This window comes from Nicotiana tomentosiformis, chromosome 8 (genome assembly GCF_000390325.3).
Source record: "Nicotiana tomentosiformis chromosome 8, ASM39032v3, whole genome shotgun sequence".
NCBI classification, from domain to species: domain Eukaryota; kingdom Viridiplantae; phylum Streptophyta; class Magnoliopsida; order Solanales; family Solanaceae; genus Nicotiana; species Nicotiana tomentosiformis.
Genome location: NC_090819.1, coordinates 136,968,962 through 137,041,050, shown reverse-complemented (window position 1 = coordinate 137,041,050; position 72,089 = coordinate 136,968,962). Strand labels below are relative to the sequence as shown.

Below are 72,089 nucleotides of genomic sequence, written 5' to 3'. Positions count from 1 at the left end.
TCAATCTCATCTAATTCCTTTTTCTCATCTTTCTTTTCATCATCATCCTCTTTTGCAGGTCCTACACTTAATATATCAGCGTACCATTTTTTTTTCTTAATTTCCCCAAAACATTAACTGGATCAACACATCCTATCACTGTTAATGTCTTCTCTCTCGTATCAATTGCAATAGATTCTACCCCTGCAAAATAAAAGGGTTTTAACGTATTTTCCGCTTAGCCAAAAATATTTGCAACCCATAGCCTATATATGTATATTATACATTAGTTATGTATGGCATATACATTGGCTGGCTATTTTGTTTTGGACGGACAGCTATTTTAAGTTAATTTTTCAAATAAAATAAACAAAACAAAAATAAATAAAGATATTGATGGATCAAATCCATTTGGTGTTTCACCAAAAAAAGAAAAAAAGGAGGAAAAAGTTGATCAGATTAATTAGTACCTGGGAGAGCTGATACTGCTTTCAATGCTTTTTGTTTGTCTCTGTCATCATATATCTCTAATTTAAAAACCAGTTTCTGCAAGGGAAGAAGAATTCCAAATATTGTTAAAGATTGTTATATAGATGACTACGGAAATATTAATTCATAAGGTCTAATAAAAGGAGAAGGAAATTTGTACCTTCATTTCAGCAGCTGGTGAGTAGAAATGTAGACCAGATAGTAGTTGAAGAATCAACTCTAAGAAATAAATAGATGAGGAAGTAAAATATAGACTTAGATTAGAGATGAGGTTATCACTCGTCAATATAAAATACTTAGATGATTATTACGTAATGTTTTTCAATTTTCATTTTTTTTCTGGGGAAAACGTCTTGTACTACGGGAAGAGTGAAGACAAATGAAAATGATAAAATAATACTAGTACATAGAAATAATGCAAAGAAATGGTCGAGTTTAAGGTAAGGAGAGGGAAGACTTGATCAACATCTGGAGCAACGAGCAAGGTAATGGATTTTATTGGTCTAAATTAAATTATTACTTTACTAATATTTAGAAATGTAGCATTAAGAAATTGTACAAAAAGCAACATAAAATGTACTATAGTGTTGGGCTTAAGTGATTGTTGAATAAACACGTGTTCCTAGATGTACCAGTGACAAATAGTCCTTTTAACTCTGCATTTATTACTCTTTAAGTTCAGAAACTCCTCCTTTGTTCTAATTCTCTCCCTTTCGCTGCTCTCTCTGGAATTACCTTTCAACTTCACAGCTTCAAAATGTCATCTCTCTTTGGGCGAGTTTCCCAAATTTCTTCGGCGCTTCCTTTCAATGCCGGATCAATATGCTTTGTTGAGTTACTTCTTGATGTTCCTTACTGTGAAAATTGGTTTCTTTATTGGATTAAGAGTGTTGATGTGTACGTGCTCGGCCGTGTGATTGTAATATAATAGATGTGTTTTTCTGGGTCTTCATTCTTTCAGAGATCTCATGAGTCTAAGGTTTTCGTCGGTCGGTACGTATATTTAGACATTTCGGGTAGGTATTTTCGGTATTCGGTTAGTAAAATGCTATATCAATACCGTACCTAATTAAATTCAGTATGATTCGGTTTTTCTCCTTTCGGTTTCAGTTTATTCGGTTCGGTAACTTCGGTTTATTCGGTTTGAATACTAACTAGTGCATAGAGTCATATACGGTAATATTCTTAATTAAAGTACTCAAAAGTACAAAACTAAAATCGTTTGTTGACAAAAGTTTTGTATAAAACCAACAAATACCAACCTAGAGAGAGAAAACTTAGAGAAATATCTTGTTACTTGCTTGGAGTTAATTGATGAACTTAGAGAATAAAAGAAAGTAAAATTTTAGATTTCTTATATTTATGTTATAATTAATAAAATGTGTATTGTGTAATACTATATATATTTCGATACGGTATCGATATTTCGATATTTCATTTTAAAATATCAAATACCATACCTAATACCAATTCTTTTTAAAATTTAAACCAAATACCATACCGAATACCAAAATATCGAATACCGAATACCAAAATTTTCGATTTCGGTACGGTAATTTAATATTTACCAAATTATCCACGGCTGTAGAGTCTGCCCATTTCTCCTTTATTTATATTTGGTGTGGCCTCTCTATTTTTAGAGTTATTACTGTTTTTTTTGTTTTTGTTTATTGTAGTTTCTTTATTTGTAATAAAATAATTTCGTGTCTATATGTTAGTTTGCTATTCTATTTGAATACTGTCTTTCTAGAATTTTACATGCATATTACTAATTGTGCCTTATCTGCACATCATTTTGTCCTTTTAATGAATTTTGTCTTTATTACTAACTATTTAGTGCAGAATTAAACCAAAAAATCCGATTAAAAAATGACAGGAATATTGGTGTTTGATGATATGTCTGCAAGAGGTGAATCCAGATTCATTGTTATTGTTAATTGCATTTGCGTTTGCAGACTGCACTTGAGGAAAAATGTTTGCTTCTTTCTTTCTCCTCCTTTTTTTCCCCAAACCTAATAGCTACTTCAAAAACTCTTCAAGATTCTGATTCCTGAATATCACTAAGTTAAAATTTCTACTTTTAGTACCTATCTTACTGGCTTCAATTGCAGGGGCGAAGCTATGTTGGCCCAAGGGTGGTCAAACTGATCACCCTCGTCGAAAATTTATACTACGTATAAGGTAAAATATTACTTGATATTGATTAAAAATAAACTTTGAACACTCTTGCATAGCCCACTGGCAAAACCCTTATTGAATTTCCTGGCTTCGCCACTGACTTCAAGTCAATCCGATGCATTTATATTGCCGACATCTTTTAAATTTTTTCAAAATACTCATTTAAATTAGTGCAGTTCATCTTTTGCTTTTAAAAAAGTAAATTAATTTATTCTTTCTAGATAGCCTTGCTTAAGAATGAACAATCTAGATATCATTTATACTATTGTAGATAACAACTGTTGTGTAATAGAAATTCCTTAAGCTTCCATTAAGGAGTCATATGATGGGTCTTTTATTCTAACTTCTGTTTATTAAATGAGGACTCTGCCAACAAATTTTTAAGTAATGGATAATGAGAAGATGCATATGTTTAGTGGTTTACATAAACACTATTTGATTCATTCTTTTACCTTAGTATCTTATAAAAGATTATAGTAAGAGATGATACTAATATGACAGAGTAATATAGAGCAAGAAATATTAGACATCTAAAGAATGTGCTTCTCCTGTGGATGGAAACAAACAAATCATTAATGATGCTATTCATTATGGTCTGGCCATATGACAAACCGTGAAGGATAAATGTTATGCGAATTGACTCAATTGCTTATAAGTAAAGATTAGGTTCTTTAGACTTGGTCAACTGTAACTAATCAAAAATAAATCTTGGTTAAGCACAAAATTTTATATATGTTTATATATATATGAAAGACGTGCTTGGTCATACCTACTTGTGGATAAATCTTTTTATTTACTACAATGATTGTTATTAGAAAAGAATCTAAGGACTATTAAAGTATGATGTTTGAAGCCATTTATGCAATGACTGTTGCTTATAAATAATCTTGGTTGTGGTTGCTTATTTGGGCAAAAATAATAACCTAATACGAATTTAACCAATTAAAGAGAATTTTCTTTTCCTTCTTCTAGATACCTTAAAACGTTTTTTTTTTTTGGTCGGTGTCAGATACCCTAAACTTATAGTGTGTAGTAAGACTAAATGGTGACTAAATACTTGTGATATTTGAACTTCTTGCTTGCCTCTCTATTTTCATGGTATAAATGAAATATGATTCTTCTTTTTGGGTTTAATTGATGATATATTGCTTCTAAAACTAAGTTATTTTCTTCCATGTTGGTACGCTTACTGATTTTTGGAGCGGTCTCTGCAGCACCTACATAAGTAATTTGATGTTATGTAATCATAAGAGCTGCATGGTCTTCTTGATAGTGATATGTAGGTGGCTCATTAGATAATATGTTTTCCAATTACTATAATTTCTTTATAAAGTACTTACAAGTGTGTAAATGTTCATATAAATTATCTTCATGTTGGTTGTATATTTCTAATTTTTATTCTTTTTTCCTGCTGTGCGTATTCCTTTTTGATGCATTAAATTTCAAACAATATTGGTGCTTATAGTCGAGGAGGGACAACGATCTTATACCTCCTTGTGTGTAAGGGTTTTCCTTAAGAGAGTCTAGCTATTGTTAAAGCTGAAAAATAACTACTCCAAGATGTCTTTTTTGGCTCTGGAAACTGAGGTTCACGTAAATCAAACTGAGTCTTTTATCCACTTTCCTTGAAAATTATGAATGCCCTTAATATAGATCAATGAAATTTCTTGATAAATGTTCTCTACCGAAGTGCTGGAAGATGAGCTTATGGTGGTTGTCTACAGAATATATTCATGCATGTATTATGACTGCTATGTGAAGTGTAACCAGAAGAGTTCCTTTCAAAGAAGAAGCCACCAGTATTACTATCTATTTTAAGAGTAGAAGAATTTTTGGACCAATAGTACCACTAAATGATAGATATCACCACATTGTGAGACAAGAATTGAACGGCGAGCCAACCTATAAGTTGCATAACTGAATCTGCCACAAACTACAAGGTTAGCAGCAAGCCGGTTCGTCAACTAAAGTTGTAATGTTCTCTCTACACAAGTCCAACGAAAGTTGTTCGACTGCAAGCCCATGTCAGTTTTGCACCCTCCAAGTTTGTTTTTCCAATAGTATTACCTCAAAAGCCTTCGCTAACGTAGGACTCTGTGAAGTTCTTCAACGAGAAGTACCAGAAAACCTATTTTTGTGCCATATTATGAATGCCCTTTCATTAGACGGATGACATATTAATGTGACAATAAATATGTGTCATAAATAAAGTGCTGCACATATTTTTCTGATTCTTATGAGGCATTTCTTAAATACATGATTCAACAATAAATGAACCCTATATTCAATATTCAAGTTTTGAAAGACTGCAAATAAGGATATTGCAACTTCTTGAAAATGAAATAGAAACACTTAGCAACAAGAGCAAAGCCTTATGAGATCCATCAATTTGTCATCCTTTTTTGTGACAAGTATTTCCTATAATTCATGGCTATTTCTATGATGCAAAAAGAATTTGAGACTTGTTCCTTACATAGGATAAAGTTTTATGGTCTGTCACTTCAGTCTGTTGGGACAAATGTAGTAGCAGGTTATTATTTGTAAATCTTTTCTGACTATTCAGAGTGACTTTGAGTTCTCAATATCCTTCTACCGTTTTCCTGGTTATTGAACATAATGTCGTAAGATAGTTTTTTTTCCTCTACCAATGCTTGATTCCTCTCTGTTTCTAAATACTTTTGATCTCAACAAAAAAGGACCTCTTTGTCGTGTACACTCCTAAAATTTTCTGCTGATGGCAAGCCAGTTGATTCTAGTAGTAATATGCCTATGAAGATAGATGCATCGATAAATATTATCCGGTATAGGGGGGTTTCTACTAAATTGTTTGTGCACTAGATAGACTGAAGTAAATCAGATTGATTAATTCAGTAAATCTTTAGACTAAGATGGACTCTAAAACTTTATTGCAAAAACTAGAAATAGAAGAATACTTAAAATTTTAATGTGTTGGGGGCACTTCCAACTCTTTGATTTCTATTGCAACGCCTTTACTATAGTTAGTAGTTGCTTTGTAATTCCAGTTACTCTTGGGTTATTACAATCAGTTTAGTTTAGTGTATCAGCTGGGTTATTTAAAAAATACTTGGGGTTATTTCCCATGCGTAGGTTTCACAAGAAACGTCTTAAATAAGTTCCAGAGATTTGGAATTTTGCGAGACATCAACTGGAGTGAGGCTTTCTCTCTGCTGATGACAAGAATACACAACATCAATTAAAAAGACAATTCAAGAAAGTATTTACTAATATTGCTAGAGCGGATCTAAAAAGTAGACAAAATTTGTTAGCAAAGAAGATATTGTAGACAATAAATTGCATCGAGAAAATAAAATCAAGACCGAAAATATCGTAACAGTAGTAGTATTTTATTTTAAATAATTGGAGTGTGCAATCTCTATGAATCCTCTGATTCTTCTTTTCAATAGTAAATAAATTCAAGGGCCTTTGAGCTTAAATTGAATATGTAGTTTGTTGTCGCGAACGATGATTTTGAATTCAACTAGCACAGACTTTCATTTGAACTCGTACTCCTTGAATCTTGATTTGTTCTTCGTTCTTGAGCTTGAACTTGATTTGTTGAACTTAAACTTGATTGCTTGAAGCTTGAAACTTTTGAAGGAATTTACAGCGTTTGATCCACGAGCTCTTTCTTGCTTCTTGTTATAACTTCTGGTCCTTTTATGGGTTATGAAGACCCCTATTTATAGTTGTGGAAGTGAAGAGCTATGATAATAACAAACTCTTTCCGACCAATCAAATTGAAGTGTGACATTCCCGCATTTGGTTGGCCAGAATATGTCACTTCCACATGTGGCGCAATTTCATTGGCCTTTTAATTTGGCTTGGCATGCCTTGTTGTTTTTTACACGTGGCACGATCCTATTGGCTATTTCGTTTGACTTGGCGTGCTACGTCATTTGACACTTGGCACCAAACTAGGCCTCTAGGAATACGATATCTTGGGCTTAATGAAGTGGGCTCATCACTTTAGCTCAATTGATTAAGACTTATTTATTTAATCCATATATGTTGGACTTATATATTAATCCAATTATATTAGCCCAATAAATTTATTTGAACTGATATATCTTGAATTTAAAATATAATCCAAATTATTTTACGGATTTAATTCCAATAAAATTTATATGCCTACAAATGCACGCATCCACAATGGAGAGGATATAGTTTGGACACCAACAATGTTAATCAAATCTCGTCTGTATTATTATGTGGATAACGCCGCCCCTTAAGAGTTGAAGTCAAATTACTTTATGAGCTTACGTTTTAATTACCTCCCTTTGAGGTATGATAACTCCTTCATCATCGAGCCATATAGCCCGCATCAGTTTGATCGTCAATTTGGGTTTTACCAGAACGTCCCTAGTTTTTTGGAGAATGATATCCGTATCGCCTCTCTAGATGAAGGTGTCACGACCCAATTTCACCTGTAGGTCGTGATGGCGCCCAACACTATAGCTAGGCAAGCCAACTAATAAATTAAGCATACATTGATAAAATTTAAAACCAAGAAAATATAAACCCAAACTCTACCAATGTGTGTGTTAAGACCTAGTGTCACAAGTGAATGAGCATCTAGTAGATTATACAAAAACTCCAAATACTGTCTGAAATAAAATAGACATAATATAAATATCAGAAGAAGAGACACTGGTAGCTGCAGAACGACTCAGAAAGGCAGCTCACCACTATGCCTCTGGATGACGTGGGTATGTGATGATAGGTCCTCCACTAGTACCTGTCTCAGATCCTGCACAAAAAGTGCAGCAAGTGTAGTATGGGTACGTAAACAACGTGTACCCAGTAAGCATCAAGACTAATCTCAAAGTTGTAGAGACGAGATGGCCGACTTTGACACTCACTATAGGTCAATAACAATTAAAATAAAACTAGGATATTTAAATCAATGTGATTTACAGAATTTATTTAATCAGCGGAAATAATCAAATTCCTTCAAATGTATCAATTTCAATATATTAATTAAATTCCTTTAATTCAAATAAATTCCAATTTACCAGTTAAACCTCATTTAAAGGAGTAACAATTAATTCCTTAACAAGCAAGAATAATAATTCATTAAATTCCAAAGATTTTCCATTTTACTAATTAGCTTTACAAGCTGAAATAAATTATTAAAGTATCGTATAATAATTATTATTATTAAGCACGATTTTTGCCGAGGACGTACGGCCCGATCCAGAGTGTCCTGTACATTGTCGAGGGACGTGCGGTGCGCTCCATAGATGCATCTATCCCGCCGAGGTGTTCGGCCCGCTCCACAAGAAAGGAGGACATTTTCTTATGTGCCTCCGGAAGGACAGTATGTTTATTATATGATAAATTTGGGAGGAGAACAATTTCTTTTGACAATTAATTGATTTAAAAAGAAATCAAGCCTATGAGATTTTCATCCTTTAATATCTTTATCAAACAATTCACAATATATTCATATATATAAATATATATCAATTAATATTAATTAATCAAAGAATACAATTTACACAAGTAATACATGCTTTGAGTCCTAAACTACCCGGACTTTAGCATTAATAGTAGCTACGCACGGACTCTCGTCACTTCGTGCGTACGTAGCCCCCACAATTAGCAACAATTATTTAATCTTAATCACCTATGAGGCAATTTCCCCCTCACAAGATTAGACAAGAGACTTACCTCGTCTTGCTCCAATTTAATCCTCTATAAGGCCTTTTCCACGATTATCCAACTCCGCCTCGCTCGAATCTAGCCAAAATAATTAGATACAATCACTAAATATTATAGGAATCAATTCTATAAGAAAATACTACATTTTAAAGAAAAGATCTGGCATTAATTAAAAATTCGCATGCGGGGCCCACATCTCGAAATCCGGCGAAAGTTACGAAATCCGACAATCCATTCAATTACGAGTCCAACAATACCAGTTTCACTCAAATCCGACTCTTAATCGATACCGAAATCTCGAAATTTCGTTTCTATGAAATTTCTAAACTTTTTCAAATTTCAATCTCAAAACACTAATTAAATTGTGAAAACAATGATATATTCTTGTATATTGATCAAATCCGAGTTAGAATCACTTACCCCAATGTTTTTCCCTTGAAAATCTGCCAAAAGTCGTCTCTGCTCAAGCTCAAGTTCGTCAAAAATGGCAAAATGGGACGAATGCCCTCTTTTTATAACACTGCCCAGCACTTCGGAACTGGGCCTCGAACAGGGCCTCGATCACGGCTTCGATCAGGGCATCGAGGGTTGGGCCTCGAGCCTAGCCCTCGAGCCATACCTATGATCATGCCATCGAGCCTTACCTTCGATCGCGACTTCGATCACATGCTCGAGTCTAGACCTCGGTTATGGCCTCAATCAGGGTATCGAGGTTGGGCCTTCGATCATAGCCTCAATCATTGCATTGAGATTGAGCCTTCGAGCCTTACCCTCGATCATGCCCTCGAGCCTTGCCTTCGATCGAGGCTTCGATACTGAGTCTCGTCCCTGACTTCGACTCAGGCCTCGATCGTGGGCTCGATATCTGGGGCTCGATATCTGGGGCTCGATCTGAGGCTCGGTATCTGGGGCTCGATCTGAGGCTCGATATCTGGGGCTCGGTCACATCCCAGAAAATGCAGCAGAAGAGAAAATTGCAGCAGCTTTTTAAGTCCAACATTTGATCCGTTAACCATCCGAAACTCACCGGAGACCCTCGGGACCTCAACCAAATATACCAACAAGTCCTAAAATATCATACGAACTTAGTCGAACCTCTAAATCACATCAAACAACGCTAAAACCATGAATCATACCCCAATTCAAGCTTAATGAAACTAAGAGTTTTCAACTTCTACATTCAATGTCGGAACCTATCAAATCAACTCCGATTGACCTCAAATTTTACACACAAGTATAAATTACATAACGGAGCTATAAAAATTTTCGGAATTGGATTCCGACTCCGGTATCAATAAGTCAACTCCCTGGTCAAACTTTCAAACTTTAAATTCCTATTTTAGCCATTTCAAGCCTAATTTCACCACGGACTTCCAAATAAAATTCCGATCATGCTCCTAAGTCCAAAATCACCATACGGAGCTGTTGGAATCATCAAAATTCTATTCCGGGGTCGTTTTCTCAAAAATATTGACCAAAGTCAAACTTAATACATTAAGGCCAACTTAAGGAACCAAATGTCCCGGTTACACTCCAAACACTTCCAAATCCCGAACCAACCATCCCCGCAAGTCATAAATCATTACAAGCACCTACAAGAAGTTTTATTTTAGGGAACAGGGTTCTAAAAGTTAAAATGACCGGTTGGGTCATTACATTCTTCACCTCTTAAACAAACGTTCGTCCTCGAACGGGTTTAGAATTGTACCTGGAGTGCTGAATAAGTGTGGATATCTGCTTCGCATGTCTTCCTCGGTCTCCCAAGTCGCTTCTTCGACTGGTTGGCCCCTCCACTGGACTTTTACTGCAGAAATCCTCTTGGATCTCAACTGGCGAACCTGTTTATCAACAATGGCAATTGGCTCCTCTTCATAACCCAAGCTATTATCTAGCTGAACTGTGCTGAAGTCTAACACATGTGATAGGTCGGCATGATACTTCCGGAGCATAGATACGTGAAAAACCGGATGAACTCCCGATAGGCTGGGAGGCAAGTCAAGCTCATAAGCAACCTCCCCAACTCGTTTCAACACCTCAGATGGGCCTATAAACCTTGGGCTCAACTTGCCCTTCTTCCCGAATCTCATAATTCCCTTCATCGACAAAACCTTCAAGAGAACTTTTTCACCTACCATAAATGATATATCACGCGCTTTCTGATCCGTAGAACTCTTTTGTCTGAACTATGTTGTACGAAGTCGCTCCTGAATCAACTCTACCTTTTCCAAGGCAACCCTTACCAAATCAGTACCATATAACTTAGCCTCACCTGGCTCAAACCATCCGATAGGTGAACGACATTGTCGACCATATAAAGCCTCAAACGGAGCCATATCGATGCTGGATTGGTAACTGTTATTATAAGCAAACTCGGCCAAAGGCAGGAAACGATCCCACTGACCTCCAAAGTCAATCACACATGCTCTGAGCATATCCTCCAAAATCTGAATTGTCCTCTCTGACAGTCCATCGGTCTACGGATGAAAAGTTGTGCTGAGCTCTACACGGGTCCCTAACTCACTCTGTGCTGCTCTCCAGAAATGTGAAGTAAACTGAGGGCCTCTATCTGATATGATGGAAATTGGCACACCTTGCAACCGAACTATCTCCTGAATATAAATCTGGGCCAACCTCTCTGAAGTATACGTAGTCATAACAGGAATAAAATATGCCAACTTGGTCAACCTGACAACAATCACCCAAACTGCATCAAACTTCCTCAAGGTCCGCGGCAACCCAACTACAAAATCCATAGTAATTCGTTCCCATTTCCACTCTGGTATGGTCATCTGTTGGAGTAGGCCGCCTGGCCTCTGGTGCTCATATTTAACTTACTGGCAATTTAGACACCGAGCTACATACTCAACTATGTCCTCTTTCATTCGTTGCCACCAATAATGTTGCCTCAAGTCACGATACATCTTAGTAGCACCTGGATGAATAGAATATCGAGAACTGTGTGCCTCTTCTAGGATCTTTTTCCTCAGTTCATCCACATTAGGAACACACAAACGATTCTGGAGTCGCAAAACACCATCCGCCCTAATAGTAACTTCCTTGGTATCACCTCTTAGTACTGTTTCACGAAGAACCACCAGGTGTGGGTCATCATACTAGCGAGCCTTAATCTATTCAAATAGTGAAGACCGGGCCACAACACATGCAAGAACTCGACTGGGCTCTAAAATATCCAGCCTCACAAGTTTGTTAGCCAAGGACTGAATATCTGAGGCTAATGGCCTTTCCTCTGCTGAAATGAAAGCCAAACTACCCATACTCTCCGCCTTTCTGCTCAAGGCATCTGCAACCACATTTGCTTTGCCCGGATGATACAAGATAGTAATATCATAATCTTTTAGTAACTCCAGTCATCTGCGTTGCCTCAAATTTAGATCCCTCTGCTTGAACAAATGCTGCAAACTGCGATGATCAGTGTAAACTTCGCAAGACACCCCATAAAGATAATGCCTCCAAAATTTAAGAGCGTGAACAATCACAGCTAACTCCAAATCATGTACCAGATAATTCTTTTCATAGGGCTTCAGCTGACGTGAAGCATATGCAATAACTTGCCCTTCCTGCATCAATACACAACCCAAGCCAATGCGCAAAGCGTCACAATACACTATATACATCCCCGAACCAGAAGGCAACACTAATACTGGTGTTATAGTCAATGATGTCTTGAGCTTCTGAAATCTCACCTCACAATCATCGGACCATCGGAATGGAGTACCTTTCTGGGTTAATTTGGTCAAAGGTGCTGCAATAGATGAAAAACCTTCCACGAACCGACGATAATAACCTGCCAAACCCAGAAAACTCCTGATCTCCGTCGCCGAAGTGGGACGATGCCAATTCTGAACTGCCTCAATCTTTTTGAGATCAACTTTAATACCTTCGCCCGATACGATATATCCTAAAAATGCTACAGACTCTAGCCAAAACTCACATTTAGAGAACTTAGCATATAGCTTTTGTTCCCGCAATGTCTGAAGCACCACTCTCATAAGCTGCTCATGCTCTTCCTTACTACGAGAGTAGATCAAAATGTCATCAATGAAGACAATGACAAATGAGTCATTATATGGCCTGAATACCCTGTTCATCAGATCCATAAATGCTGCCGGTGCATTAGTTAAACCAAAAGACATTACCAAAAACTCATAATGACCATATCTAGTACGGAAAGCAGTCTTCGAAACATCCGAATCCCGAATCTTCAACTGATGGTACCCTGACCTCAAGTCGATCTTAGAGAATACCCTAGCACCCTGCAACTGGTCAAATAGATCATCAATACGCGGCAATGGGTACTTGTTCTTAATAGTGACTTTGTTCAATTGGCAATAATCAATACACATCCGCATTGTTCCATCCTTCTTTTTCACAAACAATACTGGTGCACCCCAAGGCGATACACTCGGTCTGACAAACCCTTTGGCTAGTAACTCTTCAAGCTGTTTTTTCAATTCTTTCGGAGCCATACGATACGGTGGGATAGATATAGGCTGGGTATCTGAAGCCAAGTCAATATAGAAATCAATATCACGATCAGGTGGCATACCTGGAAGATCTGACGGAAATACATCGGGGAACTCCCGAACTACAGGCACTGAATCAATAGCAGGAGTCTCTGTAGTAGTATCCCGAACATAGGCTAGATAAGCCAAACAACCCTTCTCAACCATGTGTTGAGCCTTTATAAAAGAAATAACTCGATTAAATGAACTAACAGGCGAACCCTTCCACTCCAGCTTGGGCAATGCTGGAATAGCCAAGGTAACAGTCTTGGCATGACAGTCTAGAATAACATAATATGGAGACAATCAGTCCATACCCAGAATAATTTCAAAATCGGTCATCTCAAGCAATAGGAGATCTGCTCTAGTTTCATAACCACAGAATGTAATAATACAGGACCGGTAGATCCGGTCCAAAATAACAGAATCGCCCACAGGAGTGGACACATACACAGGAGTACTCAAGGACTCACGAGAAATGCCCAAGAATGGAGCAAATAGAGATGACACATATGAATACGTAGATTCCGGATCAAATAATACTGAGGCACCTTTGCCACAAACAGAAATAATACCTGTAATCACGGCATCTAAGGCCTCCGCATCTGGTCTAGCCGGAAAAGCATAAAACCGAGCTGGAGCGCCAACTGGCTGGCCTCCGCCTGGCTGACCTCCATCTCTAGGACGACCCCTACCCACCTGTCCTCCACCTCTGGGTGGTCGGACTACTGGTGGAGCAACTGGTCCGGTAAGCATAGGCTGTTGACTGTGCTGTACTGGTCTACCCCGAAGCCTGGGGCAAAACCTCCGCATGTGACTGGGATCCCCGCACTCGTAACAACTCTTTGGTGTGATGGGATGCTGACTAAGTGTCTGGACCTGGGGACCTGAATACCAACTGGGAGGACCCTGAATAGTTGGTGGGTGGTAATAACTCTCTGGGATAGCACTGAGATAAGGTCGCACTGGAGCACCTCGAGGAGGTGGTGGTGCTGGATATGGGGGTTTGCTGGACTGTCCCCTCACGAACTAACCTCTACCCCCGGACGGAGCACCTCTGAACTCTCCAGAGTACCTGAACTACTTATCTCTCATAATCTGCTCTCGGCTCCACTGACGTACACCCTCAATCCTCCGGGCTATATCCACAACTCGCTCATAAGAAGTACCCATCTCAACCTCTCGAGCCATAGTAGCCTGAATACCAGTATGTAAACCGGCTACAAAACTTCTCACTCTCTCCGCCTTAGAGGGAGTATCATTAGTGCATGGCGAGATAATTTAGAAAACCTCGCCTCATAATCGGTCACTGACATCTGACCCTACTGGAGCTACTCAAACTAAAACCGCAACTCTTCCCTCTGGGAGGGTGGAATATACCTGTCCAAGAAGATGCGGGTGAACCTGTCCCAAGTCATGGTAGGAGAATCTGCTGGTCTGCCAATAGCATAAGACTGTCACCATCTACGGGCTTTACCCTCTAGCTGAAAAGTAGCGAAATCAACCCCATGGGATTCCAATATCCTCATGTTGTACAGTCTATCCTTGCAACGATCAATGAAATCCTGTGGATCCTCATGTCGCTCACCCCCGAAGACAAGAGTATGTAGTCTAGTCCATCTGTCCAATAGTTTCTGAGGATCAGTGGCTAGCCGGCCTGGGCTCAGGTGTAGCTGCTGCCACTGGTTGGACTCCACCCACGGGTAATGAACCTTGGGTGTGATATACAGCAGATGCTTGTCCATGAGCCTGCGCAGTAGGGGTCTATGCTCCCCCGCCCGCCTGAGATGTGGCTGGGTCTGCCGGAAATAAACCGGCCTGAGTCATATTATCCATGAATCACAGTATATGACCCATAACATCCTGAAATCCCGGTGCAGATGTGAAGTCCACCGAAGCTGGCTCTGCCACAGGCACCTCACCTTGCTCCTCAATAATGGGATTCTCTATTGGATCCACTGGCAGCATAACCGGAATAGTCTTGGGACGTCCTCTCCCTCTACCACGGGCTGGAGCCCTCCCTCGGCCTCTGCCTCGGCCTCTAGCAACAGGGGGAGTAGCTCTTCCCTGGTCTGGAATCTCATTAGAGCGTGTTCTCACCATCTATGAGAGAATAAGAAAAGGATATTTAGTACTACATCAATTGCACGATAGAATATGAAGAAAGGTAGTTTCCTAACACCATATAGCCTCTCGAAGATAAGTACAGATGTCTCCGTACCAATCCACAAGACTCTATTAAGTCTGCTCAAAACTTGTAAGACCTACGTGAACCTAGTGCTCTGATACCATATTGTCATGACCTAATTTCACCGGTAGGTCGTGATGGCGCCCAACACTACAGCTAGGTAAGCCAACTAATAAATTTAGTATACATTGATAAAATTTAAAACCAAGAAAATATAAACCCAAACTCTACCAATGTGTGTGCCAAGACCTAGTGTCACAAGTGAATGAGCATCTAGTAGATTATACAAAAACTCCAAATAATGTCTGAAATAAAATAGACAGAATATAAATATCAGAAGAAGAGACATTGGTAGCTGCAGAACGGCTTAGAAAGGCAGCTCACCACTATGCCTCTGGATGACGTGAGTATGTGATGATAGGTCCTCCACTAGTACCTGTCTCAGATCCTGCACAAAAAGTGCAGCAAGTGTACTATGAGTACGTAAACAACGTGTACCCAGTAAGTATCAAGCCTAATCTCAAAGTGGTAGAGACGAGATGGCCGACTTTGACACTCACTATAGGTCAATAACAATTGAAATAAAACTAGGATATTTAAATCAATGTGATTTACAGAATTTATTTAATCAGTGAAAATAATCAAATTCCTTCAAATGTATCAATTTCAATATATTAATTAAATTCCTTTAATTCAAATAAATTCCAATTTACCAGTTAAACCTCATTTAAAGGAGTAACAATTAATTCCTTAACAAGCAAGAATAATAATTCATTAAATTCCAAAGATTTTCCAATTTACTAATTAGCTTTACAAGCTGAAATAAATTATTAAAGCATCGTGTAATTATTATTATTATTAAGCACGATTTCTGCCGAGGACGTACGGCCCAATCCAGAGTGTCGTGTACACTGCTGAGGGACGTGCGACGCACTCCATAGATGCATCTATCCTGCCGAGGCATTCGGCCCGCTCCACAAGAAAGGAGGATATTTTTTTATGTACCTCCGGAAGGACAGTATGTTTATTATATGATAAATTTGGGAGGAGAATAATTTCTTTTGGCAATTAATTGATTTAAAAAGAAATCAAGCCTATGAGATTTTCATCCTTTAATATCTTTATCAAACAATTCACAATATATTCATATATATATCAATTAATATTAACTAATCAAAGAATATAATTTACACAAGTAATAAATGCTTTGAGTCCTAAACTACCCGGACTTTAGCATTAATAGTAGCTACGCACGGACTCTCATCACCTCGTACGTACGTAGCCCCCACAATTAGCAACAATTATTTAATCCTAATCACCTATGAGGTAATTTCCCCCTCACAAGATTAGAGAAGAGACTTACCTCGTCTTGCTCCAATTTAATCCTCTATAAGGCCTTTTCCACGATTATCCAACTCTGTCTGGCTCGAATCTAGCCAAAATAATTCGATACAATCACTAAATATTATAGGAATCAATTCTATAAGAAAATACTACATTTTAAAGAAAAGATCCGGCATTAATTAAAAATTTGCCCACGGGGCCCACATCTCGGAATCCGGCAAAAGTTACGAAATCCGACAATCTATTCAATTACGAGTCCAACCACACCAGTTTCACTCAAACCCGACTCTGAATCGATACCAAAATCTCAAAATTTCGTTTCTATGAGATTTCTAAATTTTCCAAATTTCAATCTCAAAACACTAATTAAATTGTGAAAACAATGATATATGCTTGTATATTGATCTAATCCGAGTTAGAATCACTTACTCAAATGTTTTTCCCTTGAAAATCTGCCAAAAGTCGTCTCTGCTCAAGCTCAAGTTCGTCAAAAATGGCAAAATGGGACGAATGCCCTCTTTTTATAACACTGCCCAACACTTCGGAATTGGGCCTCGAACAGGGCCTCGATCGCTGCATCGAACATGTGCCTTCGATCAGAACATCGAGGGTTGGGCCTCGATCCTAGCCCTCGAGCCATACCTTCGATCATGCCATCGAGCTTTACCTTCGATCGCGACTTCGATCACATGCTCGAGTCTGGACCTCGGTCATGGCCTCGATCAGGGTATCGAGGTTGGGCCTTCGATTATAGCCTCAATCATTGCATTGAGATTGAGCCTTCGAGCCTTACCCTCGATCATGCCCTCGAGCCTTGCCTTCGATCGAGGCTTCGATACTGAGTCTCGTCCCTAACTTCGACTCAGGCCTCGATCGTGGGCTCGATATCTGGGGCTCGATCTGAGGCTCGGTATATGGGGCTCGATCTGAGGCTCGATATCTGGGGATCGATCTGAGGCTCGATATCTGGGGCTCGACCTGAGGCTCGGTCACATCCCAGAAAATGCAGCAGAAGAGAAAATTGCAGCAGCTTTTTAAGTCCAACTTTTGATTCGTTAACCATCTGAAACTCACCCGAGACCCTCGGGACCTCAACCAAATATACCAACAAGTCCTAAAACATCATACGAACTTAGTCGAACCTCTAAATCACATCAAACAACGCTAAAACCATGAATCATACCCCAATTCAAGCTTAATGAAACTAAGAGATTTCAACTTCTACATTCAATGTCGGAACCTATCAAATCAACTCCGATTGACTTCAAATATTACACACAAGTCATAAATTACATAACGGAGCTATAAAAATTTCGGAACTGGATTCCGACTCCGGTATCAAAAAGTCAACTCTCCGGTAAAACTTTCAAACTTTAAATTCCTATTTTAGCCATTTCAAGCCAAATTTTACCACGGACTTCCAAATAAAATTTCTATCGCGCTCCTAAGTGTAAAATCACCATACGGAGCTGTTGGAATCATCAAAATTCTAATCCGAGGTTATTTTCTCAAAAATGTTGACCGAAGTCAAACTTAATACATTAAGGCCAACTTAAGGAACCAAATGTTCCGGTTACACTCCAAACACTTTCAAATCCCGAACCAACCATCCCCGCAAGTCATAAATCATTACAAGCACATACAGGAAATTTTATTTTAGAGAACGGGGTTCTAAAAGTTAAAATGACCGGTTGGGTCATTACAGAAGAACTCGAATTTTGGAGGATTTTCATATTGTATCGGTCTATGTCACGTGCGGCGTTTCCCCCAACGGGAGATCCTGTGGAGAAGCTTTTCTCCACCAATTATATGTCTTGGTGGGAGAAAGCGCATGGGACGTTTCTTGAGAATAATTTACAAGCTCTGGTAGACAATGTTGGGCTAAAATTTACTACTCTTTTAGGAGGTGAAGATCAAGGTGTTGGAAAGACGCCCTCATATGTCAAAGAACCACCTACTCCAATCCCAAAAGTAGTTACACAACATAAAAAAGGAAGATTAAATCCTCAAAGGCAGCTTTGAAAGAGGTGGTGTTCACTTCAACAGATATAGAGAAACATCATCCAGTTCTTCCATTTAGCACGCAAGTTCCTCAAGATACAAGCCAGAGTACCAATGAAGATCAAAATTGGAAAAGGAAACAGCCTAACCTAGTAGAGATCGTAGAGGTTACAAGTGTTGATAGTCCCTCAAGAACGCATATGGCTTGTAACAAAGAGGTAAAAATATAATCACCTTGTTTTATATATATATATATCGAACGAATAGATTCACTAAAAATTACCTACTTTCTTTGCCTTTTCCTTATGTAGTTAAATGCCATTGGCATCCGATGGTATCCCCACATAACAATCCGCAAGTGAGTGATGAATTTATTGGAGGGCCTACATCTAAAGTGAAGTCATCTTCAAAGGCATCATCTCTTCCTCATGACAAAGCCCTAAAAAGACACACTCCAAATGGGATAACTCGCGTTCCACCAATGACAAATGCGGCAGTGTCTATTTTTGAAGGAAAGAGCATTGTCTTTAATCGCAAAAAGGAATTCATCTTGGGACTTTGGGAGGATATTTGCAATAGACTCTCCAAAACTCGTGCAGAACTGCTCTCATCTTATAGGGAGCAAATCACTGAGATTTTTGAGGATATGAAAAAGACGAATATTTTAGATCATTCTCCATTATAGTGTTCACTAGATTCTCTTTTCGACCTTGCTGTTTCATGTGACCAAGAGCGATCCAATTTGGATGATAAGACGAGTCAAGACAAGAAGCTGGAGCTTATTTCCAAAGCTAAGGAGCGTCTTGAATCGTTCAAACTTGAAGCAAGTGAGAAAGTCAAGAAAGTTTCCTCTAGTGAAAAGAAACTGAAGAGAGTTATGAAGAAGTTGCAAACATTACAACAAGAGAGGAAGAACATCGAAGGTGTTATAGAAGCGACTCAAAAGGAGGTTGAAGAGATTCATGCAAAAGTTTTAGCTGTCGAGACCGAAGTCTCTTCATATGACAATGTAAATTTACTGACTGTTGATGATTCAGCCAATTTGGAGGAGAAGAAGAAGAAGAAGAACTTGGAGACTAGCTGTCAAGAATTGATCAGCTACAAGTTTTGTTTATATTAGGCTATTAGCATTATCTCCTCTTTTATATTTAGGTTAGATTGACCTAGTGGATATTTATTTCATCTTAAATAAGATTTCTTCTCTTTTGCTTTACATTGTCCGACTTTTATCTTAGTCTCAAAATTTTTAGCTTTACGCACTTGTAACGAAAGATTCATATCTTGTCGTGGGAGAGTCCAAATAACGAACCGTTTGATTTATCGAAAATTAGACTTCAATATCTAAAACATATCCAGAACTTAGAATCAAACACCTTCATAATCGCCCCAAATAATATTTTAAATCCAACTTTAGATTCCACCATGTTGAAAATTTCAGATTTGCGCAGTCTCACCAAACAAATCATATCTTGATGTAGAAAAGTCAAAATCCCGAACCGTTTGATTTTTTGAAAAGATAACTAGCAAATATATAATATATCCAAAATTCAAGATTTAATACCTTAATGATAGTTTTAGATAATAGTTCGAAATCAATAATAAATTCTGATACATCAACGATTTCAGATTTGCACGACTTCACCAAACTTTCTGTATCTTGATGTAGGAATGTCGAAATCACGAACCGTTTGATCTATTGGAAACTAAACTTCCAAATCTATAACATACCCAAAATTCAGATAATATTTCGAAGTCAATACTAAATTCTGACACACTGACAATTTCAGATTTGCGCGATTTCGCCAAAAGTTATGTATCTTGAAGTAATGACATCGAAATCACAAACCACTTGATTTCTTGGATACTAAAATTCAAAATCTAAAATACATCCAAAATGTAAAATTTTAGATGATAGTTCGAAGTCGACTTTGGTTTCTGATATGCCGCCAGTTCCAAATTAGCGCGACTTCACCAAAACAAATTGTATCTTGGTGTGGAAGCCTTGAGATTGTAAGACCTTTTTAATTGTCAGAAATTGAAATTCAAGAGCTTCATTCTCACCAAATGAATTGGGTTCAAGTCTGACTGAATTTGAAATGCCGTGAAGGCAAAACAGCAAAAGGAAACTTGAAGGTTTGGCGAACATGAAGGCATAGCGAATCCCCGGACATCAATGCAAATGCTTGGCAGCCCCCTAAAAGATATTAATCATTTCATTGAGGAAACCAATTTACCATAGCGGCTTTCCCCCTTTAAATCAAATGGGATCCAAAGTTTAACAGAAGAATGATATCTCAACTTGACTTTCAAGTGCTGATTGAATGGATTACATTCCATCGTACTTCATTCGGACAATGATTGGGGGATTATGTATCTTTTGAACTTATGCGACTGAACTCAGAATGAAACTCTAAGTTGCCTACATACCTCGGTGAAGAGGATCAAGTCATACCGTAGTTCAGAATGGGTAATATTTATATTTTTTTATATGTCCTAACTTTTGCCTAGGCCGCCTCTTTCGAGGGTTTTCAACCTAGCGGACTTTTATTTTTAGTTCCTAACTTTTGTCTAGGCCGCCTCTTTTAAGGTTTTCAACCTAGCAAACTTTTGTTTTTCTTTTGGGTCGTACATAGTTTATACTCTTGCGGGCCAGGAGTATAGGAACATACAGTTTAGGCTCATGCGTCAAGGAGCGTTGCAACTTCAAGGATAATACTTCCTTAAAAACTTGCTATTGATAGGGCCGATTCTCATGCCATCTGCATCAATCAGCTAGTAAGCCCCACTTGAGTAAGTTTCTTGTACGACATATGGCCTATCCCATTTTGAAGTGAACTTCCCTACAAGTTTATGAGAAGTAATAATAGGTCTTCGTATGGCAAGGACTTGATCTCTTACTTGAAAGGATCTCGAGTGAACTCTTTTATTGAAGGCGCGGGACAATCGAGCTTGATAACATTCAAGACTCTGTTGAGCTTCCAACCTCTTCTCATCAAGAGCCTCCAACTCTGCTAATCGAAGTCGAGCATTTTCTTCATCAGTGATTCCTTCTTGAATAGCCAGTCGTAATGAAGGTATTTGACGCTCGAGTGGCAAGACGACTTCGACTCCATAAATGAGTGAATAAGGAGTCCCTTGTGTTGGCATGCGGTGAGTCATCCTATATGCCCATAGAGCTTCTTCCATACGGTCATTCCAATCTCGTTTGGATTTGGAGACGACTTTCTTTAACAAGTTGCATAGAGTTTTTTTGAATGCCTCAGCTAGACCATTGGCGGCAGTATTGTACATCGAAGAGTTACGTTGCTTGAAGCCAAAGAGATCACAAATCTTGTTCATCAACCTATTATCGAATGGCTTTCCATTATCTGTTATTTTGTAACGGGGAATGCCAAAGCGATAGATTATGTTTACTCGGATGAAACTTGCAACATTTTCCTTCTTTACCTCCTTAAGAGCAACAACTTCAGCCCATTTTGAGAAGTAGTCAGTTGCAGATAGGTTCCCACCAGAGGACTTTGGCAGTGGTCCAACAACATCCAATCCCCACACATCAAACGGTCAGGATGCCACAGTCGGGTGCAACACTTCAGGAGGTTGATGAATAAAATTTGCATGCAATGGGTGTTCTTAACTCCCTTATATTATAATTCATAAATCTATGGTTATATTCATCATTTAATTCGAGTTTTGAAGGAAGAAATTGAGAATATTTGCAAAATCTTTCAAACACGAAAAGTTTAGATTTGGAGGTCTATTCGTTATCAGAATTTGATAAAATTGGTATGGTTGAACTCGTACCGAAAAGGGTGTTCATATTTTGTAAAACTTCTGTCGAGTTCCGAGAGGCGAGCCCCGTGTTGACTTTGGTTGACTTTTTAATATAAAATTTTAAGTCGGCGTTTTATTATCCAGAATTATTTTCGATGAATTTTAATGAAGTTATACAATCAATTTGGATAGATTTGAGATGTACTGAGGTCAATTCAAGCAAGAAGGCTATTTTAGAACATCGGCCTAACATCAAAAAGGTATGTATCTTGCCTAATCTTGAGTGAGGGAATTACCTCTTAGGCATTGAGTCTTATGTAGAAATTGTGTAATTGAAAACCATGTACGTGAGGTGACGAGTACGTACTTGGTTTATATGTGCAAATTATAACAGTTGAAATTTGAAAACGCCCTTATGTATTAAATTGGAAAATTATTGGAACTTAGTAAATCCTTGATTTGTTATGCCTCAATCCTTGTTAGTCGAGTTTGTATTTTATATTATAATTTAGTGTGATTGCCACTTGGTTTTTTATGTGAATTCCGTGTGTTTGTTGATTTGATATTTCTTGGAAATAATCACATTATGGATTTTTTATCTGCAAATAATTAATTAAAAAAGTTTAAATTGAGGCGTTTATATATTTATCTAAAATTTGGATTAAAGAAAGTGTTGTCCTATGATAAGTTATTTTGCCATCCTTGTGTTTGTTTTTGAGATTTTATATACATTGTTTTGAGTCATGGACTATCTGTTATGAAATTAATTGACTTTATAGTACCTTTGGAATGGTTGTGACCTACGAGAAATTTGTAAATACTAGTTGATCATGTTGTGCTGTTGTGATAATATTCTGTGTGAATTATTGTGTGATTTGGGTTATTGTTATGCGGCGTATAAGGGTGGAATTCCATTGTTGATACTATGCGGGCATAAGGGTGGCATTTCACTGTTATTATGTGTGTTGGGATATTGTCTGGGTGGAGTGATAAGGGAGGCTATTAAACGGAGCGATCAGGGTGGATATAGATGCGATAAGGGTGGCTATTGATATTGTCAGGGCGGAGGGATAAGGGAGGCTATTATAGGAGTGATAAGAGTGGCTATAGGAGAGATAAGGGTGGCTATTGTAAGGGATGATATGTGATGATGTGGGGTTATTATGTTGGTAATTTTTATGTGATGATGTGGGGTTATTGCGTTGAAAATTTTCATGTGATGTTGTGATTTTTCTTGTGTTTATTTTTATATCTTGTGCAACTTGTCGTGTTGTTTCGGTAAACTTGATAATAGTATGATATATGTTAAAATTGTGAGCATGTGGCTATTGCCAGGAGGATTATGTTATTGGTACGTGAACTCTCTGTGCAGATGTGATATGAAATATGGGCACGAGGTACCAGGTAAATATTTCATTGGCACGTGAATTATCCGTGCAAATATGATATAAAATGCGGGCACGAGGTGCCGGGGAAAATATGATGATTTTTATTACTGGGACATGAGTTGTCCGTGTGGTTTTGATAGAAATATGGGTACGATGTGTCGTGAAAATATGAAAGTGGACTGAGACCCGTGTTTTATGATTATGAAATGAGGTGTCACAAAGTGACTTTTATTTGAAAAAATTTATATTCGAAAGATATTTATTTGAAAGAAGTATATTCGGAAATTATTTATTCGAAAGAATTATATGTGAAATATTTATATTTGAAGGACTTGATTAATTGGTTGTACTTGTGTTCCTTATTCGTTTGAGCAATAATTATGGTGTTCTTATTGCCTTGTTGTTTATATCACTAGTTAATTTTTGATGTTATCACTGCTAGTCGTTTTTCAATACTATTGTATACTGCTATATTGCACATGTTATTTGACTAGTGAGTGTCTTGACTGTACTTCGCCACTACTCCACCGAGGTTAGTCTTGATACTTACTGGGTACCGACTGTGGTGTACTCATACAACACTTCTGCACATTTTTGTGTAGAGACAGGTATTGGAAATATCGGACTCGGGCATAGTGAGTGTGTTGATCGCAAGGATTCAAGGTAGAGCTGCTTGGCCGTCGCAGTCCCTTGGAGTCTTTCCATTTTATTGTACTGTCAACTCTTATTCGAACAGTATTGTATATTCGATCCTTCAGATCATTGCATGTATTCAGTTAGAGTTCGTGACTCAGTATTACCAGTCTTGAGAGGTTATTATATTTGTTTCCAATTCTGATTTCGACACTTGTATTACATTATATGTTAAAAAATATGGCTCGAAATATAATTGTAATCGGCTTACCTAGTCCTAGAGACTAAGTGTCATCATGACGCCTATGGTGGAATTTTGGATCGTGACAGTAACTCAACATTTTCGAGAAAGCACGAGTTTATTTTTACTTAGCCAAAGAGCCTAGTAAAACTTTAGTTAGCTAGATTAAACAGTGAATTAAGATGCGCTTAAGGAAACTTCAATGAACATAACTCCTGCCAAAAGAGTGGAAATCGAATTTCCAACAGTAAAACAATTAAGTCTAACATTATTGCTTAACCTTATTACATTAGTTGGCTATAACATGATTCAGTTTGGGGATTAGTTATGAGTATAGATAGCTAAATAAAAATATATGATTGAGCTTCAACATGAACTCCTTTAAATTAGTCATGAAGTTGGACTACATATCACATCAGGGATAACAACAACAACAACCCAGTGAAATCCCACTAGTGGGGTCTGGGGAGGGTAGTGTCACGCAGACCTTACCCCTACTCCGAAGAGGTAGAGAGCATGTTTCCGAAAGACCCTCGGCTCATATCTCAAAAGGAACAATATGAAATAATCTAATATGTAAGATAGTAGTTGAAAAGTTCAAGCTGCTTTTAATGTCCCTTCTTGACTATGTGAGAGATTTAGTTAGATATTACACTTATGGGGTTCGTTGCATTCTTTATTAAGATGAACCTAACTTAATAGCCGTCAAATATGTTAGAATTGAATTGCTAAACTTCTATCAAATATGTTAGAATTTATGGGGATACATTTTTATTCAAATATGTTTATTTCTTATTATTTATAACTGTTTACCTTTACAAGAAAGTTAACTTAAGACATCAGAAAAGGCTTGAATGGCTAAAGCTATTCATACAACATTCTATGAAGATGCAAAAGGGAGTGAAAGAATCCCAGAAACCATAAAATTAAACCTAAAAATTCTACAACTTTCAAAGAAGAAAAAAAAATTGACTTCAAAACATTTTGTTATTCAGTTTAATTTTGAATAATGCAACATCAGTTTAATTTTCAATCCACCATAAATTATCTAAAATATACAGCAATAAAAGAGCTGGTCATTTGTTCTATCCAATTCATCAAACCCTAGCAAATGTTTCTCATCTCTCCCCATTTCAAAATTTTCTTTTTCATTTCCCCCACCAAAATCCCAATAAAAAAGTTCTAATTCTATAAATCTTCTAAAGAAATTCGTAACATTACTGATGACTAAACCCACAAAGTTTCTAGGTAATAAAAATGAGAGAAACTAACTGAGAAGAGGGAATTTCACATATCTGCGCATTGATACCCGGTGTCGTCGACCACTCTTTGCCGCCGTCAATCGATAGGTGGAGTGAAAGAAATATTTGAGAGGAAAAATCTATAGAGAGAGAGAGAGAGAGAGAGAGAGAAACAAAGAGAGAATCGATAGAATGAGTCTTTTTCTTATTTTAAATTTAGGGAAATAAGTCTGTTTTTTCAATTTTAATTTGGGTTCCGACTACCATGTTCGCAAACTACTTAAATATATAAATTTTTATTTAAATTTTTGACCGATACGGCCAGTGATTTGGTCAACATATTTTTTTGACTTTTTACTTTGCGACTCAATCGGTCACAAATGTGAAAGCGAGAAATTCCCGCGTTGTTTTCTCACTGCTTTAGTTGGAATAACAGCCGATATTATATTAGAAAAATAAGAAATAAAATTACAATTATGTTATGACTATTTCAGTCGCAAATTTAGTCGCATTAGCGACTGCATAATATTCAATCGCAAATTTTAGTCAGAAAATAATCATTGTCTAGTAGCTCTTGTACTTTCAATTGGTATCAGAGCAAGTCTCACATCTTTATTTTTGCTTAACAGCAAGTGAGAAAAGATCTGCAAGTTATCAAATTACTGGAATCGTACTTCAAGAGGGATACTCAACAAGAAGGCCAACGTACTTCAATAGTCAATACTATAGCCATTGGAAAGAAATAATGAAGGTTTATGTTCAATCAATAGATAATCGAGCCTGGCTAGTTATTCAGAATGGACCAAGTCTTATTCCGAATGACAATGATGGAAAGAAACTTTTAAAAAAGGTATTCATATTTGACTACACAAAAGAATAGTTGGATATTATACAAACAAACGCTAGAGAAATCAACATGCTCTATTGTGTGATTAGTGAAGAAGAATATAAAAAAATATCCACATGTGAAACTGCTAAAGATATATGGGATAGATTGGAAAATATCCTTGAGGACATCAATAAGTTAAGGAGATTGAATCCAAGTCAACTCTTGAATAATTTGAAAATGGTGAAGATCAAGAAGACTTGGCCGTGATACGCAGAATGAAAAATAAGAAGAGTAGAAAGAAGCAGAATAGAAAATCTCAATCCATCCAGAATCATCAAAGGAACCACAAGAATGAGATTTAACAACAAGAGAACGTATGCTGCTACGAATGTGGTAAGCCTGGACATATAAAATTAAAATGTCCTAACCTTGAGAATAAGAATCATAGAATATCAACTTGGAACGACGAGGATGATCGAGAAGAAATGACAAACAAATGTCTCAAAGAAAGAAGAGAAACTGATAAGGTGTTCTTTAATGTTATTCTTGATTGTGATCTCAAGAAAAATAATTACAAATCTTGGAGCGACGAGTATGAATCTGAAGAAGAGAAGGATCGCAAAATAATAGAGAACCTATACTTTATGGAAATAGGAGAAACTGAAAAGGTATGTCCTGCTTCAATTACTCATTGCGATAAATGTGATGAATTGTAGGAAAATATTGAATTGGTTCTCAACGACCTTGTGAAAGTTCTCAAATGAATATAATAAGTTAGGGAAAGAGAAGAATTAGGAGATCCAACTTGAAGAATATAACAAGTTGATACATGAGAAGAAAGATTGGTAGATCCAACTTGAAGAATATAACAAGTTGAGAAATGAAAAGAAAGTCTGGGATATTCAGCTTGAAGAATATCTGTTGGAGAACAACTTACTTCAAGAAGAAAATTTTGAGCTTCACAAACAAATAAGTAACTTGCACAAATCCCCAGGCCACTACTTTGATCAATCAAAGTCGTCTCCTTGGCTTAACAGTTATAAGTCGACTGAAAAGGGATCTACTGGAAAATGTCCTACTTTAAACAAAGTTGACTGAGGGAAGTTCCAAGTCAACTAATAAGGCAGCTGCAGGTAAACACTCTTCTTCTCATATTACATACTACTATTGTGGAAATTTTGGATATAAAGTATTTGCATGCAATTATGCCAAAAGTTATGTTAGATCAAAATATGTTTGGAGACCTAAACAGTTACATGCATCTCGAATTACACAATCTACTAACCATGAAGGACCCAAAAAGATTTGGGTATCAAAAATAAATTAATTTATTTTGCAGGAATTCTGAGTCCAACCATAAAAAGGGATAAATGACATTTGCATAATGGCTGGTCAAGGAACATGCTTAAAGATGCTTCAAAGTTCATACATGCTCTATAAATGATGATGGAACTATTACACGTGATGGTAAAGCTTAAATGATTGGCATCACTAAAAGTTATTCAAGTTCCTTCGGATGCTTTATAAGGTGATACATATCTAGTAATATGTTTTTGATTAAGTATAATATGATATGTATAACTACATATTACTTGAGCCAACTAGCTGCAATATACTACTATTATGTTTGGTATTAATCTTATCCTTGATTTAGAGATTTTGAATAGCACGAATTTAAATCTTGCATGAACCATGTCATTTATATAAGCATTAGGATAAGCAAACATGCATGCATTCCTTTCATGTAGTTATGAGCTTAAAATAATTTGTGAAGAGAATTACTTCTTATATCCATTCTCTTGGTGAAAGTTTCAATACTTCATTCAAATCTGAGATGGTTGTTTAACCTTGATGCCTCGGTAACTTATGCATGTAGAGATACTCTACTATTCCTAAGACTCAAAAGCTTGGAAGGTACAGGTATATGTTTCAATTGATGTTTATCCATACTTTTGCTTAGGTTATATTTCTTAATAAGAAAATGATGCATTTGAAGTGATTATCGATATGAATTTTAATAGTATTTGTTCGATATTTTCTTGCAACAAGCATAATTTTTCGCATAGTTAGTTTAGCGCCTTAATTGAATGCAGATTTGAAAAGAAAGCATCACATTTACATAAATTTTTAAATTGGATTAAAAAACTTTCATTGGATATTATCTTGAATGAAATTCTGTTTGAGATATGGGAAGGAAGAAAATTCATTTTTAGTTATCTTATCCCCTTTGGTTACAACTATCTTGAAAATTGTGAATAAGGATGGAGAACTTTCGTGAATAGCTTGTAATAAACTGCTAGTGACACATCTATAGTAGTTGAACTAGACAGTCGTGAAGCAGTATCAAGCGATGAATGATAGATTCTAGCAATACAAGATTTGTTGAACGAAGCTGAAAGAAACAAAAGTATGAAAATCTAGTACCTAGTAAAGGAATTGCAATCATGGATATCCAACAGGAAGCTTGATGAAAATGGCAAGGTTGTAAGAAACAAGGGTAGATTTGGCGCCCAAGGTTTCACACAACAAGAATCTTATGAAAGGTGATCGGTTTCGAGATGAACATGATAAGGAGTTAACCTTCATCTTCACATTCCTAATAATACGAAGTAAGAAAAACGTTGGTAAGGTTCAACAACCTTATCTAGTCGAGAGTGAATACTTCTCCATGAGAAGCTATTGCGGATAATTTCTCTTTCGACGGAACGTCAGCTAGAGCACAAAGCATGACACTGTGTCCTTAGATTTCCTCCGCAAAAAGATAACATGGAAGTCTATCCTAAGGACTTTGAAATTGGATCGTGTATCCTTTCATGGTAAAAGTGATCATCATTGCTCATTTGAATATGTGAGTAGTATGTAATTTTATATGTATGTTAATCATACCAATTGGTTACAAATGCATGCTTGTATATTCCCTATAAATTATTTCACATTTTTGATGATGACAAAAGGGGGAGAAAATATATGACACAAAACCTTCCTTGCAAATTTATAGATAAGACGCATGAAGGTAGGGGAAGCATGACGAAAGAACACTAAGAGAAAGGGGGGGCCTTTACTTGTCATAGGCATTTATACATTAAAGAGAATGCTCGACATTACAGGGAAGTAACCACTTTATCTAATAAAGTCCTTGATTAAGTTTCATGTTTTGTACTCAATAGTTTATCATCAACAAAAAGGGGGAGATTGCTAGCCCAAAGGCTTCACGTATACCAAATCAACATAAGTTTTAATCAACGAATATTTACTTATGTGAATTTATTTTTGACAGATTAAATGAAGAAGGATTATTTTGATGAATATCCGGACAAATATGGAAAAGAAGCTATTATGAAATCATCATAGAAGTAAAAGGAATGAAGATGAGGAGGAGAATTCTACAGCTAATCTAGCAAGACTGAAGGGGCACAATCAAAGAAATGAAGGCAAGTATCAACCAAGATGAAATCTGGAAAGCAATAAAGGAAGGATGAATTGAGAAAATATTCACAAATGGGCAAAAGAATATGACGTGGGTTACTAGTACTATTTTCCTATCACAATCAAATAGAGCACTAAAGTTTTGAGATACCATAAAAGGAAAAGTCTTTCACAACAAAAGGAATATTTTATGAAAAACTTTTAAGCAAGGAAACATGGTTGTTCATTAGAAATTTGGAAGGCATCACTCGAAGGAAGTATTGAATTTTAAAAGGAAAAAGATCAAGGAAGATATAGTATTGCCTACTCTGAGAAGGAAAGAATATTTTGTGACATGTGTCAAAGCTCCATAAATATGCAAAGGTTGAATCTTATGGAAAGGGATAATATTTCCTTAACTTATGGAAGATCTATTCCTCCGGTGGACACAAAGGGGTCCAAGTTCAAAAGATTTATATTAAGAGTTTCAGGGAATCAAAAATGTTGATTCATGAAAATTTCAAATCTAGTTTCGAAATATGCAAGCTATTAAGGAAGATGATTTCAGAAGATTGAGCCAATAATAGAAGAACCAGTATCATGAATCAAGAGAAAGGAAGTGTCTAAGTTCGAAGACAACCATATTCAAGGTTCTGCATCAAGGATCAAGATTTAAGGAAGTCAAGGGCATAATTGTCATAATTCTTATGAAAGGAAAGGAAATCAATTTTGCCAAGCATTCCTTGTAAGTATTAAGAAGTTCTCTACAATAGGAAAGGTGATTACTTATTGAATGGGCAACAGCCAAGAAAGAAAGAAATAATCCAAGGAAATTTAATAGGCAAGAATCTTCATTCAAGGCAAGACTATCAAGACTCCAACGTTAAGGCAAGATTGATAGAATCTGATATTAATTCAAAGATATTGAAGACAAAGTCAAGAAGCGCATTTCAAGATCTTCAAGGTGGATATCCAACTGCATGGTCAAGTGAAAGAAAAAGTATCTGAGAGATAACATCTTTGCAACCCAAGGGGACTCGATTAGGATACCACATTGGTTTCAAACCAGTATAAAAATTACTGGTGTCATTTATTTTATTGCTCTCATATTATATTCTGCACTTTTATTGTTTCTTGTGATTTGCACTTGGTTAAATTGAAAGACTAACGATTTTGTGCAAGACTGTCTCCGCATCAGTCAACTAAGTCTATACCATAGTCTGACCAATTTTTTAGGAGGCGTAGAATTCACCCTCCTCTCTTGTACTTTGGCATTAGAGGGACCGGAGAGATCACCTACAGGAGGTGAGTCAAATAATCCCGTCTGTCTTACTGTTTGAGATTCTGAAACCAAGGGCAGATTCATTCACCTAGGGAACCAATATTAGTTGGGAATTTGTTGGGATAAAAGGCCTTTCAAAGAATGTGATATCATGCAGATTATGTCGCCAAAAGCATGCAGATAGACAAAAAAGGTTATTTGACTAAGAGAAAGTGATTGTATCAATGAGAAATAATGCATATTTAAACCTTTATCCTTTTCATCTCTCAAAGTTCAGGTCATCTTATGTAAAAATTTATTTTACTTTATTTTAATTTAATACTTTGCAAGTAAAGCTCACTAGGATAAACGATGATTCCGTTTTTCCTTTTATTTTGTTTCATTTTATTTTGATGTATTTGATTCTTGTTGTCTTCATTCATTTTCCCGGAAGCTTGACGTACGTTGGTCAACATATATCCTTTGTTGGGTTGTTTTTAACTCAAGATGGATCAACAATCCAATATTAACTAAATACGGTGTTTATTTTTCTATCAAATGCAAAGTACGTAATATTATCTTCCTTAAACAAGTTGCTGATGTCCGTGAAAACCATTGTTTTCGTGCACCCATTTTTCTTATATTTAGCGCGACTGAAAATGGAGAGAACTTTTCTTACTACGTACTTGTTTAAAGTCGACTTCTTATATCATGCAATCTAGTACGTGTATTTTTCAAGAACTGCTGCAAATAGTTAGGATCAACTTTTCTTACTACTTGTTTAAAGTCGACTACTTTTTATATCATGCAATCTAGTATGTGATAGATATTCCGATTCTGATTAATGTGTATCAGAAAGTGGTGTCCTTTACATTACATTTATGGCCTTCGATTTCTAGTCTAGCCTAACAACATAAGAGCTCTGGATAATGCTGGAAGCAGTTTTCACAGTTGTTGTATAGGCGACGTAGACAATTTGCACAACAACAACAAACCCAATGTAATCTAACAAATAAGGTCCGGGGAGGACAGATAATTTGACCATATTAAAACTTTAATGTTTCCTAGCTTTGACTTGGTAAAATTTCTCAGTCAAATTATACTTTTAGAATATTGATGATGGATGTTTAACAAACTGAAGTCAAACATATAGTGGGTAAGAAGACATAATACAAATAAACGAGACACAGGAAATAAAATATGAAAGTAGACGAGGCTTAGAAATAAAATACTACTCCCTCCGTTTCAATTTATGTGAACATGTTTGACGGGCACAATGTTTAAAAAAAAATAAAGACTTTTGGAATTTGTGGTCTTAAACAAGTCAAAAAAGGGCACAGACTATTTGTATGGTTATAAAAGCTTCTCATTAAGGGTAGAATTGTAAGTTTAAGTAAAATTATTTTCAAATTTAGAAAGGGGTCATTCTTTTTTAAATTGACCCAAAAAAAAATAGGTTCACATAAACTGGAACTGACTGAGGTAATAGTACCTAAACTTCTAAAGGAAAAAAGATGAAGAGAAACATAGATCTAGAGATTTGGTTGACTTAATATTTGGATAAACACATTTTTTTAACAAGTCAATTATGTGAATATAGTGTTCTCGTCCAAAAAGTAAATAGGAATGAACGATTGGGCTGTATAACATAAGTGGAGCATACGGGATTGGCCCATATTGGAACGATTGTACAATATGGAGTGTGGACTTCATTTTGCTTTTTGAATTGGAAATTTTACCGTTTATAGCAAAGGTTGATACATTATTTATTATAAATAAATATCCTTTTAAAAAATTATCTCATATAGCTATCTTTTAATTTTTATAGTAAAATATCTATTTATGATCACTTCCTACCATTAAGTCATTAAATACGCTGTATATTATTTTTCTCTCTCTTTCTTTCTTTTTTTTTTTCTCTCACAAAATTACCTTATAGAAAGTAAACTTCTATCTCCCTCTCTCCTCCTTTTTATTTCCTCGTTCTTCTCTTTTTCCCCCGATTTTTCCTTCGCTGCTTTAGAAATCCTAGCAGGGGTTGTGTTCCGCCAATGACAGATCTAGTCGGCGACCACTTCCCCCCTTCCTTGTTGTGCTGCATTCAACATTTTTTTCTCCAAAGAGTTGTGGTAAGTAGAAACAAAGATCTGGAGAAATACAAGTGCAGATCTCAAAATTTTCAAAGCATAAATGAGAGATTCACTACCTGGACGACTCGGAGGGCGCCGGTACCCGCGGTGACGCCCCACATGGCGGCGGCCTGGATATCGGTGTATTGGGGACGGAGTTTGGGGCTGAGGAACTTGAAGAGTCTGTTACCTTTTTTTTCATTGTATTTCAATGTATCTCGTTGTATTCCATGTATTTCATTGTATTCAGTGTCTTTAGTTTTTTCTACTTTTTCAATATATTCACTGTATTTAACTGTATTCAATGTAATTATATAATTTCAAAACTTCACTTTGTTTTGTTGTTTTGTCCAACAGTATATATTCAGCAATATGTATTCAATGTATTGTAGAATGTATTCATATATTTTTTTTAATTAATATAATTTATGTATTTAAATGTATATATGTATTCAAATGTATCTGCAGTATGTATTCATATGTTTTTGCACTATAGATGACATGCTATACTTCATGTATTCAATGTATTTTTATGTATTTAACTGTATTCAATGTAATTATATTATTTCAATATATAAATCTATTTGTAAAGATACCACTAAAAAATATTTTAGTAAAGATACCATTGAAAAAAGAAAGGATGGATTGAATCTCTGAAGATTGCTCTGTTTTGGGGTTATTTTTCGGTTGAGAATCTTTTCTATAACTGAAAATATAATTTTTGTATGTTATTATTGAGTTTGTTGAGTTATATTAGGAGTCTATAGCGTTAATTGATTCACTTACCGTTTTTAAACAGCTGAATCCCTTTTTTTCGCAAATTCTGTTACTGTATTCACGAATACAGCTCGCGAATACATATGAATACAGTGTATACGTTAGCTGTAATTCCCTTTTTTCCGCTGACTTTTCATAGTATATTCATGAATACATTAGCTTAAATACATAGAATACACTCTATAACAAGTTAAAACATAGCTATAGGGAGTAATTTAGTAAATGGTAGTTATGAAAAGCTAATAATTACTAAAATATAGTGGTTTCTGAAAAATTCTCTTTTGAATTTTCCTTTTATAAACTAGTTGATACAAACATAAATCGTGGGCGAAGTACACATATAATTTGAGATTAGCCTATACTTATTTTTTATCCTGAAAATGTTTACCTAAAAATCTTAATTTCAGGACAATTCGGGACATGTGTCCCAAAAAGTTGAACGGGTGAAAGCTGAAATGCATGATGCATTGACTAATTCCTAACTAAGAGTCCTTTAGAGTTGCTAGTTGGTGTCACATAAATCATCAATAATTTTTTTAAATTCACAATGGATATTTGGTTTAACGTTCTTTGGAAAGACTAATCCAGAATTTGTCCTTAAAGATTTTTCTTCCTTCTCATTCTTAATAGCAAAAATAATCATAGTGCTTTGCATTGAATCTAATTTATTGGGGGGAAAAAGGGTCGTGACTAGGGTGTTAAAATGAAAAAAAGAAAATAAGTAACCACTCATATTATCCACTAAAATATGGATTGAATAATGAACATTTTAAAAACGGATCAAATACGAATATTACCCATATTATTCATTTTTTAAATGAGTAACCACCGGATATCCAATGGGTAATACAGTCAAAAGCTCCCCAAAAGCATTTTCGCCTTTATAAAATCCCCTTTTTTACCCTAATTCCCACACCTTCTCTCACGGTCAGTTGCGTACCCCCTCCTCCCCCTAAATTTTACCCTAATTCCCATACTTTCTCTCACTTCAGTTTACCCTAACTCTCAAATAGCTCAAAAGAAAGAGTTTGATTCAATGGTTTTGCTTTAGTTGCATGTTGATAATTTATGAATGATTCTAAAGAGTTGAGACATAGATAATTCCAAGTCTTAAGCTCATTTTATAAATATTACTTTATAAAAAAATTAAAAAAAAATACTTGCTATAAATATGTGGGAAGTATTTTAATTTTTAGCAAACGCAGCTTTATAACTTTTCTTGGTGAAATCAGCTTGGATCTTTTTGTTCTAGTGGAGTCCCTATTCTATGATAGATAGATTCTTCCAAATTAGGTAAGCACCGGATATGGTGCCTTAACGGAACATATGTTTGCAAATGGCAGCAAATTTATATTAGAGGTTGAGGCTAATGTGAAGTCATGAATGGATAATACGATTATCCATTTATCCGCCGATTAATCCATTTATTATTCGTATTAAATATGGTTCGGGTCGAATATTTTATCCAACATTATTACCCGTTTTTTATTCGAATCATATCCGACACGACACGACCTTTTGACACCCCTAATCGTGACTAACAATCAAGGGCTCTTGAGGATTAATATAATCCCATAATCTACTTTTAATATTGTAATAATGTTATGTCAGAGCTATAGCCATAGTGACACGTGAGTTCACACATCTTAATTATAACGATGGCAATAATCACCAAATTAGTTGATAAGTGGTCAATAGCATTTAGCTATAGTACTGGTTTAGTGGTATTGGACGTCATTCCATATGTAATCAAAACTTTATTCCTTTAATTAGAATGAGTAGTTTTGACAAAAATGGTCATACATGAGCATTGCTATTTCTGCAAGAGTAGCGTTTTTAATTGATTCACAGAGTAAATCTGTTTAATTTCATATAAAAACGCTTTTGTCCTGAAAATATTGCATTTATTTTTTAAAGATGGATTTGAGACGAAAAGGTTGACTCCTTTCGGAATAAGTGGAGAACTAATTAATGTTTGTCTCTTAATGAAAAAGTAAAATGAATATAGATTTTAATAACTATATTTAAATAAGCCAAGAGAAAAACAAATAGTAACTCAATAATATTTCTGTCTATTCATGTCGCCTTACCTTTTTTGCATGCATTTTTTCTTTCTTAGGTTTTGATTTAACACGTCTTAGTGCTAGAGATTATGAAACCAAGGCTAGATTCAAACAAAGGAGGAGTCATATATTAATATTAGTAGGGAAAATGCCATTCAAAGATGCATGTAATATTACGATGAATATGTCCCCAAAAGCATATATGCGGATAGACAAAATTAAAAAGTATGTCTTTCATGAATCTATCGTTAAAAAATTGAGATTTTTGTAAAATCTTTCAAAAATAAAAATTTTAGATTTGGAGGTCGATTCGTAATCGGAATTTGATAAAATTGGTATGGTTGAACTCGTATCGGAATGGGTGTTCAGATTTCGTGAAAATTCTGTCGAGTTCCGAGAGGCGGGCCCCGCGTTGACTTTGGTTGCCTTTTTAATGTGAAATTTTAAGTCAACGTTGTATTATCCAGAATTATTTTTGATGAATTTTAATGAAGTAATACAATCAATTTGAATAGATTTGAGCTGTCTGGTGGTCAATTCAAGCAAGAAGGCTATTTTAGAACATCGGCCTAACTTCAAAAAGGTAAGTATCTTGCCTAACCTTGAGTGGGGAAAATACCTATTAGGCATTGAGTCTTATGTGAAAATTGTGTAATTGAAAACCATGTACGCGAGGTGACGAGTACGTACTTGGTTTATATGTGCAAATTATATCGATTGAAATTTGAAGACGCCCTTATGTATTAAATTGAAAAATTGTGTGAACATAGTAAATCCTTGATTTGTCATGCCTCATTCCCTGTTAGTCGAGTTTGTATTTTGTATGATAATTTGATGTGATTGCCACTTGGATTTTTATGTAAATTCCGTGTGTTTGTTGATTTGATATTTCTTGGAAATAATCACATTATGATTTTTCATCTGCAAATAATTAATTAAAAAAGTTTAAATTGAGGCATTTATATATTTATCTAAAATTTAGATTAAAGAAGGTGTTGTCATATGATGAATTATTTTCCTATTCTTGTGGTTGTTTTTGAGATTTTATATACATTGTGTTGAGTCGTGGACTATCTGTTGTGAAATTAATTGATTTTATTGTACCTTTGGAATGGTTGTGACCTACGCAAAATTTGTATGATTAGCATTATCTCCCATTTTATCTTTATGTTAGATTGACCTAGTGGATATTTATTTCATCTTAAATAAGATTGCTTCCCTTTTGCTTAACATTGTCCGACTTTTATCTTAGTCGCATAAATTTCAGCTTTACGCGCTTATAACGAAAGATTCGTATCTTGTCGTGGGAGAGTCCAAATAATGAATCGTTTGATTTCTCGAAAATTAGACTTCAATATCTAAAACATATCCAAAACTTAGAATCAAACACCTTCAAAATCTCCCCAGATAATATTTTATATCCAACTTTAGATTCCACCACGTTGAAAATTTCAGATTTGCGCAGTCTCACCAAAAGAATCATATCTTGGTGTAGAAAAGTCAAAATCATGAACCGTTTGATTTTAAAAAAAATTAGCTTGCAAATCTATAACATATATAAAATTAAAGATTTAATGCCTTAATGATAGTTTCAGATAATAGTTTGAAGTCAATATTAAATTCTGACGCGACGACGATTTCAGATTTGCACAACTTCACCAAAATATTTGTATCTTGATGTAGGAATGTCGAAATCACGAACCGTTTAATCTATTGGAAACTGAACTTCCAAATCTATAACATATCCAAAATTCAAAATTTAATGCATTAAGGATAGATTCAGATAATATTTCGAAGTCAATACTAAATTCTGACACACTGACGATTTCAGATTTGCGCGACTTCGCCAAAAGTTTTGTATCCTGAAGTAGTGATGTCGAAATCACGAACCATTTGATTTCTTGTAAACTAAATATCAAAATTTAAAATACATCCAAAATATAAAATTTAATGCCTTAAGGATAGTTTCAGATGATAGTTCGAAGTCGACTTTGGTTTTTGATATGCCGACAACTCCAAATTAGCGCGACTTCACCAAAAACAATTTGTATCTTGGTGTGGAAGCCTTGAGATTGTAAGACCTTTTTAATTGTCAGAAATTGAAACTCAAGAGCTTCATTCTCACCAAATGCCTTGGGTTCAAATCTCACTGAATTTGAAATGTCGTGAAGGCAAAACAGCAAAAACAAACTTGTAGGTTTGGCGAACATGAAGGCATAGCGAATCCCCGGACTTCAATGCAAATGCTTGGCAGCTCCCTAAAAGATATTAATCATTTCATTGAAGACACCAATTTACCATAGTGGCTTTCCCCCTTTAAATCAAATGGGATCCAAAGTTTAACAGAAAAATGGTATCTCAACTTGACTTTCAAGTGCTGATTGAATGGATTACATTCCATCGTACTTCATTCAGACAACGATTGGGGGATTATGTATCTTTTGAACTTATGCGACTGAACTCAGAATGAAACTCTAAGCTGCATGCGTACCTCGGTGAAGAGAATGTCATACCGTAGTTCATAATGGGTGATATATTTTTTTTTATATATCCTAACTCTTGCCTAGGCTGCCTCTTTCGAGGGTTTTCAACCTAGCGGACTATTTTTTTATGTCCTAACTTTTTCCTAGGCCGCTTCTTTTGAGGTTTTCAACCTAGCGGACTTTTTTTTTGGGTCGTACCCAGTTTATACTCTTGCGAGCCAGGAGTAAAGGAACATGCAGTTTAGGCTCATGCGACAAGGAGCGTTGCAATTTCAAGGATAATACTTCTTCAAAAACTTACCATTGATGGGGCCGATTCTCATGCTATCTGCATCAACCAGCTTATAAGCCCCACTTGAGTAAGCTTCTTGTACGATATATGGCCCATCCCATTTTAAAGTGAACTTCCCTACAGGTTTATGAGAAGTAATAATGGGTCTTCGTATGGCGAGGACTTGATTTTCTACTTGAAAGGATCTCGGGCGAACTCTTTTATTGAAGGCGCGAGACAATCGAGCTTGATAACATTCAAGACTCTATTGAGCTTCCAACTTCTTCTCATCAAGAACCTTCAACTCTGCTAATCGAAGTCGAGCATTTTCTTCATCAGTGATTCCTTCTTAAATATCCAGTCATAATGAAAGTATTTAACGCTCGAGTGGCAAGACGACTTCGACTCCATAAACGAGTAAATAAGGAGTCACTTGTGTTGGCGTGCGGTGAGTCATCTTATATGCCCATAGAGCTTCTTCCATACGGTCATTCCAATCTCGTTTGGATTTGGAGACGACCTTCTTTAACAAGTTGCATAGAGTTTTGTTGAATGCCTCAGCTAGACCATTGGCGGCAACATTGTACATCGAAGAGTTATGTTGCTTGAAGCCAAAGAGATCACAAATCTTGTTCATCAACTTATTATCGAATGGCTTTCCATTATCCGTTATTATGTAACGAGGAATGCCAAAGCGATAGATTATGTTTACTCGGATGAAAATTGCAACATTTTCCTTCTTTACCTCCTTAAGAGCAACAACTTCAGCCCATTTTGAGAAGTAGTCAGTTGCAGCCAAGATGTATAGGTGCCCACCAAAGGAATTTGGCAGTGGTCCAACAACATCCAATCCCCAAGCGACAAACGGCCAGGATGCCACAGTCGGGTGCAACACTTCAGGAGGTTGATGAATAAAATTCGTATGGAATTGAAAAGCCTTGCATCTTCGAGGGTAGTCCAAGTAATCTTTTACCATCGTTGGCCAATAATATCCCATCCTTTTTACATGGAAGTAGAGCTTTGGTCCAGACTGGTGTGACCCACATACCCCAGAATGTGCCTCTTTCAAAGCTTGGAGTGCTTCTTCTTTCCCTAAGCATCGCAAGAGTACTCCCTCGAATGACCTTCTGTATAGAGTATCTTTGTAGAAAAGGAAGCGAGGTGCACGACGGTGGATTTCAGTCCTTCTCTTCGGATTTTCTGGAAGTATCCCATATCTTAAGTAGTCGATAATGGGTTGTCTCCATTCTTCTTTCTCAGCTTCAGAAACAGCGACAAGATACTTGAGTTTATTTCCCTCACCTCCAACCTCATTTGGCGACGGTACTACCCATTTTTGGCAGACAGTAACTTGCGCTTGATCAGGCAGGGTTAATGATGAAGCTAGGGCAGCTAAAGCATCAACCTTCTTATTTTCTTTCCTTGGCACATGTTGAATAGTCACGTCACCGACCCATCCCATTAATTTTGTAGCATAATCAAGATATGGGCGTAGTTCAGGTTTCTTGACCTCGTAACTACCTAAAAGCTGGTTGATCATCAACTGAGAGTCACCAAAGACTTGCAATTGCAATCGCTTCATTTCGACAGCCATTTCAAGCCCAAGTATTAGTGCTTGATACTCAGCAACGTTATTAGAGCAGAGTTGCGTCAACGTAAAAGAGTAGAGCATAACTTCACCTTGAGAAGTGACAAATACTACACCAGCACGGCAGCATTGGCTCCTCCGCGATATGCAGCACCATCAAAGTACATCTTCCATGAAGGTTGAACTTCAATGACCATTGCGTCCTCATCAGGTAGTTCGTCAGTGAGCTCCCAATCATGAGGTATAGGGTGATCTGCCAAGAAGTCTGCCAATGCTTAACCTTTTACAGCCTTTTGAGGGATGTACAAAATATCAAATTGTTGAAATTGGAGATACCATCTCGTTAGTCGATCACTAAGAACAGGTTTTGACATCACGAACTTGATGGGATTTGCTTTAGAAACAAGACGAACAACATGAGCTTGAGAGTAGCGCTTTAACTTTTGAATTGAGAAGACTAGCGCCAAACACAACTTTTCAATTGGCGAATAATTCAGCTCGTTTGGTGTCATCATCCTGCTCAAGTAGTAAAGAGAGTTTTCTTTCCCCTCACTATTTTTATGGGCCAACAGTGCTCCAACAGACCTTTCTTGTTGTGAAATATATAGTATCCGCGGCTTTCCAAGTATAGGAGCTGCTAAAATTAGAGGCTTCATCAAGTAGGATTTAATGCTCTCAATGGCATTGCTACATGCTTGGTCCCATTTGAAAGGGGCACCTTTATTCATAAGGCAACTAAAAGGTTGGCACCGCCCAACTAGGTTTGAGATGAATCTCCTAAAGGTACGCCAACTTTCCTTGCAAACTTTTCAATTCGTGAATATCCTGAGGCTCAGGCATTTTCAATATTGCATCTACTTTGGCTTGATCAATTTCAATCCCTCGATGTCGGACAATGAAACCAAGCAACTTTCCTGAAGTAACTCTAAAGGCGCATTTCAATGGATTCATCCTAAGTTGGTACATCCGGAGCAACTCAAACAACATTCTCAAGTCTTTCAAGTGGTCACCCTTCTTTCTTGATTTTACCACCAAGTCGTCCACATAGCATTCGACATTTTTGTGGAGAAGGTCGTCAAAAATACTCTGCATAGCCCTTTGATAAGTATCACCAGCATTCTTCAAGCCAAAAGGCATTACCATGTAGTAGTAAATATCCTTGGAGGTACGGAATGCAGTAAGCTCTTCATCTTTTGGTGCCATGCGAATTTGGTTATAGCCTGATGAACCATCCATAAATGACATTGCCTCATACCCAGTAGTAGCATCGATCATCGGCTCTGGAATAGGAAGCGATAATTCATCTTTGGGACACGCATTGTTGAGGTTCCTGAAGTCGATGCACACTCGAGTTTGGCCATTATTCTTCCTTACAGGGACAATACTTGAAACCCACGTCGGGTATTTAACTTCCCGAATAAATCCAGCTTCAATGAGTTTGTTAACTTCGGTTTCAATTAGGGGAACCAAGTCCGGCCTAAAGCGCCTTTGAGCTTGCTTAATAGGACGAGCATCATTCTTGACTGCAAGGTGATGGACTGCTACTTTAGGGTCCAAGTCAGGAATTTATTTGTAACTCCAAGCAAAGACTTCCCTAAACTCCTTGAGTAACTCAATATAATTGCTTTCTTCATCAACTTCTAGTAAAGCACTTAGGTAGGTGGGTCTTGGTTCTTCATCGGTGCCAAGGTTAACTTCTTTTAAGGCATCAATCGCTGCCTTCACCGCTTCCTCAAGTTCTGGGGGAGCATCTTTCGCTTCTTCATCTTCTTGAGGGTCCTCATCGTTGAAGGATATGTGATAACACGGGGAAACATCGTCCAATTTCTTGTCATCCTCTACTAAAGATAAAACACCATGCTCGCCTTGTGCAGTAATATGATACAAAGAACCCACATTTTCTTCGTCTTCATCACGTTCTTTAGTGTAGACCACAGTGTATGGCTTCACCTTCAGTACCTCATCGCACGAAACCATGACTTTTGTTTGTCGCTTCATTCTAGAAGGAACCAAACTTTGGAAATCTTTAGAGATCTTCTGATTTTTGGGGTAAGCGGGGGTTCTTGTATTTCGATAATTTCTCTGGAACTTATTCCCTTTCTTTAATGGACCCAATCTCTCAAATACGGAAGTTCTCACAGTTTATTTTCCAAGTCGATCAAAGACAGAAAGCATGTTAGAAGCGGCAGATTCGTCTTCTACAGTGATATAATAGTTGCTCGCCCTTCGTATGGAGATGCGCACTGGTGACAGTTTCTTGTAGCTCAAACTTTCACGTGGTTGCCTCGTCGCAGCTTCTGATGGGAGCTTTCCTAACTTTGACGGCTCATTGGGATTGTATCCAGCTTTTGCAAATAGCCTGTAAGCGTTAGGATCAAAACCTTCATATGTTCGTTTTATAGGGAGTGCCACATTCTGCAAACGATTTTGGGCTACAAACCATGCAAGTGGCTTCGAGGACAACTTTACTACCTCAATTCGTTTTAACGGAAGAGTTAACTCATTTAGCATGTTAGTTTGGAGATTAGATGATTCGCCTTCATCTTTCTTCTTTTTAGGGACATATTGGAGCGCAGGACTGACTTTCTTTCCATAAGATGCAATATCCCCTCTATGAGATTTATTCGCGTCAGGTTGTACCTCCTCAGTAACAACTTTGGTTTTGTCGGCAACCACCTCAGCTCTCTTAGTCGTGGACCTGTCATCCTTGTCATTCATCACATCATCAACTTTTAGCTCCTTCACAATGCGGTTCTTCAAGTAGAACTTTGCATCAGCGAAGTATGACTCAACCTCGGTGAATGGCTCGTCATCAGCAATTATCTTCTTCTCGACTTCACCTTCATAGTATTTCAAACATTTATGGTAGGTAGATGGAACTACTTTATTCTCATATATCCAAGGCCTTCCAAGCAAGACGTTGTATGAAGTCTTTGCATCGATCACATGCAGCCATGTACTTGATTGCATATCTTCAATGGTGATTCCTAACCTGATCGCACCTATGGCTAGTTTCCCCCTTGGTTGAATCCTTGGATCATTGCACGACTTTCTGAAAGTTAATTCATGGGAATACCAAGTTCTTTCACAGTACGAATTGGCAAGATGTTCACTAAGGATCCTCCATCAACCAAAATTCGATTTACCCTTTCATCACACATATAGCCACCAGGTACAACGGGCGATTATGAAGATTATCACTTAGTAGAAGGTCATCATTTGTGAACATAACTTTTTCCTAGCACGCATTAACTTCTTGAGGGATAGACTCGATGAGCTTTTCTGAAGTGTAATAACCCGACCGGTCATTTTAAGTATTTATGCTCCTTTCAACTATTTAAAGTATTGAATAACTTCCTACGAGGTATTATGACTTGTGTAAATTATCGTTTGGTTTTAAGGTACTTCGGAGTTAGCTTGGAAGAATAAATTTCATGTTAGAAGTTTAAGTTGAAATAGTTGACCGGATGTTGACTTATGTGTAAACGACCTAGGAGCGAAGTTTGAATAATTCCAATAGCTCCATATGGTGATTTTGGAATTAGGAGCGTGTCCGGAATATGATTTGGAGGTCTGTGGTAGAATTAGGCTTGAATTGGCGAAATTGGAAATTTAGAAGTTCTTAGGCTTGAATCTAAGGATGATTTGGTGTTTGGACCAAGCTTTAGCCTGGTGAGGCCGGGTGTAAGACCAAGCTTTAGCCTGGCGAGGCCAGGTGTAATACCAGGCTTTAGCCTGGCGAGGCCAGCCAAAAGCCAGGTATAACCAGGCTTTAGCCTGGCGAGGCCAGGCCTGTCGTCTGGTCCGGAATATTTTTGAGTATCCATTCTTTTATTGTTATAACCCGACCCAACTTCGATAAATAAGCCTTGAAGCTCATTTTGGAGCAAAAATCTGATATTTTTAGTCAGAAGGGAGAGTGTTCTAGAGAGAGGAAGAAGCTCAAGTACTTTGTTCATCAAGATCTTGTTCAAGCTTTGAAATCCAACAAGGAAATATCACAAGATCTTCGCCCAAGAGGTAAGGTTCTAACCCCTAGTCTTCAATTTCAAGTTTGGGTAAAGATGGGTGATTAAGAGTATGATTCTTAGGTGTAATAGTATCATTTATACATATCAATAAGGTTTATGGAAAGATTGTTGAGTTCAAATGGGTATAGATTGGGTTGAAAATGGTAGAAATCTTCAAGACTTTAATTGAAGATTTGAGGGTCGAGTTGATGTCGGAATTTGATGAATTTTATATGGTTAGACTCGGGATAGAACGAGGATTATTATTATGCCATTTTTGACTGGCTTCGAGACATGGGCTCGGGGGCCAGATTTTGGCCGATTTCGGATTTTTTGGCCTATTTATGTAGTTTTTCCGTTGGAATTCGATTCTTTAGCCTATGTTGATAGTATTATTCTGATTATGGATAGATTTAGAGCTTTTGGAGACCGAGTCCATAGACGAGGGCATCCCGGAGTAGGAGTTTAGCGTTGTTAAGGTAAGTAACGATTGTAAATCTAGTCCTGAGGGTATGAAACCCCGGATTTTGTATCATTCTATTATTTTGAAGTGACGCACATGCTAGGTGACGGGCGTGTGGGCGTGCACTATTGGGGATTTGTGATTTGGTCCGCCCCGTAGCAACTGTAAAGTGTCATACTTTGTTGAAACCATTGATACTTATATGATTTAGAAAGATTTTTATGTAAATTGGGCTAAATGACATGTTTGGGCCTTGCGCCAATGCTGTTTGGACCCTTAGGGGCTGTTTCGTATCATCCTCTCATTATTTTCGATTGAAAATCTATACTCAGTCATGTTTATACTTGGTTACTGCATAACTCAATTTTACGACTCTATTTTGATGCATATAAATATTTTGGGCCGAATGCCCTATTTTACTGAAATGCCCGAGTGGCTTGAGATATTTATGACTGACTGAGGCCGAGGGCATAATTTGTGAGGATGAGTGTGGATTGGGGCTGCCCGCCTGCGGTATACTTGTGACTGAGTGAGGTCGAGGGCCTGATTTGTGAGGATGAGTGTGGATCAGGGCTGCCCGCCTGCAGCATACTTGTGACTGAGTAAGGCCGGGGGCCTGATTTGTGAGGATGAGTGTGGATCGGGGATGCCCGCCTGCAGCATACTTTATTATTATCTCACGTGAGTTGTCCGTGCAGATTATAGCGCTTGGGATGAAGGATCCCCTCCGGAGTCTGTACACACCCCCAGTGAGCGCAGGTACCTACTGAGTACGAGTGCCAAGTGCCGAGTGCCGAGTGCTGAGTGACTGGGAGGCAAGAGTGATTGTGAGGTATGCCCGAGTGGCAAGAGTGATTATGAGGTATGCCCGAGTGACAAGAGTGATTGTGAGGTATGCCCGAGTGGCACTAGTGACTGTGAGGTCTGCCCGAATGGCTATTTATGATTTCATCAATTTTTGCTCACCTTTGCATTGAGCCTTTGTTTGAAAAACTGTTGGAAAAATGTCTTTAAAATGATTTTTACTGGAACTGGGTTTAAACGAGATGTTTGATTCAAATCTTGATTTTTAAGAGCATGTGGTATTTTGCTGAGATTTCCTGATATGAACGTTACATGCTTTATTGCTCGTCACTACTGCTCAGTCTTTATTTATTGTTGTTACTTACTGAGTTGGCGTACTCCCGTTACTCCCTGCACCTTGTGTGCAGATTCAGGTGTAGCTGGACACGGTAGCGGTTATTGAGTGTTCTGGTTACAAGTTTTCTTAGAGATAGTAAGGTAGCTGTTTGGCGATCGCAGCCCTTGCTCTTCTCTCTCTTATCCTCCTCTAGTTGTATTTAGCCATTTTTTGGGCTAAGTTAGCCTTGATATTGTTAGATAAATTGTAGTATGTGCTCATGACTAGTGACACCCCGATGTCGAGCTTTTCTTTTCCGCACTTCTATTTTTCTTTGATTTGAACTCTTTAAATGGAGGTTTTTACCTTGAAATTATCTTTGAAATGAATATATCGATTTGTTTTGGAAATGAGTCGGCTTGCCTAGTTCCACGATAAGCGCTATCACGATAGGGTTAGTTTTGGGTCGTGACAGATTGGTATCAGAGCCTAGGTTACATAGGTCTCACGAGTCATGAGCGGGTTTAGTAGAGTCTTGAAGATCGGTACGGAGACGTCTGTACTTATCTTCGAGAGGCTGCAAAACTTTTAGGAAAATTTCACTTTCTTGTATTCTATCGTGCGAAATTTATTCAGTTTGAGACATAACTCTTTTAATTCCTTCCACGCATCTCGTACGCGCACATGAGCGCTCGGTATTAGTTGTGCATCGCCGGCTTGTGATTCTATGAACAAGGTTGAGTTATGTATTCTGTGTTATGGTGGTGAGCCAGTCTGGAGGACTTGAGGCCATGGTTAAACCGCAGCTTAGGCTCGGTAGCTTCAGTTGTAACCTATACATTTGGACTCATATGTCTGATAATGTCCCTACGAGTTGAATTGTGGCTCGATGAGCAGTGGAATGGCTTTGTGGTGAGTATGACGTAACTGCTGGAAGTGTTAAGACTATGTGAATGTGACGAGAAGTGTTTTCTTTGAATGTAAAGGAAGGCCATTGGGTGCTTGGATTTTCATTTTGATGCGACGTACCGTCTCGAGTGTGAATGTTTTGAAGGATCTTTCACGTTGTTAAATTTTGGGGAAAATTAAATTCTCATGTCTGTCAATGAGTTTGAACTCAAGAAGAGTAAATGGTTGTGTAGTAATGGTGGTTGCGAATGGGTATTTTGATGTTGATGGCTCGGGAAAGATAATCTTTGAAGAGACTTAGAGTCGGTAACATTTTATTGGTTCAGGTGCGACAGAGATACATTTCGATTTGATGCAGCGGTTGGGTAGAAAAGTATGAGGGAAGACATGATGGGAAGTGTTTCGCGGTGGTTGAAGTACTAGCAGGTCAAGTAGGAGAAGTAGAGGTTGAGAAGTTTCTTAAAGGAGATGATTTAACCAAAGTAAGAGTGACAGATTAGCATATGAATTCACTAGTAGGGTAGTCGTGTGCCTTGAAAAAGTGTAGAATGGTTTGGAATCGTGTTAGTATGTGAATCGTCCTGCAGACTCTATTTGGAGTGATGGTTAGTGTACAAAGGAAAAATTTAATACGGCAGAAAGGAGTGTGTTTGAAATGAATAGAGGCGTGGAGATCTGATTATCATGTTAGGTGCAATATGACTTGAGTTCGGAAGGTATTGTTGACGTATAGTTGATGTCAATAGGGAAAGTGCAGACTTATACAAATGGTGGGAAAGCATGAACTCAGGAGAATTTACGAATTTAGTGGTCGTTGCACTCAGTGCAGTGTCATTGGTAGATGTCGGTAAGGAATTCCACATGTGGGTTATCTCCTGTGTGCAGCTAGCGGTAGCGTGATATTGATGAAGCTTTGCGACTAATATTACTTGCTACCCGGTAGGAGGTCGCGTGTGTGATTTTGGCTGGAGATTCAGAATGTTCATGAAAGGCTTAATAAAATACTTCGAGAAGTCTGGTGGGTTAACGGGGTGAGATCTTGGTAATTGAGAAGGAGAAATCCTTACGGGTTCTAATTTTATATAATTGCAGCTTAAGGCTAAGTGGAGGAGTCTGTTATTGACGAGTTGATTGCACGATTATGGGTCGTATTAGTTTCGGTTCGGGGTATACCGATGAATCAGTTATGACTTGCATAGGTCGAGATCGAGGATGACTCGGGTAAAAGAATTTCTGGACACAAGTTGTATTACACTTTATGGTTATAGGAGGACCATAAAATAATTGAGTGGTTATTCACGAAGAATGTAGTGTACATGGAGCGGGAATTTGCTCGGTTGCGTAGGAATGTGGGTTACTCTTTATTTCCCTTGGATTTTGGTGTGCTAACGGGGCACGGGTCATTTTGGTCCGTTTGGTCGGTTAATTCGAGATTTGAGTAGAGTGGATGACTCTCAAGAATGGGTACAATGGATTCAAGAATTATAAATATGGCTAGAAAACTGGGAGTTGCATTGAACGGTGTTGAGACTCGTGGCATCTTATATCATTGTGAATTATGCATTTCAGTATCAAGAAGGTGAAGGAAACAGTTTTAGGTTCACATAAAATCTCTTCGGAGTAAGCATTTTTGGTTGTGGAGCCTTTGGAATACATAAAAAGGGAATTCGGCGGCTTATAAGCTTTAGGGCGGCGTGATTCTATGCTAGAGTTCGTGGGGTAAGTTTTAGTTAAGGATAGTAGTGTTCTAACAAGGAAAAAGTAGCAATTTGAAGGCAATTTAGCAAGAACTTGGAGAAATAGGACAACTTGGTAGTAGGATGGGTTAGCACAGTAATGGGTATGATCGGTTATTTGTGTACTTATGACGTGGCTAGTATCTACAGGTGCTTCGTGGCAATGCTCCCGGATTTGGCAACCTGTGTGGCTTGGTGAAGTTAGAGGAATTCGGTTCAGATAGCTTGATTATGTGCAAATGGATTTCAAAGTGTTCATGATGGGTTCTACCATGGTTTAAACCGGATAATTTCTACCGATGTACGGAGCGGGTTGTGTGTTATGATTTTCTCCTAGAAAGAAGCAAGAAAGAGGTTTCTGACTAATAAGGTATGTAATTGCTAGTGACTCAGAGTTAATAATAGAATTCTTATGTTTGTCACATGATGGCATAATAGATGTGGTGTGTTGTGCGGGAATAGGATTTACATGTACCAGGTCACAGTTCAGTTCTGAAGGGAAGGACATAAATTCTTAGGCAGCATGAACGATTTTCGATGACTAGGTAAATGATATTACTATCTGGTATAGCTTGATGAAAGTGTACATTTCAGAAGGGGCAGTGTGTTTTGATTTATGGGTACTTCGCTGGTATTGCGGCACTCTCCTGGTTGATCGATTATTGATATTCAAATTTTTACCAGGTGGCACGGAAGAAGTTTCAAAGTATTTTTCGTGGGAGGATTGTGTATGAGAGAGGTGTTAGGCATTCGGGCGGTGGAGGTGGAATCAAATAGGGTGATTCATGTGTTCTATGGAATTGAAGATTGGGAGTTCTCATGAGCAGATTATTTCATGGTGGTGGACTGTGAAGTTGTGGCCGGAGCTAGCCAGATGATAGAAGGTGTTATGATTCCGTCATTGTGGACTTTCGGAGGTTGTTTATCTATTGGTGGCTGACCATAGTTGATTCGGGGCCCATTGGTAGGCCCAATTAGGATGTGTATTCTACACCGACCCGGATTGATTGGCTTCATACTACTATTATTGAAGGATGTGCCATTCGATTGATGTGAAGCTTATTCGTGCTCTGAAATGATCAGTGAGTTACTCTTCTAGGCTACGAGGAGTTAGGATTCGTGGTTATATGCACATATGGTGCGGTTCTATTATGGCCTTATAGCAGAATTTGAGCGAGAATAGCATTGGATATTTCTTAGTTGATGACGTATTGGTCGTGTTCTTTCGGGTTTTATATGGCATGGTGTCGTTTGCTTCTCTGTGGTTATGGTAATGCACTTTGGGTACTTGATGTCGAATTGCGCATGGTTATTGATTTTTAGCAGGGTGACTTGAGGTGTTTCATATGGACCAGTATTTGGATAGGATCGCATATTGCAGCAGAGTTATGTGGAAATATGATCCCTCGTGTAAGATTTGTGTGTTATGGTTCTGCGGTGTGTGTTGGGTTCTTAGCATTGCGTCGGGGTGGTACTCGTCGAGCTTGCGGAACGGTTCTCCTGTTTGGGTCATTGTTACGATTGGGTACATTTGGAATGTTGCTATCTGGTGCACGGATTGCACGGGTTGTGGATTTAGATTGTATTTATGTGTCATGTCATTAGAGTAGTCGTGTTGGATGAGACGAGGTCATTGGGTCTAGAATGGATGCTATCAGATTTGATTGTGGTATAATTGGGAGGAGGTGTAGATATCCGGTTGGATGGTTTGAAACGGGTGAGGCTAGGCTTTTAGGTACAGACTTGATCCAGAACGCATTAGATAAGGTAAAATTGATTCAGGAGCGGCTTCGTACGGCGCAGTCTGGGCAGAAGAGCTACGCGGATAGGAAGGTCCGTGATGTGTCTTTTATGGTTGGGGAGAAGGTTTTGCTGAAGGTATCACCCATGAAGGGTGTTATGAGGTTTGGGAAGAGGGGCAAGTTGAGCCCCCGGTTCATTGGGCCTTTTGAGGTGCTTCAGAGGATATGAGAGGTGGCTTATAAGCTTGCCTTGCCACCCAGCTTTTCGAGTGTGCATCCAGTGTTTCATATTTCCATGCTCCGGAAGTATACTGGAGATCCGTCCCATGTTTTGGATTTCAGCACGGTCCAGTTGGAGGGTGATATGACTTATGATGTGGAGCCAGTGGCTATTTTGGATCGGCAGCTTCGAAGGTTGAGGTCAAAGGATATAGCTTCAGTAAAGGTGCAATGGAGAGGTCAGCCTGTGGAGGAGGCCACTTGGGAGACCGAGCGAGAGATGCGGAGTAGATATCCACGCCTATTCGAGACTCCAGGTATGTTTCTAGACTCGTTCGAGGACGAACGTATATTTAAGTGGGGGAGATTGTAACGACCCGACCGGTCATTTTAAGCATTTACGCTACTTTCAACTATTTGAAGTATTGAATAACTTCCTAGGAGGTATTATGACTTATGTAAATTATCGGTTTGGTTTTAAGGTACTTCGTAGTTAGCTTGGAAGAATGAATTTCATGGTGGAAGCTTAAGTTGAAATAATTGACCGGATGTCGACTTATGTGTAAACGACCTAGGAGCGGAGTTTTGATAATTCCAATAGCTACGTATGGTGATTTTGGAATTAGGAGCGTGTCCGGAATATGATTTGGAGGTCCGCGGTAGAATTAGGCTTAATTGGCGAAATTGGAAATTTAGAAGTTCTTAGGCTTCAATCTGAGGATGATTTGGTGTTTGGATGTTTTTTTAAGTGATTCGAAGGTTCTACTAAGTTTGTATGTTGATATATGACTTGTTTGAATTATTGGTTGAGGTCCCGAGGGGCTCGGGATGATTTCGGATGGGTATCGAGAAGTTTGGAAATTTCATAAGACTAAAGTTTCAAGTGAGTTCGCACAAGATCCTATTTAAAACGTATTCTGCTACCAAACTATAATGACTTATGAGGTGATCTACCTATAAATTTAAAGCCCCTTGAGTCTAGTTACTAACGCTTCAAATCGTTCATCATTCGGATATACCTACAAGAAGTTATGATCAAATACACAAAGACTGTCCTGTAGCTCGCTACAGAGCTTGCGAGGCCGGGTGTAAGACCAGGCTTTAGCCTGGCGAGGCCAGGTGTAATACCAGGCTTTAGCCTGGTGAGGCCAGCCAAAATCCAGGTATAACCAGGCTTTAGCCTGGCGAGGCCAGGCCTGTCGCCTGGTCCGGAATTATTTTGAGTATCCATTCTTTTATTGTTATAACCCGACCCAACTTCGATAAATAAGCCTTGAAGCTCATTTTGGAGCAAAAATCTGATATTTTTAGTCAGAAGGGAGAGTGTTCTAGAGAGAGAAAGAAGCTCAAGTACTTTGTTCATCAAGATCTTGTTCAAGCTTTGAAGTCCAACAAGGAAATATCACAAGATCTTCACCTAAGAGGTAAGGTTCTAACCCCTAGTCTTCAATTTCTAGTTTAGGTAAAGATGGGTGATTAAGAGTATGATTCTTGGGTGTAATAGTATCATTTATACATATCAATAAGGTTTATGGAAAGATTGTTGAGTTCAAATGGGTATAGATTGGGTTGAAAATGGTAGAAATCTTCAAGACTTTAATTGAAGATTTGAGGGTCGAGTTGATGTCGGAATTTGATGAATTTTATATGGTTAGACTCGGGAGAGAACGAGGATTATTATTATGCCATTTTTGACTAGCTTCGAGACATGGTCCCGGGGCCGGATTTTGGCCGATTTCGGATTTTTTGGCCTATTTATGTAGTTTTCCGTTGGAATTCGATTCTTTAGCTTATGTTGATAGTATTATTCTGATTATGGATAGATTCAGAGCTTTTGGAGACCGATTCCATAGATGAGGGCATCCCGGAGTAGGATTTTAGCATTGTTAAGGTAAGTAACGATTGTAAATCTAGTCCTGAGGGTATGAAACCCCGAATTTTGTATCATTCTATTATTTTGAAGTGACGCACATGCTAGGTGACGGGCGTGCACTGTTGGAGATTTGTGACTTGGTCTGCCCCGTAGCAACTGTAAAGTTGCATACTTTGTTGAAACCATTGATACTTATATGATTTAGAAAGATTTTTATGTAAATTGGGTTGAATGCCATGTTTGGGCCTTGCACTAATGTTGTTTGGACCCTTAGGGGCTGTTTCGTATCATCTTCTCATTGTTTTCGATAAAAAATCTATACTCAGTCATGTTTATACTTGGTTACTGCATAACTCAGTTTTATGACTCTATTTTGATGCATATAAATGTTTTGGGCTGAATGCCCTGTTTTACTGAAATGCCCGAGTGGCTTGAGATATTTATGACTGAGTGAGGCCAAGGGCCTGATTTGTGAGGATGAGTGTGGATCGGGGTTGCCGCCTACAGCATACTTGTGACTGAGTGAGGCCGAGGGCCTGATTTGTGAAGATGAGTGTGGATCGGGGCTGCCCGCCTGCAGCATACTTGTGACTAAGTGAGGCCGAGGGCCTGATTTGTGAGGATGAGTGTGGATCGGGGCTGCCCGCCTGCAGCATACTTTATTATTATCGCACGTGATTTGTCCGTGCAGATTATAGCGCTTGGGATGAAGGATCCCCTCCGGAGTCTGTACACACCCCCACTGAGCGCAGGTACCTACTGAGTGCGAGTGCCGAGTGCTGAGTGACTGGGAGGCAAGAGTGATTGTGAGGTATGCCCGAGTGGCAAGAGTGATTGTGAGGTATACCCGAGTGGCAAGAGTGATTGTGAGGTATGTCCGAGTGGCACGAGTGACTGTGAGGTCTGCCCGAGTGGCTGTTTATGATTTCATCAATTTTTGCTCACCTTTGCATTGATCCTTTGTTTGAAAAACCGTTGGAAAAATGTCTTTAAAATGATTTTTACTGGAACTGGGTTTAAACGAGATGTTTGATTCAAAGCCTGATTTTTAAAAGCATGTGGTATTTTGCTGAGATTTCCTGATATGAACGTTACATGCTTTATTGCTCGTCACTACTACTCAGTCTTTATTTATTGTTGTTACTTACTGAGTTGGCATACTCACGTTACTCCCTGCACCTTGTGTGCAGATTCAGGTGTAGCTGGACACGGTAGCGGTTATTGAGTGTTCTGGTTACAGGTTTTCTTGGAGATAGTAAGGTAGTTGTTTGGCGATCGCAGCCCCTGCTCTTCTCCCTCTTATCTTCCTCTAGTTGTATTTAGACATTTTTCGGGCTAAGTTAGCCTTGATATTGTTAGACAAATTGTAATATGTGCTCATGACTAGTGACACCCCGATGTCGGGTTTTTCTTTTCCGCACTTCTATTTTTCTTTGATATGAACTCTTTAAATGGAGGTTTTTACCTTGAAATTATCTTTGAAATGAATATATCGGTTTGTTTTGGAAATGAGTCGGCTTACCTAGTTCCACGATAGGCGCCATCACGACAAGGTTAGTTTTGGGTCGTGACATGAAGATGGTGCCAACGGTAAGTCATCAGCCTTTTCTTCCCCTTTATCAGCATTGCAACAAGAGTCCTCAATACCATCATGGGAAATCTTCATGCGGAACCAACATGGCAAGAAATCCTCCAAGGTCACTGGATGTCGTGGCTTTTGAGGGTGGTGCGCCTCCACTTTTGCTTTCTTCAAACGCCTAACTGGATTCTGTTTCCTTGGTCCTTTTACCATCATTTTCCTTGTTGGTTGTTCTATTGATTCTTTTTGTGGGCTCCTTTTATGGCGCCTACGACGAGTCACCAATGTCCAACCTTCATCATCATCAGGTTGATCGACTTCAACTTTATTGTTCTCCAGTAATTCTCCATCTTTACTTTCTTTAAAACCACTTAATTCATCAGGACTGAATGAGCCAAAGATAATAGAGACTTGGTTTGCACTTGTTTTCTCATCTTCAAGCACGATCTTCTTTTCACGAGCCAAGTCCATAACTTTGTCCTCTTCTCTAGAGGGAGGCTCACAAGTCGATGGTATTTGCAGTAATTTGGGTCGTTCGTTTTACCAGCTTCATTTGGCCGCTTCATCTCTGGAAGCTCAAGGAGATTTAACTCGAGCAGTTCTTCAAAAATTGCTGGCACATCAGAATCCAAAAATGGGTACTCCTTCTCTTGCATTTCTTTTAGAGTCAACTTCCCACTTGGTTTATCTTGAAAAGAAATGGATTTCGTACTCTGCTTCTTGCTCACCTTTGTTGTGAACTTCGGAGGTGATGTGTTGACATTCATAACTTATTTGTTTTCAGACCTGGGTACAAACTTGCTCCATTTCCTGACTTCTTGCTTGTCGTTCCCTTTGCGAGGCTCAAAGATAGGCAGCCTTTCGTTTCCAGCGAAGGCCATGCTTAACTCCATGTCATGGGGACGAGTCGTGAGTTCTTCAAATGTGCTATACTTGATACCTTGCAAGATGTAGCGGAGTCCCCAATGCATACCTTGTATACATATCTTTATGCCAGAAGCTTCACTAAGCCTCTCTTTGCAGTTGAGGCTTGCATTCCTCCAACGATTGATAAAGTTGATAACTGGTTCACTCTTTCGTTGACGAGTATTTGTAAGTTCTATCATACTCACGATACGTCTCGTGCTATAAAAACGATTGAGGAACTCTTGCTCTAGTTGATCCCAGCTATCAATAGATCCAGCCTCGAGGTTTGTGTACCAGTCAAAAGCATTTCCTTTTAGCAAGCGGACAAACTGCTTGACGAGGTAATCTCTATAAGTCCTAGCATTGTTACGCATCTCAACTAAGTGTGCCACATATTGCTTTGGATTACCTTTACCATCAAACTGTTGAAACTTTGGAGGTTGATAGCCAGTATGCATCTTCAACATATCGACCCTGGCAGTGTATGGATTTGCATATGTAAGGGAGGACTTGGCAGCAACTTCATACTTACTCTTAATGGTTCCTTCAATTGATCGATTGGAATCATCCCTTCAGATGAGACAGGGATAGCTTTAGCGGATGCTACTTGTCTTGGGGGATAATCACTCTCTTGAACTTCTGGGAGCTTGCCAGATGCGTGAATGGATTCTTCTTTTATCAAGATTCCCACCCTATCTGTTAGCTTGTCGATTCTAGCATCTTGATTTTGCATGCACTTGGTCAAGCCAACGATTGCTTTCGTCAAGTTTGCCAACTGCTCCTCCGCAGATGAAGTGTTTGTCACCATGGCTTGCATGATTGTCGTGGACGATGGAGAGTAGCATGGATTGTCACACAAATTGATCCTCGATTGGTTCACGCTATGTTGTGTAAGTGGGGAGGATCCATCACTTGAAGCATCATCAGTTTCCTTCACAACAGAGTGCTTGGATCCGGAGAGGTTTCTTGATCTTTCAACAACATCACTTCCTCCTTCGGGTGCGTTTGTGGAAGATCTTGCTCCTTTTGAGTATGAAGATCCGAAAACAGGGGTTGATGCGGACGGCACATGGGGTGCTTGTTGTCCTAACGAACTTTCTTTTCTCCTCGTTACTGGTCCAAAGCTTCCAAAAGTAACATCGAGGATGCTTTCCACATCAGCATAGAACCTGGAATTAGTAGCCTTGGTGGAAGTCGAGCTGGAGTTGATTTTCTTTGAAGTCATTTCAATGTTCTTGAACTTAGGTGATTTGAAAAGTTGAGATGGGAGGTAGAGATTGTCCCACTGGGCGTGCCAGAATTTGTAGACAATAAATTGCGTCGAAAAAATAAAATCAAGACCGAAAATATCGCAACAGTCGTAGTATTTTATTTTAAATAATGAATCATCTGATTCTTCTTTTCAATTGTAAATAAATCCAAGGGCCTTTGAGCTTAAATTGAATATGTAGTTTGTTGTCGCGAACGATGATCTTGAATTCAACTAGCACGAACTTTAATTTGAACTCGTACTCCTTGAATCTTGATTTGTTCTTCGTTCTTGAGCTTGAACTTGATTTGTTGAACTTGAACTTGATTGCTTGAAGCTTGAAACTTATGGAGGAATTTGCAGCGTTTGATCCACGAGCTCTTTCTTGCTTCTTGTTATAACTTCTGGTCCTTTTCTGGGTTATGAAGACCCATATTTATAGTTGTAGAAGTGAAAAGTTATGATAAGAACAAACTCTTTCCGACCAATCAAATTGAAGTGTGACATTGCCGCATTTGATTGGCCAGAATATGTCACTTACACATGTGGCGCAATTTCATTGGTCTTTTAATTTGGCTTGGCATGCCTTGTCATTTTTGACATGTGACACAATCATATTGGCTCTTTCGTTTAACTTGGCGTGCCACATCATTTGACACGTGACACCAAACTGGGCCTCTAGGAATATGATATCTTGGGCTTAATGAAATGGGCTCATCACTTTAGCTCAATTAAATAGGTTAGCTCAATTGATTAAAACTTATTTATTTAATCCATATATGTTGGACTTATATAACTAATCCAATTATATTAGTCCAATAAATTTATTTGAACTGATATATCTTGAATTTAAAATATAATCCAAATTATTTTACGGATTTAATTCCAATAAAATTTATATGCCTACAGGTATTAATGTACAACTAACATGTCCATTCTCTATGTCTCAATCTTAAATTAGTTAGATCAGTATCACAGTTGTGGAGACAGTATCATAGTTAGAAGCATTACAGCAGAATGATAGAGGAATCATAGGCAAACAAGTCAAATTTTATTTGGGTATAGAGCCTTCTTGAGGCACTTGAATATCAAGGTGAAAGCATAGAACTTAAATTATCCACGTTATCAATAAGATAGAAGACAATTTCAATTTATGTTTCAAACCAATTTTCCTATGACATTCTTATTGTCAAATCCAATATACTCAGAATAACAAGCTCGCTGCACTCCAGGCAAGCATCATCGGAGAAGAAATGGATGATGGTTAGCGTAACAAGAGTTTAAATCTTTTTTCGGTATGCCGCTCTCTCTCTCTCTCTCTCTCTCTCTCTCTCTCTCTCTCTCTCTCTCTCTCTCTCTCTCTTACTCTCTCAAATATAATAACAGCCTGGGGAAATGGCCAAATTGGTATTACTATATATTGGAGGCATGGGAAATTGGTTATCTGGAAAAAAAAAAAGTTATTAAGAACGCCATATTACTATAAGGAAGCTTGAGCGATTTCTAATGCCTCTTCCACTGAGGATGCATTTTGAAGTTTGCTTTTGTCAACAGAAGGCTGACTCCGTGCAAGTTTTGGGAGAAGTTGGAATTCCTGAAATGATCGTTAAGAACTATCAGTTTCACATCATATATTTTCCAGTCAACAGTAGAAACATGCAATCCAGTTATAAATTTCAGATATCATAAGACTAATCAAGTTTCACTGAATGATGAGACAGTAATAGGAGAGAAATTAAGCAAAATCTTGCCTTTCTAGGTAGGGGACAAACTTATATTCATTTCTCTTTCAGAAAGGTCATCTAAGATCGGAATAACAATACAGACAGTATAAATGAGAAGAATATTAATACCATATTGTTCATTGTGCAATAGTTCAGAAAACCAATGAACTTCTAGGAAAAATAAAGTTGATCGATGCACTTTTCATGTTTATAATGCTGTTTCAGGAAGGAAGGAGGGGGGCAGTGGTTTGTGGTGAAGATGCAAGTGCTTCAAGCAATGATGTAACGTTCATGTGACGAAGCCTTTATGTTATTATAGTATGATTTTATCTATTGCTGGAGCTTAACATTTAATTCAAAGCTGATAACATGATAGAACAAGCCAAGTCTTTTGATCTTTTGACATCTAAGGAGTCCCCAAAACATTATTCGTCCGTGCAGTAACAGAATCCAATTTTTTAGAACTCCAGCCAGTTGAAACTATCAACCAACTCTACCATTGAACTTCCCTAATTTTTTCTGAGCTTCCTTCAACTGGTGAGCACATGTATGACTCCTTCCCCAGATGAAGTATTTATATCGTGGTACGAGTATATTTGAACCCAAATTCCATATTCAAGAAAAGATAAGTGACTGGTACTGTTATATGGTTTAAGTAGCATATAAGTGATCTTAAGAATGACCGTAACGTCATTAAGGAAAATAATTGTTCACGGAATCCTAACACATGATAAGCAAAAGCAGAGGAAAACTTTTGTACATTGAAGTGATGGCTATGTTAGGAAACCATAGCAATCTTTACAACACAGAGCAATGTGATTAGCAGTGATATAAACAATACATCATGCGTACGACACACATACACAAGCACAATTGTGACTGAATTAGCTTAAATTTCAGTTTGCAATAGAATATTTTCATCTCTCATACTTTATATATTATCCACATTGATTTTAGAGGTACTCATTTTACTGTCCAGTCAGAAGGTAAAAACCAGACGACTTTCTAAACCCAGAAAATTTTGGTATGGCACAAATGATCACTTTCTTGGTGACAAAATTGAACACAGACGCTTCCTCGACAAGTCACCTTTCTTTTTCTTTTCTTTCCCTGTTAGGTTTTTAGAGTAACAGTTTTAAAGGTCAAGAGTGAGGCGAAAGGAAAATATTTTGATGGCTCTATATCTAGACATTTATGCAGCTTGCATATATACGGATATAGACCATTATAGATAACTGCTAAATTTGACATGAGAACATCCTTCGAAGAGTGCATACCTCAGGGCTCCCACTTTCGAGAAGAACTCCCTTCAGCTTACCTGCAAGAAGATGTATGTTTATGTCACTCTTCTTTTGCCTTGTATTTATTAGAATCACCTTTTTGAAGTACAACTTAAAAAGATAGGAAATGGAAAGAAAAATAAACCTACACAACCAAATGCACTCAAAAAGAAGGAATAGAGTACATACCAGAGTCAATCCAAAAAGTTGCAACCTTTGGATCAAAATTCCCAACTTCAACAGTCTCCCCAACTGTTCACAGGATGGTATAATTAATACCAGCTATGGAATTATTTTCACATGAAGTATAACAGTCTTTGAAAATGATCAACAAAAGCAGCAAAAATATGTTTACCGCTGTCCCCAAAGAACTGCCACCATACTTTCCTAGGGCTTCCTTCATATTCAAAAACCCTCGAGTAGAAGTATGGTAAATAGTCATACCTGCATTCAGCAAACAATACAACATTTAGGAAGATTCAATTGAAAAGAAGCTTATCCGTGATTATGAACTGAACTTGGATTAGCTTACGTGTGCGTATGTGCAGTTAGCAATGATTTAATACAATGCTGTGCAGATTTACGAGCATGGTCAACGTGCTCCACACGTGCAATTCGGTTGTATATCTGCATGTGCATGGTTAGCATCGGTCAACTCATTACACAAATATAAAAAATGTATAGAGTTAGTCAGAAGATCTAACCTTCAATGGAAATGCTGCAACATCTCCAATGGCAAAGATTCCAGGTATGCTTGTACGGAACTGGCCGTCCACCTGAATTTTAAAATTGAAGTGCAATCATTACTAGGAACAATCAAGCTCTTGCTTTCTTAAGGTATGTTAACAGAAAGAAGCACCTTCATTCTAGTCAGATTTCTCAGCTTTGCCCAGAAACAACATTAAAAGGACTGAAGTTACAGAAGAGTTAATATCATCTAGACACAATTAAAATATCCTCTTTTAATCCTGAAACCAATTTCTTCATTGGTATTACTACATACAGCCATTGTCAAAAAACAAAAAGAGCTCTGATGATCAGGAGTAATAAACCATATACAATCCTCTCACCTTCAATTGAGGGAAACTGAAATGACTTCTTCGAAAAAGGGAAGTTTCTTTTGCCTCTTTCCTTTCTTTTTTTCTTTTTTGGCTAATCAGAGGAAACAAACAAATTCAAAAGATTTACATGTGTGCATTTGTAACAAAACAATAGCTCAAGTATGAGTTGGAGCAATTTGCTCTGAAGATGAATAGTTTCGACTCGTGGACAGGAACAAAATTTACTGCCTACCTTCTGATGTACTAGACTATGCCTACTTTCAGATGTAGTTAAGACTTCAAGACAATACAACTAATGTACTTCATAGAACCTTACAGATGAAGAAAAACATGTAAGGACATAAATTTGAATCTTAACAGAATAAACCAGCTAGAGTGAGATCCTGTCCAGAACTGATAAGTAAACTGATAATAAACTTTAAGGTAAGTATTACTTTGATTTGTTGATTCACCATTCCAACTTATAGCATATCATGTTTTGGTGGAAGATCATAACCCATTTCCAGTTAGGAGAGTGTTTATCTATATTTGGGAAGTCCCCAATTTGAGAAATCCTAACAAAGAGATAAATAGAGTGCTAACCTCAATTCCACCAACAGTGTTGTTTAAGCCAACCGTGTCAAATGGACTGACAGCAGGTTTTGCTCCAATACCAATAACGACCTGCAAATTCATAAAGGATATGCAAATGACTTGAGCTCTTCGACTTCTTTAGCTGCACAATCATACGAGGTACTCCAATTCTCGTTAAATAAAAACTTTGAAGAACATGAGTAATCGTTGTTGTACCGTGTCTGTCTCTATACTTGATCCATCCTCAAGCTTAACTGCAGCTACCCGGCCATCTGGACCAGATTCTAGATGTTTTATCTTAGCACCCTGGGGAAAGATAAAATTCAATTAGAAGCTTATAAAATGGGTTGAGAAAGGAGGTTGACTGAAAACAGAACTAGAGAGGAGAAAGGAGGAGAACCTTGACGAATTTGACACCGTTGTCTTGGTAGAGTTGCTCATACTTTTGGGCAAGAGAAGGAGTGAACAATCTTGGCAAAAGATGCTCTTCTGGGAAAATTATCTATGTTCCCAACAAAGTTAGTAAAAGCAGGTGTATACTGGTACCATATTCAAATGCAGGCAAGTTTTAAACTTTAAACAACAACAACAACAACCCAGTGAAATCCCACTAGTGGGGTCTGGGGAGGGTAGTGTGACCTTACCCCTACCCCGAGGGGTAGAGAGGCTGTTACCGATAGACCCTTGGCTCAAGAAGACAAAAAGAGACAATATATCAGTACCATCCATAAAAAACTTAGAAAGAAATAACAGCATCACAAGAACATAGATGAAAAGAAAAACAATAACCAGTAGATAAAGCCCGGCACTAAGAGGAACGAAAGAGTAATGTGAACTCAACATTAACCACTTACAGTCTAAGACAAAACCCTAACAGACTAGCCTCACTCTAGCGCGCCGTAAAAATATGCACAACTACCTCCTAACCTACGACCCTAATGCTCGACCTCCACAACTTCCTGTCTAGGGCCATGTCCTCGGTAATCTGAAGGCTCGCCATGCCCTGCTTGATCACCTCTCCCCAATACTTCTTAGGCCGCCCTCTACCTCTCCTCGCACCCACCAAAGCCAGCCGCTCGCACCTCCTTACCGGGGATAAGAAAATCAAATGCTTCATTTTAAGATAATAAACTGGGATATTATGCTTCAGATAACTCTTTGAGCAGAGGACTCATTAGTACGAGAAAGGACATGGACTTCTTTTGACTTGTAGAATAAAACATAACTTTCGGAACTTCACATGTTATTATTCCTTATGTTGTCATCAACAGGTTTTGCTTCTATAGTTCTATGGTAATTTTTCTACCAAATGTGCAACTTAGTTTTACGAACGGAGCAGGTAAGTATGGTTCGTGGATTAACGTTTCTTATTTTCTTTTTCTCACAAACAGCATTTCTTACTTACAAAAGTGAAAAGAAGCATTTAAGAGAACTCACAGTTGTATCAAGTTTCCAGGCCACAGCAGCTGCAGCAACTTCCATTCCTATATAGCCACCACCAACAACTACAAGCTTTTTTGCTTTCCCCTAAAATAAAATAACATAGATTAGGAATAATATCAGTCATATAACTCCAGAAAACCACCCATATTCAAAAGTTATGGGATGTATCTTTAAATTTTAAAAGACCAATTATAAGCATAAAATGAGGGTGATCTTACCAGTGAGGATATTAATGAATCAGCATCAGCCACATCCCGAATATAGTGTACCCCAGGCAAACTTCCACCAATCTTCTCAGGAAATCTGAAGACAATTAATCACTAAATTATTCTGTATTTGATAGTTTAATCAGGTTTGGAGGGCATAATAATACAGTAAATAGAGAATATGATGTTTATTCAAGGGGGAAAAAATCTTTTCCTGGTCCATTTTCTGATTGGACCAAGGCGCAACTGGATGAGTGTAAATTCTGATCTCTCCTCTATCCAGAATTCCTATTGCAAAATAAATAGTAACAGTTTCAGATCAGCAGCACTCTAGTACAGCAAGCACGGTTACCTGGATGCTGTACATCCGGTTGCAATAATAAGGGTACCATACTTGAGCAACTTTCCAGAATTGGTTGTCAGAGTTTGCTTTTCTACATCAATTCCTGTTACAGGATCTTCATATAACATCTGCAAAAAGGTAAATGTTTATCTTCAATTAGACTTACCTGACATATAGAATGCTGGAGCTGAATAATGGAATAAAATAAGAACAAAATGAGATCGTGTTTCCTCTCAAATTGTCCTAGAATCCCTAACTAGTACATATATTATCAAATTTTCAATAGATTTACCTTGCTTTCGTTTGAGTAAACCAAAAAAAAAGTCACAATTACATCATACTTGTACAAGTGGCAACACAATATACAAAAATGCAGTACCTCTACCCCTTGTTCCTTGTACCAATCAGGAGTTTGCCTCTCACCACCAGAGCCAACGCAAGTATGAAAGCCCTAAAATAATAGAGTTACATGGTATTTCTCATCAAATGCAGAAATTTGGTATTGACAATAACAGAGAAGCTACAAATGTTTCCAAACCATGCTACATAAAACTAACTAAAGCTCACCGGTAAACGTGCTGGCTTTTTGTCTGTTGGAAACAAATATGCTTTAGTTAATGCTGGACGTTCATATGGTGCATATGGCTGCATTACGAAAAGGAAATTATTTCAAAACAAACCAACACGAGCAAAGTAACAAACCTTAAATCTAACATTGCGAGCATCCAACCAATCAGATTCCTTTATACATCTTCAACTACAATAATTGCTTAAAAGACACAACTATTTAAATGTGAGTCATTTGAATAATCATTACAAAGTATCAAAAATAACTATTATGCCTCAGTCTCAAACTAGTTCAGGTCGGCTACATAAATCCTTTATATCCAATCCCCTCCATTTGGATCCTTTTCATTACTCAAGAATTTGTATTTCAATAACCAAAAAATAATAATTAGGAGTTCTCTAACACTATGGTTTCTCTAAATCTCTATACCAACATACAAAATACCAATGCACTAAACACTTAAATACTTTCCTTTGTTTTTTATTGAAAATGTTGTTTCAGACCTAGAAACTTAAGAAAAATAGGCCTACCACTCTACCCCTCCACTACCAACATTGTTCCATAGCAAGGTTTCAAACTCCTTGTATGTGCATCGTACTACTTTGACATTGGACCAAAGCCCTAGAGGCACAAATTTTTAATACCATTTGGCCACAAAAGCTTGAAACTTTAATAAATAATTACTCGGAAAAGCTAATGGAGTAACATGGTCAGTAGGATTCATTAGCCTAACTGCAACCTTTTTGAGATTGAGGCATAGTTGTTGTTGTTGTTGTTGTTTTTGTTTTTGTTATCTCTACACTAACATACAAATTTCATCAACAAAATATAATTGTAGTAAAAACTTAAGTATAATACTCCTACTCTGTTGTAGTATATAATTACTCGGAGATGGAAATAACTTAACCAAAATTACCTCTTTGGTCACAATGCAGAGCTTTCCATTAGCTTGTCCATGTTCAACAAAAGTTTTAGCTGCATATCCAGCTGAGTTTCCTCCTCCCACTACCACATACCTACAAATACAATCATCCACATTTCAAATTCACCAAATTATTCACTCATTTAAAAACATCAAAAATCAAACTCGAGAGTATCATTTATTTGCTCAGAAGTGAATTCGACAAGTGATACTCACTCTCGATTCTCGTTAGCGAATGAAGAAGCCGCTGCAACGTAACTTCTCCGGAAGCTCCTAGAAGTAATCCGAGGAATTCGATTTAACGAAGCTGATTGAGGACACCAGAGTGAAAGACCTTGCTTAAACGGCATCGTATTGGGCATGGTCGCCATTAATCTTTGAACTGCAACTACAATAATAAATGAAAATAAAAGAGCTCAAACTTTAGGATTCAGAGAGAGATATTTGAAGCGATGAGCAGATTGAGGAAGGTTAAAGACCTGAAGACATAGGGATAAAAAGTGATCTGAAATTAATAATTAAATATTAACATGTACTGATTAATTATTGGTGTCAATTGGCTCTAGGACTCTGATTCTGGCTCTAGAGATGGCCGAAACGTCGCGACAATAGAGAAAAGTCGTGATTGACTCGTAGGTAGGACAGAAGAGACGCTTATCTTTCTGAAATTGCGTCAGTGTTGAAGATGAAATCGCAGATGCCAGAAAATAGAAATGGGTGCGAGCTAGTCTATTGTATGAAGACAAATTTAGAGATGCATACATTACTATTTCTATTTTTAAAACATGGGGTTTTTCATTCATATTCTATTTTACAAATTCACAATCTCAGTTAAAAATGCCTATATTATATCTTACATGCCTATTACAACTAACTCAATAAATAATAAATAACCTACTATCACAAGTTAAATCACACTAATAATATAAAAATTTGTAAAAAATGTATATTTTTAGCAACATAAAATATATATTTTTGTATATTCATATATTATATATTATATATATTTTTTATATATACTTTTGACTAGCCAATGTAATCACTAACTCTACGTCACTTATATTTGGTGTCTCCTTAGTGTAGGGCGAGGCGTAAATCAGCGTGTTTAATTGGCATTGTAAAATAGAGCTCTTCTCTAACACTACTCATTACATATAAAGAAAATGTAAGCTATCATTGAAAAGTATACTTAAGAGTATCAATTATACTAGGCATATCTTAATTAGTATATTATGATGCTATTACAAAGTAAAATCGTAAAAAAAAAAAAGATTGAATTATTTGGTTATTCGCATTAAGAAAGTAAATTTAAAAAGTTGATGTCGATGAAAGACTCACTGGACTTTTTTGATTTAGGGACCATACAAAAGTACTTTTTTCAAAAGCTTTTTTAAACACCTCAATTTTGAGGGAAAAAAATATTTTTTTGGAAAGAAAAATATATTTTTGGCTTTAGAAAAACTCGGCCAAACATGTTATATAGCGAGGGAGATATAACGAATAACATAATATTAAGAACCAAAAGATAACAATATTAGGATTACTTTCGAAGTGTCTCAATCTGCACAACTTGGGAGCTGATTAAACAATGAATACCAGTCAAGCCAACTTCTCAAGAAACATTAGGTTTAGATTTTAATGGAACCTACTATTTTGCCCCTTTGGATTATGAACTAGCAGGCGCATATATTTTATTATTACTTCTTCTGTTCCGGTTCCAAGTTTACGTGAACATATTTCCTTTTGGTCTGTTCCAAAAAGAATGACCAATTTTTAATTTTGGAAATAATTTATGTTAAACTTCTAATTCTAGCCTTAACGAGAAGTTTTTATAACCATATAAATACTTTGTCCCCTTTTTGATTTGTTTAGGATCACAAATTTCAAAATTCTTCATTTTTTCTTAAATTTCGCACATAAATTGAAATGGAAAGAGTAGAAGCTAAATGGGACCGCTGAGTTTGTTGAATCAGGAACTAGCAGAAATATAATTTATTAAGCCTACCAAGAAAACTTTCTGCTGGTTCATGACTTCTTAATTAGTTTTCTTAAGCAATAAGATGGATTATTTTAAGAGTGTCGTTACCCTTATATATAGGTTGTTTCTGCTAATCAACTTTCAATCACTTTATTCATACACTCAACAAGATACACTTTGTAACTCTTCCGCTCTCTTCCCTTCCGACTGATTTAGCTTTCTTGGTAGTTTGATGAATTATAGGACTTAAGTTATATATACTGATAATATAAATTTTTTAGACAATTTGTATAGTTTAACCTATTACGGTTATTTAAAGCTAAACCTCTTTTGCTCTTTATACACTTTATTTACTGGTTGCTCCTTCTCATTAGACGAAAAACTCTGTGGCTTTTCTGGATGTCTTGTATTCTTGTTTGATCGACTTTTCTTGGTAACTTGAAAAAAGCCCATATCAACAAATCGTTTACAAATTATTCTAGCTACTTTGATTGTGAACTCTTACCCGCAAAAGAAAAGGACTACCGAAAAACATGCCTTTTAAACATTTTCCTACGACTAGGATTCATTATTTTTTATCCATTTTTCGATTAAACATCCAAAAAAAAATTAGCTTTTTTGTCTTTTCTTTGTTTAGCTCATTTTGTCACAAGATGCATTGCACTGCTATTTTGAATATGTGCAGGCTAGTTTAAGTTGACAAATAAGGTTTAGTGGTCGGTTGTAATTGCTGTAGTTAGAAATACTGTATAATATGTCACCTTTTACCTCTCGCTCTCAAATTTCTAAAATTGGTTATTGTCAGGAATTGTTATTATTAATGATATAGTCGGTGAGCAAAGTATTTATTCTTCTGAGAATCAACAATCTTTGTGTCATTTATGTCTTGTATTTTTAAATTTTTTTTCTATAATTCATTTTGTGTGTTATTGTATACTAGTTAACTCATAATTTTCCGCCAAAGTTTGAAACAAACAAATAGAGCTCAATGGTCACATTTCTGCTAAACAATCAATCTACTGTTCATTTCTTTTTATAGAACGAAACAAATAAAAACTTGAATTATAGTATAAGAATTATCACAAATATTTGTCAGCCTTTTGCAAACAGAGATTTTTCCTCTGTAAACAGCATAGAACAAAACCAAAAACAATAACAAAATAAACTAATCCCAATCCCCAGTTGGAAATTGTAAAATTGATTTTTTTTTTAAAGTCAATATGGAACTGGTGTTGACATTTTACCAATTTGATCAAGAACATCAAGGACTTCAGCTCTGCTCCTTACAATCCTGTGAAACACTTCCCTAATCTGTTGCTGCAACGGCGCTAGCCCTTCCCCCATTTTCCGGCATATCTCCGCCATCTCCGCCACCTGCGCCGCCACCTCTTCCAGTTTCTCCTCCTCCAGCGGAAACTGAAAATTTTCGGCGAAATCCACCAAATTTTGTGCCACTTTCTCCATTTTCTGCATTTCATCCAATAACCCAGTCGTTCCCTTTTTCTCCTTTTTCTTCCATTCCTCTGCGATTTTATCCTGCAGTGCAATAAAAGCCTGTCCCCAATTCAAATTCCTCGGCAATGGAAGATGTGTTAACAGACCTGTCCGTTCCTGACACGGAATCGCCGCCACTAGGGCCCACATAACGAACACGAAAATCGTGCCCATAGCATAAATCGGGACCGCCAACCCCGTTGGCTCACCGCCACGTGGCGCAACGAGATTGGAGGCCATAGCCTGAATCTGTTTCGAAGCGGACCACGATTTTGCCACGGACCACGACATGGAACGAAACGTTCCGTTAGTTCTGTCTTTATTATTATTCCCAGCACCACCACCACCACCACTACGCCTGCCAAATGACCACGTGCGCTCAGCAGCTTTTGCGTGATAATTATTCTCTTTATCATCTAACATCATTGATGTAAGCAACGTGTTCAGCGCCTTTTTCGCGCGTCTCACTTGTCCGTCGCCCATTGGCTTTTGCTCAAACGCTGTAACAGCGATTTGAGCTAACTTTTGCCAGTGACGTACGAGTTCTAACCCGTGCGTCACAGCATTACAAATATCAAGAGACTTGATCGAACGTTCTAAGATATCAGGAACAAGACGGTCCAATGGAGGTTTCGAAAATTGAACAGGGTCACGTCCAATTAGGACAAGGGCTTTAAATTCAGCCTCACAACATAGGAAAACATCGAGCAATTTACGAAACCATGAAATTGAGAGGAGAGGTGATTGATCTTTTGCTGGAGAATCTGTAGTAGATGAAGGGTCGTTTGGTAAAAGATCGGAAAATCGATCAGCTACGTGTTTTTGGAAAAGTTCAAGGTCTTCTAGGTCTTGTTCATGGTTATTTTCCATATTGGAAACTTGATTCCGGCGAATGCTTATCCGATTAAGGAATGATCCTTGATTATCCGTCATCGGCATGGCTATTTCCGGCGAAGAATTTTTTGTTTTTGGGGAGAATTGAAGGAGAGAGTGATGATAGGGAAATTTTGAAGAAATGGTCAAGCAAATGGAAGTTAATATAAGGGAGTTGGAAATTTGGATGGTTGTGGCCATTTCTATTTGTCGGATGTGAAGAGTTAAGACCGTTTCTTGCTGACTTGGTAGTTTATTCTATCCACTGAAATGCTTGTTAGCTTCCTTCAAGAGTTTCGGGTTGTGCACTTTAACCCTGGCTTTATTTTTTCGTCACTTCTATTATCCGAATTTTTTCAATGTTACCCGTCGTAATACTTTAGGTTCACTTATGTCTAGGGGTGGGCATAGTTTGGGCAAATCCAAAATTTGAATTTTTTGAATTTTTTTTTTGGATTTTCAAATTACGAATTTGATTTTGAATTTCAGATTGAATATAATAATTTCATTACTTGAATACTTTATTTGAATGATTGCGACAAGAATGAGGAACCTTTCGGGCAATTTAACATGAGTATTTCATTTGGATATTCATTTTTTTGTAAAAAGTAGAAACGTCTCAACTTATACGCTCAAAACCGAAAATTCATAATATCTAAACCGATTAATCCGAAATTGAACTTAAAAATTCCGATCCAATCCGAACTTATTTGGATTGGATTTAGATTGTCATTTCTTCAATCCGAAAATCGAATCCAAATCGAAATTCTCATATCTAATCTGAACTGCCCGAACGCCCACCCATACTTATGCCGTTATTATTAGCAAACTATCTCAGTGTCTTTGCTATTAGCAAAGTTTCAACGTGAAATAGGTGGCTCCGAATAAGATTACTACTTTTATGTTTAAAGTATATATACCAAAGTTTCAGTGAGATGACATGAGTATTAGTTGTCGTTTGATTTCATATATAATTCCTACGGTCTTATATAAACAATAAACAAAGTTAATATGTTAAATAAGATGACAGCTCTAGAAACCATATAATGAAAGGCTTTTTATCTTGAAACAAAGATCTGAATAAACAAATACGTCTAAAAGTTCTTAAATGATGATGCCAAATTCGAAAAGCAAAGGACGATAAGCTAGGCAACAAACTCCATTTGTCTTTGCCTTGTTAGTTTTTAATGGACATTCGAATATATAGTTATATGTATATATAGAGAAATATAAAGTGGACTCATGACATCAATCAGCATGAAGAAAGGCGACTCGTTGGAAGATAAATTGTTTATTTTTTTTATAGAATCTTTTCTTGAAGTTAAATTAACAAAAAGTGCAAAAGTTGAGTATATATAAAAAGGTATTCACTTTGATTTTTTGGAAGATAATTGTTGCAAAATTAAATTTGCTGATAGTGCTGTTTTACTAGTACTTTTTAATTTCACTTGATTACTATTTTACAATTTTTTTTTTTTCTTGACATGGAAAAAATCGATCGAGATACAATATATAGAAATATTTATATGATCTGAGTAAGTACGTGAAGTTCAAAGAAAAATATGATAATTATCTAAGTTAATTTATATATGCATTGTATATTTGTTATATATCATCATACTATATTATAAGTGTGAACCAAAGTGTAAGAATAGATTACTAAAATACCCATCAAAACCTGAATAACCTTTTTACCCTCAATAAAATACTATACGCCGTCTCTATACAAAAGATATAATCCATATATATATATATATATATATATATATATATATATATATATATAATTATTATCATTATTATTGCACTCCTTTATAAGTAACTTGAGTTTTCACACTAAGTTCGATTAATTTAAATCTGAAAGCAAATGAAAAGGTAATTATTCATTAATCTATATCTACATATAATTGTGATGTTAAGCAACGTGATGTGGCATCCATAAAATTTAAAGGAATCCTCTTTATATTTTATCTCCTTTTTCCCATTCCCCTTCATTAGTGGATAAATAGCCGTTTAAATGTCACTAACTTTTAATAGTCATATGTAACGACCCGATCAGTCGTTTTGGGTATTTACGCTCTTTTCTACTATTCAAAGTCTTGAATAGCTTCATACGATGTCTTATGATTTGTGTGAATTGTCGGTTTTAGTTTTCATGTATTTCGGAGTTGGTTTGGAAGAATGAAACTCAAGGTTTAAAGCTTAAATTGAAAAGATTGACAGGATGTTGACTTATGTGTAAACGACCCCGGAATCAAGTTTTGATGATTTCAATAGCTCCGTATGGTGATGTCAGACTTAGGAGCGTGTCCGAAAAATTATTTGGAGGCCCGTAGCTAAATTAGGCTTGAGATGGCTAAAATAGAAATTTAAGTTTGGAAGTTTGACCGGGGAGTTGACTTTTTGATATCGAGGTCGAAATTCGATTCTGAAAATTGGAATAGACTCATTTATGATTTGTGTGCAAAATTTGAAGTCAATCAGACTTGATTTGATTGTTTGATATGATTTGAGGTCTCGACTAAGTTCGTATGATGTTTTAGGACTTGTTGGTATATTTGGTTGGGGTCCCGGGGGCCTCGGGTGTGTTTCGAGTATGTTTCGAGTGTTATCGGATTATTTTTTGGCTACTTTGGTTGCTGGTTTTCTGATGTCTAGTGTTGTTCTTCGCGTTCGCGATGAGCATCTCATGTTCGCGAAGAAGGATTTTGCTGCTGGGACTTTATTCTTCGCGTTCGAGAAGAGACTCTCGCGTTCACGAAGAAGGACTTCCTGTTGTATGTCATCTGACTTTGGAAGCTTATATCTCACAATCTATAAGGAATATAGAGATGATCCAAAATAAAAGTTGTATCCCTTGGTGTCTAGTTTTCAGAAAGTTAAACCATTTGCCATTTGAAGTTGTGTACAAAAGATTATGGTGGATACACTACAAGCTATCTGGGAAGAGTTTGGAAATCTCTATTGCATAGGGCTGATTTTGGAAGCTTGTATCTCGTAATATATAAGGAATTGGGAGGAGATCAACAAATGAAAGTTATAACCCTTGATGTTTGGTTTCCAGAAAGTCAAACCATTTGTCATTTGGAGTTTTGTACAAAATGTTATGACCATTATACTAGAGGCTGTCTGGGAAGAGTTTGGAAATGGCTTTTGAGAATTTTGTTCATCGCGAACGCAATGGGAGGCTCGCGAACACGAAGAAGGAAGTCAGGGCAATGTTATAAGTCCTCTATTTCGGACCTTTGAGTCATTATTTCATATTTTTAGTTGGGAACCTCGGGATTTAGCGATTTTGGAGAGGAATTTCACCACAAAACTTGGGGTAAGCATTCTTGACTCACTTGTGATTAT

General features: G+C 37.4%; 3 protein-coding genes and 1 long non-coding RNA gene across 5 annotated transcripts; all 4 read right to left on the bottom strand.

Annotated features, from left to right (window-relative positions):
* Window positions 1–6: 6 nt before the first annotated feature.
* LOC104110608 (uncharacterized) lies at window positions 7–858 on the bottom strand. Its single transcript, XR_004510618.2, has 2 exons — window positions 629–858; window positions 7–525 (listed from the first exon to the last, which is right to left on the bottom strand). It is a non-coding gene; the product is annotated as an uncharacterized lncRNA (long non-coding RNA).
* Window positions 859–21,156: 20,298 nt separating this feature from the next.
* On the bottom strand, window positions 21,157–21,570 carry LOC138898218 (uncharacterized). The gene has a single exon (XM_070184264.1). It carries the CDS (start codon window positions 21,568–21,570, stop codon window positions 21,157–21,159), a length of 414 nt encoding a protein of 137 aa, XP_070040365.1.
* A 35,788-nt stretch (window positions 21,571–57,358) lies between these two features.
* LOC104113490 (monodehydroascorbate reductase, chloroplastic/mitochondrial) lies at window positions 57,359–65,135 on the bottom strand. Of its 2 annotated transcripts, none has more exons than XM_009623666.4 (17): window positions 64,870–65,135; window positions 64,607–64,778; window positions 64,385–64,484; window positions 63,468–63,545; window positions 63,280–63,351; window positions 62,910–63,028; window positions 62,570–62,654; window positions 62,346–62,435; window positions 61,309–61,410; window positions 61,125–61,214; window positions 60,918–60,998; window positions 59,979–60,050; window positions 59,807–59,901; window positions 59,630–59,718; window positions 59,464–59,526; window positions 59,272–59,312; window positions 57,359–57,864 (listed from the first exon to the last, which is right to left on the bottom strand). In XM_009623666.4, exons 1-17 carry the CDS (start codon window positions 64,877–64,879, stop codon window positions 57,751–57,753), a joined length of 1,473 nt encoding a protein of 490 aa, XP_009621961.1. In that variant the 5' UTR covers window positions 64,880–65,135; the 3' UTR covers window positions 57,359–57,750. The 2 variants fall into 2 exon arrangements, with proteins under 2 accessions (XP_009621961.1, XP_009621962.1); XM_009623667.4 differs by having other exon boundaries at window positions 64,927–65,135.
* Window positions 65,136–67,365: 2,230 nt separating this feature from the next.
* LOC104113492 (protein ROH1A) lies at window positions 67,366–68,910 on the bottom strand. The gene has a single exon (XM_009623668.4). It carries the CDS (start codon window positions 68,799–68,801, stop codon window positions 67,584–67,586), a length of 1,218 nt encoding a protein of 405 aa, XP_009621963.2. The 5' UTR covers window positions 68,802–68,910; the 3' UTR covers window positions 67,366–67,583.
* Between the last annotated feature and the right edge of the window lie 3,179 nt (window positions 68,911–72,089).

Coding starts and splice junctions, on each gene's coding strand:
- LOC138898218 (XM_070184264.1), bottom strand. CDS start 21,570: ATGGAAGAAGCTCTATGGGCATATAGGATGACTCACCGCATGCCAACA.
- LOC104113490 (XM_009623666.4), bottom strand. Junction 63,352..63,467: donor AAAAGCCAGCACGTTTACCG/GTGAGCTTTAGT, acceptor CTATTATTTTAG/GGCTTTCATACTTGCGTTGG. Junction 62,655..62,909: donor ACCGGATGTACAGCATCCAG/GTAACCGTGCTT, acceptor AATTGTCTTCAG/ATTTCCTGAGAAGATTGGTG.
- LOC104113492 (XM_009623668.4), bottom strand. CDS start 68,801: ATGCCGATGACGGATAATCAAGGATCATTCCTTAATCGGATAAGCATT.